The 67,167-nt window shown below is 58.4% G+C and overlaps 5 protein-coding genes across 5 annotated transcripts in view; 2 read left to right on the top strand and 3 right to left on the bottom strand.

The window, feature by feature from the left end:
• The window catches only part of LMAN2 (lectin, mannose binding 2), a 12,066-nt gene extending 3,556 nt beyond the window's left edge, over positions 1 to 8,510 (bottom strand). The window contains exons 1-6 of the mRNA XM_062188630.1: positions 8,132 to 8,510; positions 7,843 to 7,961; positions 2,911 to 3,028; positions 1,764 to 1,843; positions 1,445 to 1,606; positions 1,251 to 1,365 (exon numbers count right to left, since the gene is read on the bottom strand). Of these exons, the coding sequence (XP_062044614.1) occupies positions 1,251 to 1,365; positions 1,445 to 1,606; positions 1,764 to 1,843; positions 2,911 to 3,028; positions 7,843 to 7,961; positions 8,132 to 8,324 (787 nt within the window). The 5' untranslated portion in view covers positions 8,325 to 8,510. The remainder of the gene's footprint in view (positions 1 to 1,250; positions 1,366 to 1,444; positions 1,607 to 1,763; positions 1,844 to 2,910; positions 3,029 to 7,842; positions 7,962 to 8,131) is intronic.
• A 6,744-nt stretch (positions 8,511 to 15,254) lies between these two features.
• Positions 15,255 to 26,649, top strand: RGS14 (regulator of G protein signaling 14). Its single transcript, XM_062189625.1, has 15 exons — positions 15,255 to 15,299; positions 21,562 to 21,583; positions 21,757 to 21,935; positions 22,230 to 22,322; positions 22,405 to 22,548; positions 23,017 to 23,160; positions 23,253 to 23,364; positions 23,646 to 23,755; positions 23,961 to 24,164; positions 25,172 to 25,245; positions 25,508 to 25,634; positions 25,713 to 25,794; positions 25,925 to 25,971; positions 26,048 to 26,147; positions 26,351 to 26,649. The coding sequence occupies exons 1-15, from the start codon at positions 15,255 to 15,257 to the stop codon at positions 26,551 to 26,553; spliced, it is 1,686 nt and encodes a 561-aa protein (XP_062045609.1). The 3' UTR covers positions 26,554 to 26,649.
• A 14,666-nt stretch (positions 26,650 to 41,315) lies between these two features.
• SLC34A1 (solute carrier family 34 member 1) lies at positions 41,316 to 51,586 on the top strand. The gene is made up of 12 exons (XM_062189624.1): positions 41,316 to 41,433; positions 41,582 to 41,731; positions 41,819 to 41,947; positions 42,025 to 42,168; positions 42,939 to 43,050; positions 43,174 to 43,369; positions 43,463 to 43,558; positions 48,617 to 48,686; positions 48,901 to 49,068; positions 50,080 to 50,196; positions 50,321 to 50,445; positions 51,083 to 51,586. Exons 1-12 carry the CDS (start codon positions 41,316 to 41,318, stop codon positions 51,584 to 51,586), a joined length of 1,929 nt encoding a protein of 642 aa, XP_062045608.1.
• Positions 51,587 to 53,356: 1,770 nt separating this feature from the next.
• On the bottom strand, positions 53,357 to 54,283 carry PFN3 (profilin 3). The gene has a single exon (XM_062188629.1). It carries the CDS (start codon positions 53,770 to 53,772, stop codon positions 53,359 to 53,361), a length of 414 nt encoding a protein of 137 aa, XP_062044613.1. The 5' UTR covers positions 53,773 to 54,283; the 3' UTR covers positions 53,357 to 53,358.
• Positions 54,284 to 54,352: 69 nt separating this feature from the next.
• F12 (coagulation factor XII) lies at positions 54,353 to 61,714 on the bottom strand. The gene is made up of 14 exons (XM_062188628.1): positions 61,623 to 61,714; positions 61,207 to 61,264; positions 58,026 to 58,125; positions 57,807 to 57,877; positions 57,427 to 57,537; positions 57,182 to 57,313; positions 56,953 to 57,057; positions 56,657 to 56,822; positions 56,328 to 56,542; positions 55,959 to 56,190; positions 55,594 to 55,730; positions 55,348 to 55,503; positions 54,721 to 54,869; positions 54,353 to 54,636 (listed from the first exon to the last, which is right to left on the bottom strand). The coding sequence occupies exons 1-14, from the start codon at positions 61,677 to 61,679 to the stop codon at positions 54,469 to 54,471; spliced, it is 1,857 nt and encodes a 618-aa protein (XP_062044612.1). The 5' UTR covers positions 61,680 to 61,714; the 3' UTR covers positions 54,353 to 54,468.
• Between the last annotated feature and the right edge of the window lie 5,453 nt (positions 61,715 to 67,167).

Raw genomic sequence — 67,167 nt, 5'->3', positions numbered from 1 at the left:
CCGGCCGCAGCGGCCATTGGAGGGTGAACCAACGGCAAAAAGGAAGACCTTTCTCTCTCTCTCTCTCACTATCTACTCTGCCTGTCTAAATAAATAAATATTAAAAAAAAAAAAACTTTAAAGCAAAACCTCCCAATGATGGACATTCTGGGGACTACCAGGACCCAAGCACCCTCCTGGTGACAGGGGAGGCGCCTGGTCAGCAGGCAGGCTGCAGGCCCTGGGAAGCTTTGTCCGGAGGATAAACAAGCCCTCTGCTGGGTTCCCCACGTCAGCAGGAGCTGGCTCCAGGCCTGGAGTCTTCTGCATGACCCCAGTAGCACTGGGAGCCACAGCCAAGAGCCACCATCAAGTGCCACCCAGGCTTGGTGTCCCAGCAAAGCCAAGCAAGCCAGAGGCACCTCAGTGCTACCAGGCACCCATGGTGGACCAAACGAGACAGATCTTGGCTTTATGGTGCTGACGACTGTCACCCATGACAAAGTCAACCGCATGGCAGACTCAATGGTAAGTGCTATGAAAAGGAATAAAGCCGAGAAAGGCGATGTGCGTGCGCTAGGACTGGACAAAGGGTACAATGAGGGGAGGCTCCGCTGAGGTGACACCTGAGTGACTCAGACGAGGCTGGAAATGGGGGACCGGTGTTGTCTTACACTAGGTGAGGGGCTGCCTGCAACACTGGCATCCCAGACAAGTGCCAGTTTGAGTCGCAGCTTCCTGCTCACGCATCTGGGAAAACAGCGCAAGATGGCCTGGGTACTCGGGACCCTGTCACCCAACTGGGAGACGTCAATGGAGTTCCTGGCTCCAGACTTCAGCTTGGCCCAGCCCCAGCTACTGTGACCATCTGGGGAGTGAACCAGCTGATGGAAGGTCTCTCCCTCTCTCTAACTCTGCCTTTCAAACAAATTTTAAAAATCTTGGGGAAAAAAAAAAAAAAAAAGGCTGGAGACAGGAGGGTGCTGGTGTTCATGGAGCTGCTGGAGGGCGCTGTGAGCAGGGGGTGCAGAGAAGAGGAGGGGGATGAGAAGGGCTGGGGGCAGGGCCTGGAAAAGCTCTATCATATGGTGCCCTCAACTCTGCCTAAGACAGCAGCCACGCTGAGCCCAGGGCAGGGCGAGACCTCACGTGCTCTCCACGGACTCACTCTGGCCGCTGTGTGGAGACGTCGTGGGCAGCGAGGGGCGAATCTGGGAGTGCCTAGGGTCTGGCTTAGAGCTGGGTGTGGAGCCCTGCCCATCTGGACTCACCAGACAGATCGCCGGTGCCGGCCGAGGCTCCGAAGTAGTAGCCGGTGGGCAGCCGCACTCCTGTGATGTCAATGCAGTTTTTCCACTCGTTCTTGTCCTCCAGGTCCGTCATCACCTGCAGCCGGCCGGCACGTCAAGCACGCCCCCAGGCCGGGCTGGCCCACCCCCGGCCTCCCTGCCTTGCGCCAGCTCACCGTCAACCGGCCCCGAGAGTAGCGCACAGCCAGGAAGGTGTCGTGATCCCGGTTGCGGAAGTCAGCCGTGCAGCCCGCCAGCTCAGTCCAGCGCCCATCCTTGCTATGGTCGTAGGACAGGGAGCCATTGTTCACCATCACCGAGATGTACGGGAACACGCGCTGGGACCAAGACACCGGTTACTCCGCAGGCAGCCCAGCCTGTGGGAGGGGGCAGGGCACCCACCACGCCAACCCCTGGAGGCTCCTTCTGTGCAGAGACTAGGGAGAAGTCCTAGCCCCCCCTCCCCCAGCCAACTGCCAAGGCCTCCTCTCCTACCTCAGTAGTCTCATCGTTGGGATATGTGTCCAGGAAGATGGCCAAGCCATGGAAGTTATCTTTGCTTCCAAACACAGGCCCTGGAATTTTATAAGGAGACGTTCTCATCATGGGCGACACTGGAGGTGTCCCGTGGCACCCGAAGGGCCAGGGACATCATGTGGGGTGGGGGACGAGAGGGTCCAGTCCACCAGCCATTCACTCAGGAGACAAGCCCTCGAGAGGAAGCTGAGCCGGGGAGCAGGGAGGCTTCTCCCCAGGGTGTGGCAGAGTGGCTGGCGCTCTGCACTGCAAGGGGACAGCCACCTGGCCCTGCACTGAGGCCAAAGCTGGTGGTCAGGGAGTAGCTCGTCTATGGGGCAGGAAGGACCCCTATGGAGGAGACTGTCCCCCAAACCAGGGGCAGCAAACTCAGCAAAGCGCCAAGGGGGAGACACGAGGCTCTGAGGCCTCTCATGGTGTCTGCTGCTCAGTCTTCATCTGTTTGCCTTTCTCCTCATTAAGCTTTGTTTTTAAAGGGTCTCAGAGTCTTGTGACGGAATTTTGGTCAAGTCGCTTCTATGTTTTTGCATTAAAAAAAAAAAAATAACCGTCAGGGTGGGCATTACAGCAGAGCAAGTTAAGCCACCGCTTGGACAGCCTACATCGGAGTGCCTGGTTCAAGTCCTGGCTACCCCACACTTCTAATCCAGCTTCCTGCTGATGTGCCTGGGAGGCAGCAGATGGTGAGCCGAGTACTTGGCTTCCTGCCACCCATGTGGGAGACCGAGTGCAGTTCCTGGCTCCTGGCAAGTGAGCTACAAGATGGAAGATGGCTTTCTCTCTGTCTCTCTAACACTCTTTTTAAAGAATGAATGATTGAATGAATGAATAAGTCAGTAATAGGTAAGTATTGTTTTTAAATGGTGAGATGGTCGAAACCTGATCCCAAAGGGCACCATGGGCACTGCAGGACCAGCTGCTCTCCCCTGCAGCAGCACAGGACTTGGTCTCCTGACAGCGGTGCACAGTAGGGCAGAGCCACATGAGCCCATGGCCACTTGCTTGTCCTGCCCGCCCCCACCTTCCTGGGGGTCCAGCTGCCATGCCTGCGCCTGTCCCCTGTCCCCAGGCCTGGCAGGGCCGACCTAAGCGAGCACTGCCCCACCTGGCACAAGGCGGTCCCGGGTGTACCACAAGGCGATGCCATCTCCATGGAGATTCTTCTTGCCCGTGCCGTGGACTTTGAAGTGGACATGCATCTCCCAGTCCTTGAGGAAGCATGGCTGTGGGAGAGCGGAGAAGCTGTTCAGAGCTCCCTGGGTGGTCCAGCATGGATCTCAACTTCCCCCACCCTGCCAAGATGGGGCACTTGCTGGTACAAGGCCAAGAGGCAGGATTACGAGCGTCACCTGCCACCGACCTCAGACACCCCCCTCCCAGGATTTGGGAGCAGCTGACCTCCTGCCCTCCTCCTAGGCTGTCCACTTCACCCACTTTGATCACTCTCGCCAACACCAGCCAAGCTCATTGCCCTGCTTCCTCCCCAGCCCCACTGCTCCTGCCCTGGAATCTTGTGGGAGAGGTGCACCCCCATGTGAGCCATCTAGCTTACAGGAAAGAAGGCAGAGGCAGAATTACTGGTCCTCGGCAGGGAAGGGGTGGTCTTGATTCCACGCAGGTCTGACTCTGACACTTCTGCTCTGCCTTCTCTACTTCCCTCTGCCTTCAGGACCTCAACTGCACCAAGTGCTCTCCGGTCTCCCATCCGCATGCCCTCCCTTCTGTCCAGCCTTCCTAAGTGAGACAGGCAGGCTGGGTCAGCAGCTGCCAGGACTCGAACCCTGTCTGGCTGACCGCAAAGCTTACCCCTTGGCCAGTACAGGCCCTGCCTCCTGCAAACCCACCCCGCGTAAGTGCGGTACCAGAATCGGGGCTGGGCAGGGCTCTGCCCTGGGGCCTCTGGACCACCACAATGTGAGGAAGCAGATTAGCAGCTGTGACAACTGGGAACAGAGCTGGGCAATGCCGACGGCGGGGCGACAGCTGGCCTTACCCACCACAAAGCTGCTGGTGAAACTAAGGGGTCAACGCACACTCTGACGAGAATCCAGTTTGAGAGAGCCTGCAGATGGTATGTGAGCAGCGATGACACGAAGACCCGTCAGCAAGGCAAACCAAAACGAGGCTGTGGGCCCATCAGACCGGCAGCTATTAAGATGATTCATATCGAGTGTGGGGCAGCGTAGTGGGTAAAGCCACTGACTGGGATGCCGGCATCCCACAGGGGTGCTGGCTTGAGTCCCGGCTGCTGCACTTCCGATCCAGTTCCCTATTAATGGCCTGGGAAAAGTAGCAGCAGACAACCCAAATGTTTGGACCCCTGCACCCATGCGGGAGACCAAGATGAAACTCTTAGCTTTGGTCTGGCCGAGCCCTGGCTGTTGCGGCTATCTGGGGAGTGAACCAGCAGATAAAGATCTCTCTCTGGGGGGCCAGCGCTGTGGCGTAGTAGGCTAATCTTCCGCCTGTGGCACCAGCATCCTCTATGGGCACCAGTTCACATCCCAGCTGCTCCTCTTCCCATCCAGCTCTCAGCTATGACCTGGGAAAGCAGTAGATGGCCCAAGTGCTTGAGGCCCTGCACCTATGTAGGAGACCCAGAAGAAGCTCCTGGCTCCTGGCTTCAGATTGGCACAGCTCTGGCCATTGCAGCCATTTGGGGAGTGAATCAGCGGATGGATGACCCTCCCCGCCCCCTCTCTCAATTCTGACTTTCAAATAAATAAGTAAATAAATCTTTAAAAAATACACACACACACACACAAACATAATGTGGATGAGGACACAGAGTAACAAGACCCTAAAACAACCAGCAAGGCTGTAAATGGCCCTGTTTCCTATGGGAAACATTTTTAACAAAGTGAGGCTTATCCCCTAAGTACTTAAACCTAAAGACATCAGGGACCGGTGCTCTGGAGTAGTGGCTAAAGCTGCTGTATACAGCGCCAGCATCCCATATGGGCACACGTTCGAGTCCCAGCTGTTTCACTTCCAACAACCTGGCTCCCTGCTATGGCCTGGGAAAGCAGTAGAAGATGGCCCAAGTGGTTCAGCCCCTGCCACCCATGTGGGAGACCAGGATGGAGTTCCTGGCTCCAGCCTAGCCCAGTCCTAGCTGTTGTGAGCACTTGAGAAGCGAACCAGGGAATGGAAGATCTCTCTCTTTCTCTGACTCTGTCACTCTGCCTTTCCAATAAATTTTTTTAAAAAGATATCAAAGATAATGGGGGGAGTTAGAAAGCAGCATCAGTGCTGTTCTCATTAAAAAAAAAAAAGGGAGTGGGCACTGTGGCACGGCGTGCTAACTCACCGCCTGGAATATACACGTCCCATATCAGAGCTCCTGGATTTCCTGCCTCTGCTTCAAATCAGCTAATGTACCTTCTTGCTAATGAGCCTGGGAGGCAGTGGAGGATGGCCCAAGTACTTGGCTTCCTGCCACCCACGTGGGAGACCCAAATACAGTTCCTGGCTTCTGGCTTCAATCTGGCCCAGCCCCAGCTTTTCCAAGCACGGTGGATGGAAGATCAGTCTCTCACTTCCCCTCTCTGTTACTCTGCCCTTTAAGTAAATAAATGAAACTTCAAAAAAATTAAGTTTATAGGTATAGTTGAGGAAAAAAGTAAAGAAATATAAACGAATACTAACAACGGGTAACTTTGGGGCAGGAACTAGGGGGAATGTTTACTTCCCGTGCCTGGCTATGGTACACTAAACAAATCTGTAACCAGAAAAAACGCAAGCTGGGGTCGGGTGTCGGGCTCAGCAGTGGAGACACCACACCCACGACGCAGTGCCTCGTCTGAGTCCAGACTGCTGATCAATTTCTTGCTAAGGCACACCCTGGGAGGCAGTAGACGCTGGCTCGAGTACTTGAGTCCCTGTCACCCACACAAGAGATCCGGACTGAATTCCAGGCTCATAGCTCAGCCTGGCCCAGCTTTGGCTGTGTGGGTATTCGGGGCACGAACCAGTGGATGGAAGGGGTGTGTGTGTGTGTTTACAAATAAAGTGAAAATAAATACACAAATGAATGGATAGGAAAAAAACAAAACAAAACAGAAAATAAAGTAGAACCTGCTTTCCAGGAGAGAGGAACAAAAACTCAGAGGGCCAAGGCCCACCAAGGGCAACGGAAGGCTGTGCTCTGGGTTGACGGCAGCCCCTCTGCTGCCACTTCCCTTCTGACCCCCTGGGGAGGGGGCCTGGCTGCCTCCTCAGCCTCCCCTGAGCCACCCCTTCATCTGGGAGGACCGGCCCACCCCCAGCCACAGCAGATGTCCATGGCTGCTCGGAAGACAGCAGGTGTTCCGGCAGTTTGCTGTCTCTCCCAGAGCAGAGTGAAGCCTCTCTCCAGCTCAGTGCGGGACGGGGTGGTTCTTGTGAAATACTGGACAGAAGACTCTAAGAGTTCCACACAACCTTCAGGAATGTTGGGGAGTCCCAGACACCCTTAAGGAACGCAGGTGGGGCCCGGCAGAAAAGGCCTCCAAAGGTGAGCAGGCAGGCTGGGAAAGGAAGACGAGGCTACCGCACGGGACAGAGGCTGTGGGGATCCTGCCAGGCCTGGGACACTGCCAAGCCACGCACAGTGCCAAGCCACCTGCTCCACGCCAGGTCTGAGCCATGACTGGCACGTCTGTAACTTGTGGCTGAACCCGATTTCGAGCAGTGCTGGCACAATTTGTACCTTCCCTTTTGTTTTTAGAATGCTATGCTGAAAGCATTTTCGTGAAAAATCACACTATCAGTTACAAGCAGTATCTGAAAGCCCGAGACAGGGTAGTGTGACAGAATGCAACTCGACGGTGAAGTACTCTCTGAGTGGGTGGCCCTTGGACCTGAGACTCAACAGATGAGAAGGCAGCAGGCAGGCGTGAAGAGCCAGGAGGTGGTGTCCCACACGGCGGGAACAAGAAGTGCAAAGGTCCTGAGGCTGGAACACAAGTCACAGAAGGAACCACCGCAGGTGCCAGGCAGCGGGGTCCAGACTGCGTGCGCGCCATGTACGTTCTTCCCTTCACAGAGACCCCAAGCGCCAAGAGTCAGAATGGGGGCTGGAAAGCAACCCCAGATGCCCCTACCAGCAGCGTGGAGGCTCAGGGCAGGAAGGAGAGGAGGAGCTGAGGGGCCAGGCAGAGGTAGCAACACAAGGACAGTGTGGGCTCCCAGAACTAAATAAGGAAATCAATCAGAGAAGACCAGAGAACACAGCGATGGTGGAAACTAGGACATCAGCCAAGAGCTTGGGCTGTGGGAAGGGTTGAATGAGGCAGGCTAAGAGCAGGTTCCCTCCCTAGCTGGGACCAGTCCCAAATTATTCCCCATCACCCTTCTCCTGAGACCTCCTCTGAGGGCAGCCTGTGTAGCCACAGGCCAGCAACACTTCAAGCTCCCAGACCCGAAGAGGGTGATGTCACAGACCCCCAAACTGCCCAAGAGTCCAGAACCTCCTACCGCCGATGGCAAGATGCTCACCCAAGCACCGGGGCAAGGGGTTGAGTCTGCACCCACGACCAAGAACATCCCCCACTGTCCAAACGGGGAGCCCGGTGTAGCCAGTGAGCTGCTGGGATACAGATCAGCCCTAGGAGAGCGTAGGCAGCATTCATGCCATTCACTGTGTAATGTCCCGAATGCCATCTCTCAAACAGCCCGTTTTGAGAAGTAAATGCAATTAAAGGCATGGTAAGCGCTTGCCACACAGCAAAACACCCAAGACAGATCCGGCTCATTCCATTCTTCCCGCTATTGGGGGAATTCAGTTCAGTCTGGGGGCTCCTCCACTTTCTGGCACTACGCCTTCCAGGTAAGGCACTTTCGACTTCGAGCCTGGGCATCGGTAACGCGGATAACATCGGCGCGCTTTTGCACGGGAGTGACACCCAGTAACTACTCCGTCTCAGGATCTCACTCACTCCTGGGGGAGGGAGTGGGGCGAGCCGGAGGCCGAAGGGCGGGAGAGGAAGGGGCAGGTCCGTACCCCAGACTCGGGGAGGCGGGGAGCAGCCCGCCCAGCCCCCTGGGAGCGCCTCACCTGGTGGTTCCAAATGGAGCCCTCTTTACTGCGCTCATCAGGGGTCAGACGCACGTACTGGCTCGTCAGCATAGTGCTGCCCTGGAAGTCCCAGAGGGGCATGGAGCTGGACCCCACACCTGTGGGCAGAGATGGACACAGACAGGTGCGCCAGGGGCCACGGCAGGGCTGGTCTGGCCAGCGGCGGGAAGCCCACAGAGCCGCCGCCGCGCTCGGGGGGGAAGCGCGCCCTCCCCAACCCCGGCCGGCCTCGCCCTCCACCCTCGCTCAGGCCCGCCCCAGGCCTCACCTTGGTAGGGCTTGATGAGCGAGTGCTCCCGCTTGAGGTGCTCACTGTTGCCGTCTGTGATATCCGCGGCCACCGCTCCCAGCAACAGGACAAACAGAAGTGTAGTGGGGCCAGGGCCGGGGCCGGGAAGCCCAGGCCTCCCCGGGCACCGCCGGCCCCAGCCCCAGCGCCAAATCCAGCCCTCCGCCGCCATTCTCCTCTCCTCTCGGCCACTTCCGTCCGAGGACTTCCGCCTTCCGGGTGTCCCATTTAATGGCCTTCGGCCGGAAACCGTCCAACCCGAGTGTCACCGGGGAGTTAAAGAGCGAAGCCTCGCAGCCGAGGGGGGCGACAGCTTTATTGGCTGGGAAGCCCCCATCCTGTTCCCTCTCCGGGGCGGCTCCAAGGCACCTGTGGGGGCAGCCCCAGCGACGGGTTCTTACGAGCGACAGGGGCTGCAGCCAATCACGGAACAGCACGTTCGGCTTGCGAGCCAATGAGGAGCAGAGAGGTGCTTCGAGCCCGGCGGGTGGCCGAGGGCGGTCTGTGAAGCTGGGCCCGCTGGACCTTGAAGTTTTTGTGGACTCCTCGGCGGGGTGGACGCTCTTGGGCTCAGGCCACTGGTCGCATTCATTGAATAACTTCTCCCAGTTCTGGGAAGCGAAGCTCTAAGTTGAAGGCGGGGGCCTGGATTCCAGCCCCCACACCGCTGTGGCCTCACTGGGTGGCCCCGGATGAACCGTTAAGCCCTGTTCCTGACATCATGCGCCCTGACTCCAAGCCTTTGGGGACTTAAGTCACTTGGGGGGTCTCCCTCACCCCCAACTTCTGTGGCCCAGCTGAGATCCTGGCCTGGGACACCAGTGATGGTGGGAATCCGGAAAAGTCCCCTAGAACTCCGGGAGCGCTGGCTGTGGATCGGGCCGAAAACTGGTGGCCTGCAGCCAAGAAGAACTCTTTTTGGTCTGCTAATGCTATTTGTTTCTTTTTAAATTTTTTGTTCATTTAAAAGGCAAAGTTACAGAGAGAGGGCGAGGGAGAGATGATCTTCCATCTGCTGGTTCACACCTCAGAAGGCCACAACCACCAAAGCCAGGAGCTTCTTCTGGGTCTCCCACGTGGGTGCAGGGCCCCAAGGAGGTGGGCCATTCTCTTCCACTTTCTCGGGGAGCTGGATCAGAAGTGGAGCATCTGGGTCTCCAACCAGCGCCCATATATGGGGTGCCGGCATTGCAGGCAGTGGCTTAACCCCTACACCACAGCGCCCACCCTCTGCCAATACTATTTCAATGAGTGACTTAACTACTAGATTTTTTAAATTGTTACTTATTTGAGCAGCAGAGAGATGGACAAAGAGAGCCCCTATCCACTGACTCCCCATACACCTGAGACCAGGGCTCGGGGCCCCCACATGAGTGACAGGTATGCAGACACGTGAGCCATCACCTGCTTCCTCCTAGGGTGTGCTGTAGCAGGAAGCTGGAGCTGGAAACACCCAGGCAGCTTCATACGGGGTGCTGGTGTCTCAGGTGGCAGCGTCACACTAGGCCAAACGCCCTCCAATATTTTTAAATCAAGATACTTAAATTCACATTAGAAATCTAGATTTCAGGTGTTTTGCCAAAAAAAAGTGGGGGGAAGCAATCAGCCCCTTTCCCACAGAGAACGATGGGCTGGTGGTGAGCCCCTTCCTCTTGTAAGCTGTCGCTGCCTGGTTGCTGATTTACAGCAGCTGTCTGAATTAACGATCCCTGGTATAGCTCACAAGGTGAGATGCTGATTGATTGGCCCTTTATTTTAAGTTGTTGCCCTCTTAATGAACTTATTCAGAATTGAATGCTGACACATCTTTCCTGGGCTATATGCTATTATATTTAATAGTCACTTTATTATTAAAATACTACAATTAATGATGTGTGTACTATGTGTGTGGTTTGTGTGCACCCTTCCAAAGATTCACCTTCACCTTTATAAACAAGGTCAGGTATGTTCCACTGGGCCTTCATGAGGATGGGATTGTTTTTTATTCTTTTAAATTTTTTGGGGGGGGATGCTGGTGCTGTGGCGCAGTGGGTTAAAGCCCTGGCCTGAAGCACCAGCATCCCATATGGGCGCCAGTTCAAGTCCTGGCTGCTCCACTTCTGATCCAGCTCTCTGCTATAGCCTGGGAAAGCAGTAGAGATGGCCCAAGTCCTTGGACCCCTGCACCCACCTGGGAGACTCTGAAGACGCTCCTGGCTCCTGGCTTCGGATGGGCACAGCTCCAGCCATTGTGGCCAACTGGGGAGTGAACCATTGGATGGAAGACCTCTCTCTCTGCCTCTCCTTCTCTCTGTGTAACTCTGACTTTCAAATGAATAAATAAATCTTTTTTTAAAAGTTCTTTTTCAAGATTTATTTATTTTGAAAGAGTTACAGAGAGAGAGACAGAGATCTTCCATCTACTGGCTCACTCCCAAGATGGCCATAATGGCCAGTGATGGGCCAGGCATGAGTGGCAGGGACCCAAACACTTGGGCCATCTTCCACAGCTTTTCCAGGCCTCTAGCAGGGAGCTGGGTCAGAAGTGGAGCAGCCAGGACATGAATCAGTGCCCATATGGGATGCCAGCATCACACGCAGTGATTTTACCCACTATGCCACAATGCCGGCCACAGGATTGTTTTTTAAAGGTTGATTGATTGATTTGAAAGGCAAAGTGAAAGAGATTGATCGATCTGTCTGCTGGTTGACTTCCCAAATGCCTGCAGCAGGAGGGTTGGACTAGGCCAGGAGCTTGAACTTCATCCAGGTCTCCTGTGTGGGTGGCAGGGGCCAAGTACTTGGGCCATCCTCTGCTGCCTCCCAGGCTCATTAGCAGAAAGCTAGGTTGGAAGTGGAGGTGAGACTTGATCCCATGTGCTCCAGTGTGGGATAAGGATGTCCCAAGTGGTGGCTCAACTCACTGCACCATGGTGCCTGCCCTGAGGACTGGAATTTGTGTTGCTTTGGTCACTGGGAAGTAATAGGTGAAAGAATGGATATTTGTTCCAGAACCTGGGACACTGCCATGAAGAATGAGGAGGAATCAGCCAGGGGAGGAAACGCATTCCCTGCAGGGGGAACAGAAGAGGCAAAGCCGGGGAGGGAGGCGTGAACGCATATGGAATACGAGCAATTTGGAATGACTGAGGAAGGAGCAGGGTCACTGGCTGGGGTCAAAGGTTGAAGGTCCTTCGCAGGATCCCATGGGATGGTCTTGTGCACGAGAGAGATCTCTGTGGGTTTCTCTGGCTATGGTGAGAACAGACCGGAGGGGGAGTAGGTAGGGAGACTGACTTCACTATGACCAGGGGAGAGAAGACAAGGCCCAACTGGAAACATGAGAACTTGACAGCAGTGTTCCCATGGAGTGGAGAAAACTGGGCGAGGGCCACGCAATAGGAAGTCCGGGGTTAACTGGGGTCCCCGTGCTGAAGCTGTGGTCAGAGCTGGGATCTGAATCCCCAGTGCAGAGGTAGAGGAGGCATCTCTGCAGTTGCAGGAGTGGATAGACTTAGGGGAGCCCCAGCCAGCACCTCTGACTGGGCTTTTGGGAGGAGGAGGATGAGCGATTGGTGCCTGGGCTGCTGGTGGCCCAAGGCTGGCTCTTGGGCACCCCCCAGCACATTCATAGCTTAGCAGATCTCTAACAGGGTTGAGAACCTTGAGCCACTCACTGCTTTCAGAGCCTTGGCTTCCCAGTCTGTAAATGGGGATAAAATGAAGGTGTGTTGGGGGGAGACACCGTGAGCTATCAAACACCCTGCAAACCTAAGTCCAGATCAACGGCACAGAGGACAGGCAGTCCCCACTCATCATCACCCCACAGCCCCCTCCTAGGCACCCTGACATGGTCACACACTTTCCTAAGACCACCAGCAGCAATGCCCCAGGCCCACCTCTCACACACAACAAGTCTGACGGAATCCCTGTGTCTGAGTGACCTGAGCAAGGTATCTAGAAAGGGGCAAATCAGGGCCAGGAGAAGAGGTGTGTTAACTGGGGTCACGTTGACTGCTACAGCAAGAAGGCCCTAAGGTAGCCATGGACTTCAAGGAGCTCAAGTCTAAAGTGGTGTGCTGAGTCAGTGGGTAGCCCGCTGTCATGCACAGACCCTGGCTCCTTCCTTCCTTCCTTCTCCATAACCCTCTAGGGCCTATCAGCTTCTGTATCCAGCCAACAAAAGGAGAGATGGAGAGTGTCGGGACCGGCGCTGTGGTGTAGTGGGCTAAAGCGCCAGTTTGAATCCCAGCTGTTCCTCTTCCGATCCAGCTCTCTGCTGTGGCCTGGGAAAGCAGTGGAAGATGGCCCAAGTCCTTGGGCCCTTGCATCCATGTAGGAGACCCGGAAGAAGCTCCTGGCTCCTGGCTTTGGATTGGCCTGGCTCCACTGTTGTGGCCATTTGGGGAATGAATCAGTGGACAGAAGATCTCTCTCTTTCTCTGTCTCTCCTTCTCTCTGTCTGTAACTGTGTCTCTCAAATAAATAGATAAAATATTTTTAAAAAGAAAAAATAATGGAGCGTGTCACCGCACATACTTCCAGCCTTTGGCACTTGATTCACATTCAGTTGCTGGGAAGTTGGCTCATGGCCGCAGCTGACTCCAAGGGAGCCTGGGAGATTAAGTTTAGCCATGTGTCCAAGAAAGGGACATGAACTTGAGGTTTCAGAAATATCCATTGTCAGGATCAGCACTGTGGCGTAGTGGGTAAAGCTGCCACCTGCAACCCCAGCATCCCATATGGACGCTGGTTCCAGTCCTGGCTGTTCCATTTCCTATCCAGCTCCCTGCTAATGCTCCTGGGAAAGCAGCAGAAGATGGCCCAAGTGTTTGGATCCCTGCACCCATGTGGGAGACCTGGAAGAAGCTCCTGACTCCTGGCTTCAATCTGGCCCAGCACTGTTTGTTGTGGCCATTTGGGGACTGAACCAGATGGAAGATCTCTGTCTCTGCCTAACTCTACCTTTCAAATAAATAAGAAAAAAAAAAACTCTAAGGAAGCCCACACTCAGAGTAAAATATAAGGCCTTGTAGCTGGGACATACATGTACAAGAGACAAGCCGAGGACCCTGGCTAACAGTCTCGAGTCCCTCCATGGCAGGAGCAGCTGAGATGGCAGGGTGCTCCCTGCAGCTGACAGCGCTAGCAGTGAGTGGAATGTTTGTGGCCCAGGATGTCCGTGTGATGGGGGCTGGAGGTAAGGCTGTGGGGAGTTAATTGGGTCATGAGGAGCCATCTCTTAGGATAGGAAGAGTGCTATTATTTTTAAAGATTCGTTTATTTTATAGAAAGGCAGATTAGAGAGAGGGAGGAGAGAGAGAGAGAGAGAGAGAGAGAGAGAGAGAGAGAGAGAGAGAGAGAGAAGGGAGAGAAAGGTCTTCCATCCATTGGTTCACTCTCCAAATGGTTACAATAGCCAGAGCTGGACTGAGAGAAAGGTCTTCCTTTTGCCGTTGGTTCACCCTCCAATGGCCGCCGCGCTGCGGCCAGCGCACCGCGCTGATCCAAAGCCAGGAGCCAGGAGCTTCCTCCAGGTCTCCCACATGGGTGCAGGGGCCCAAGGACTTGGGCCATCTTCTGCTTTCCCAAGCCGTAGCAGAGAGCTGGATCAGAAGTGGAGCAGCCAGGACTTGAACTGGCACCTATACAGGATGCTGGCACTGCAGGCGGCAGCTTTACTCACTATGCCACAGCGCCAGCCCTAGGATTAGTGCTATTATATGAAGAAATGGGAGAATGTGAGGAAACAGTAAAAAGGCAGCAAATCAGGAAGAGGGACTGCCCCAGACACCGGATCTACAGGAGCCTGGATCGGGGACATCCCAGCCCTCAGCACTGTGGGAAATTGGGCCGGCGCCATGGCTCAACAGGCTAATCCTCCACCTTGCGGTGCCAGCACACAGGGTTCTAGTCCCGGTCGGGGCGCGGATTCTGTCCCAGTTGCCCCCCTTCCAGGCCAGCTCTCTGCTGTGGCCCGGGAGTGCAGTGGAGGATGGCCCAAGTCCTTGGGCCCCTGCACCCCATGGGAGACCAGGAGAAGCACCTGGCTCCTGGCTTCTGGCTTTGGATCAGCGTGGTGTGCTGGCCGCAGCGCGCTGGCCACGGTGGCCATTGGAGGGTGAACCAACGGCAAAAGGAAGACCTTTCTCTCTCTCTCACTGTCCACTCTGCCCGTCAAAACAACAATAACAACAACAAAAACACCTATGGGGAATAAATGTCTGGTGTTTAAGCCCATCTATGGTATTTTTATCATAGCATTCTGAGCTGGCTGAGACTGTCTTCCACCAAGGCAGGGTTTCTGTGTGAGTGCAAGTGAATGCACGTGCCGTCATTGGGCGTAAGTGTACCTGATTGGTTCTCTTGTCCAGGGAAGTGACATGAGCCTACTTGGATGCATATTAGCATGTCCGAGTTCACCTGGGCCTGTGTGCAGGCATCCCTGTCACATGCACCTGCCCAGGGGACTGTGCACGTGTGTGTGACCGAATGCCCCAGTGCCTTAGGAGCCTATATTATCTGAATGGCTGGTGTGTGCAAGGTATCTACCTGTCTGCATACCTAGGGTGTGTATGCATGGGAGGACAGTACCTATGTGGCATGCATGGTAAGTACATATGTGGATAAACAGGTCCCAGGACACATGTATGCATGGCCCCAGGAACTCCAGGGAGCCAGGTACAAGGGTGCCCAGGTGTGTGAGTGTCCCTTTCCGTGTGCCAAACATGACCTTGGAGCTACGCAGGCTGAGCCAGATCAGGCTGGGCTCTGCCCCAGGCACATGGAGGCCTCTGGCACGCATTGGTACCAGTGTGGGGCGCTGCCAAGGGTGCGTTGGCGGCATGTGTGTGCGTGCGTGAACGTGTGTGTGTGTGTGTGCGTGTGTAGGAAGAGGCGTTCGCTCTCTTAGACCTTGCTTCTTTCTGTGGTTTCGTTTCTATAGAGACACTTCCTGTGGCAGAGAAAAGAGGTAGTGAGCTGGTGTTTCAGGATGTGAGGGCCTGCGGAGCAGAGCCGGGCTCTCTACCGCCTGCCCGCCACTGTGCAAGCTCCGGCTGGTGCTCCCCACGGTCCCCATGGTGGGTGGCCCCCACAGTGGGGACCTGTGATCGGCGGCGGCATGCCAGGAAAGCCCAAGCACCTGGGTGTCCCCAACGGGCGCATGGTGAGTGTGGGCTCTGGGCCAGGGCCATGAGGAGGGGTGGGCACACCCAGGGTGGAGCCCAGGAGGCACGCCCGGTGGGGCTGGCCAAAAGCCTGTGGGCTAGCGGGCGGGAGAAGTTGTGTGCAGACAGCAGCAGGCAGTGCGTCCTGCTGCCCTCACCCCAGAACCCTTACAGATGGTCCTGCTGGAAGCTGGTACAGCTGGGGATGCAAGCAGAGCAGACCGGGCATGGGCCTCTGCTCCAGCCCCCATGGCTCCCTCACCTGCTGTGGGGCTAGCCTCACCTGGAACTGCCTGCATGCTGGGCTAACGGGGAACTCTGCCATGCCCTGTGCCCCCTGTCCACCCACACGGTGGCCCAAGCCCCCACACCTCACTCAGCCTCAGTCCTCTCCTCCTCACTCCATGTCCCGGGTACCCGAGGCCAGGTTTGGGGCAGCCCTAGGAGGCTATGTCCCTTGGGAGGGACCGTCTGGCCAGGACCGGCATTCTTTGGGCAGCCTTGGATGGGTCAGCAGGGTCAGGACAGGTTGGTGCAGCTTCTACCTGTCCTATTCCTGGGCAGGTAGGGCAGGGGTAGTGGAGCCCTAGGAGGCCCTGATTGAGTTGCCCCACCCCCTCGGCCCTCTGCCTGGCTGCTTGGCCCCTGACCAGAGCTGCCCTCCAGGATCTGGTGCTTCCCCTCTGCTCTGCAGATGGGGCAGGGTGTGCAGGGCTTCTCTTGTCTCCCAAGGGCGCCAGCCCTCTTGGCAGAGCCCCTCCTTAGGACACCAGGAGGACCCGACAGTGTCCTGGCCCCAGACCGAGCCCCCTCCTGACACTGTGGAACAAGGCCAACGGGGCCAGAGAGACCTGGTCGGTTCCAGTTCTGGCTCTGCTGTCCCTTCGAGCCTCAGTTTCCTTTTCTGTAAAGTAAGGACATTGGACGGCTCCGAGAACCCTGCTGAGCTGATGAAGTGGGCAATGACTATGCCCCACTGTGGCGGCCGCGTAAGCGTTAGCCCGATGCCCCTCACTAAGAAGCTGAGCCATGCCCTATCCCCATCCTGCCTCTTAATTCCCAAGACCTGTTGCCATCTCTCCTCCTTCCGGCATCTTCTTACTGCCTAGCCCCAGGCTAACTGTCGGGAAGACAAGCAAATCCTAGGCTGACTCAGTCCCCCCACTCACTGCCTGCCACCGACTCCACAGAGAGAGTTCCGGAAGAGCCCACCTGCCTTGCACTTCTACCTGGAGGCACGACCCTGCTCATGCTCCCCTAGGTGTCTAGGCTAGCTGGAGGCACGGCCCTGCTCACCCTCCCCTAGGTGTCCAGGCCAGCTGGAGGCACGGCCCTGCTCACCCTCCCCTAGGTGTCCAGGCCAGCAAGCCACAGAGGAGGAGTCCAGGCCCTCCCCAGAGTGCAGCTGGAGCAATGCTTCTGACACTGTGCCCAGAACTACTGGGCAGCTGAAGGGGGCGTGGGACCTGGCTTCTCTACCCAAAGTCCCAAGCTCTGTCCCCAGTCTCAGTGAGCCCAGAGATGCTCCAGCTCCTCTCAGCACCTCTCACACACGGGTCCGCCTTTGCCCTTCCTGGGTCTGCTCTAAACTGTCCGTGCACCCAAAGGTCACAGATAGGCTGCTTGGCTGGCCACTGGGCAGTTTTGTGAGGCCACGCTTGGCTGGGGTGAGAAGAAGTGGGCAGGCACCAATGTCCCTGCCAGGAGTTACCTTCCAGGGGAGCCTCAGAGGAATGCATGCCATGCTGAGGGCTGCCGGCAAGCAGAGGGGTCAGCACAGGAGCCCCGCCCCCTGCACTGCCTGGCTCAGTTTCTCCCCCAGCTCTCCCCACTGCCACCGCCACCCCCATCCCATTCCTTCGTCACTCCCTGCAGAGGCAGCTTCGCTTGTCAGCCTCGTCTTTCTGCCACTCAGCTTGTCAGGCAGTTCAGTGAAACCTGTCACTTAGCAGGCCCCAGCCCCCTCCCAGAGATGCCTTCACCCAGCCCCAACTGCCACCTCATTTGTTCACTCGCTCACTCCTTCGCCTCCCTCCCGTGGGCCCCCAAGACCCAGGCCCATCAGCCCAGGCACCGGCCCTCGAGCAGCTCCCAGTCTTGGCAGGGCACAAAAGACATGGGCGAGAAAGGCCAGGAGGAAGTCGGCTGTGAGTATGAGCCAGCTTGAGGGGTCTGGCGAGAGAGAAGTACCTTCTCCAGGGCCCACGAGAGGGGTTTTGAGGGATGTGTGAGCTAGAGCGGGGACAGGGCTCAGGCCAAATCCAGGATGTGGGCACACACGGGTCACCGCCCAAGGGGAGGCTGGGAGTTGAGCCTGGAGAGGGGCACCACGTTCTGTCACTGTCATCCGTGGGGTGGGGGACACTCGGTCTTCCTCTCCTGGAGAAGAGACTGCAAGGCCACGTGTCGGCTTGGGGGCTGGGCACTCCTGTGCATGGAGGTGACGAGGCTGCAGCTCTCAACAACCCCCAGGCCCTGTCAGGTTGGAGGACCAGATGCCCCAGTTCCAGTCCCAGAGAAGTCCCAGCAGGTTCCTCAAGTACTGAGGGGATGGTGGGCGGTGCCCAGCATAGGGGGTTCTCAGTGACCCGGCCCTGCCCTCCAGGTCTGCCCTCCAGAGGGCGCTGCAGTCCACCTCCAATTGGCCCTGCCCACCTGGGCCCCCAGGGCGGACAGCGGAGCCCTCCAACCTCCCCAAAGGGAGACAGCTCAGAACAGGGGCAGAGAAGACCTCAGGCTGCAGAGTCGAGCAAACTCGGGCTCTGGTCTCAGCTCTACCACCTCCCCGTGCCGCGATCTCCTCCTCTGTGGACCGAGGTCATAATACCTGCCATGCAGGATAGAGACGGGAGGAAGCAGTGAGGACACGAGTTTATGCCGTCAGAGGGTGCCTGTTGCGCAGTGCAAACTCAGGAAGTTTGGGACTCCCTCTCACTTTCAAAGCTCGCTCAGGCCGCCCACTTCCTAAGGACGGAGCGTGGCAAGCTGCAGTCTAGCCATGTCGGGGTCGGGGTGTCATGGGCACCACCACACCCTTCCTCACCGCTTCTTCCCCTTTTTCCCATTGGCTCACCACAAGTAAGCGGAGGTGGAGCGAAGCCACCTGCTCCAGCCCAGCTTCCCCAGGCCAGGCTACCGGCTTTGCACAGCACCGGCTGCGGGATGCCGCCTGGTGCTCCCTCACATACAGGGCCTCACGCGACTGTCACAGTAGCCCTGGGAGGGTGGAACTGCTCAGCCCCTGAGCTAGCCCCTGGGGAAAACAGGCTCAGGAGGAAGAGGGTGTTTGCCCCCAAGTGGCAGGGGTGGGGGCACGCCCCTCCTGTCTCTGGGCTTCTGTCCCTCCACTGATTCAATGCCAACAGGCTGGCAGCACCCAGAGGGGCAGGAGGGAGAACTGCACGTGGCAGACAATGGGTGGCTGGGGGTGCAGCGGGTGCGGGGGTCACAGCCCTGCAGTCGCCGGGTGACAATGGGACAGGGAAGGTGCTTCTGGAGGAGGAAGCTCAGATGGGTTCCACCCCCCGAGGGGGGAGAGATCAGACCAGGTGGGCATTAGTATGGGGGAAAGGGTGTTGTGGACTAGTGTTTGGGAGTGGCGCACATCAATGGGCAGAGCTGAGGAGTCGGGCAGGGGGAGCAGGAGCAGAGGCCCAGACAGAGGACACAGCAAAGCAGGAAGTGTGAGTGGGCAGGGATGTGGGGAGAATGGCAAAGTTTGATGATGTGTTGGGTGGGAGTGAGGGGGAAGGAAAGAGTGAGGCCCAGGTAGGATTTTAGCCGTAACCCACCAACTGCACATTCGGGGCAGGGAGAGGAGTCAAGGGGGCTACTGGGGGGGGGGGTGGACCTGGAGGGCCCTCACACCTCTAATCATGCAGACTCCAAGAAGCATAACAAAGAAAACAGCACCTCTAGTGACAAGCCAATCAGGGCGGGGGCTGGTTTTGGTCCCAGCACCTTCCACTGCATCTGGGGCTATGCCCACGGGAGAGGCGCAGGGTGCAGGAGGAGGGCAGGACCAGGTCGCCCTGTGGAGGGTGAGGGCGAGGCAGGAAATTTCCCAGAGAACCTGCGAGAGGGCGGTGAGGTTGAGAACAGCCGCAGCTGCTTGGCAGTGGTAGGAGGAGGCAGCGGGGCAGGGTGCAGGCATGTGCGGGCTGGGGAAGCCACTAGGCAGGGTAAGAGCGGGCTGCAAGGTGGTGGCCAGTTATCCCACTTGGCCCCTGCCTCCCACCCCAGGAGTTGGGAAGCACTGACAGTCGGGGGGATGGAGATGGCCCTGGTGATGCGGGTCACCTGCAGGCATCCAGAGTCAGGGCTACAGGGCACAGGGGACTTGGGAGCCGGTCCCAAGCCCAGCTACACTCACATGAGTTTGCTTCTTACCCCTTACGAGTCTCAACAAGGAGCCAAAGGAAGGCAGTGCTGATTCTGATCTGGGTCTGAAAGACCCCCAGCACCTGTGCGCTTCCCTCCAGAGCAGGAGGTCACCAGCTCACACCTCCAGCAGATACAGGCACCCATCCTGATGTGACAGCAGCAATTACAGCTTCCCTGGCGTTGTCTGGCTGGTGAGCTGAGAGCCGTCACTTGAGTATATTCAACTCACCCGCTCACAGCCACCCTCTCATCAGGACCCTTAGCTGTCCTGCTTTCATGGAGGGAGAAACTGAACGAGGCACAGAACTGACGCCCCTTGTCCAAGATCACACAGCACAAGCGTGGACTCAGTGCCTGCCTCCCACTGGCTCCAGAAGTAACACAGGTGTGCCCAGCAGGCCCCGAGGGCCTCGGAGGAACACACAGAAAGGCAAAGACGACTCAGTACCACACCTGGAGGAAGCGAGAGAAAGCTGAGGTTCTAGGCAGTCTCTGAGTACTAAACATGAGACATCTTTTCAGTTAAAATAAATTCTAAAGGCCGAGAAGATGAGGACACCTTACACATCAGCAGAGGCTGCCGTGGGACCTGGGCGCTCCCATGTGGCAGTGGGGAGCCAGCCAGGAGGGCAGGGGAGGGGGAGGGTGTTCTGGGGTGATGTCTGCAGGCCTGACTCCGGTGGGGATGCAAAGAGATGGATGACAGAAGCACCCATGACAGGGCCTGGTGAACATGGAGGAGGTGAGAGCGTGACTCAAATCCTGGTGGGGGCCCAGGTGATGCGAGCAGACAGGCTAAGGGCAGCCGGCTCAGGGACTTCTGCTTTGATGGGGCACAGGGGGTCCCTTTTAGGACTGGCTGAGTTTGAGGGGCTTAGGGGACCCTTTTGTGTGTGGAGGGAAAGTTAGCAGGAAAGTGGCTGTGTGTGTGTGTGTGTGTAGCTAGGATGTGTCCGAGGCAGAGAGGACACAGGACAGAGCCATCGTGGGATGGCGGTCACCTTGCCTAGGTAAGAGCTTCTGTGGAGACTGGTAGGGCGAGAAGTGAGGGAAACACTACAAGTGTCATTCCAAGAGCAGGGTGTTCCTGTACCATTAATGCCTGGGCTTCCCAGAGAGCTCAGAGCAGTGCCTGTGCGGAGCACACAGCTGCACCAGGAGTGTTCGGGGGCCCAGCCTGGACCCACTCACTTGGCTCTCCAAAGGTGGGGGCACGCCCGGTCACCCGGTGCTAACATGCATGAGCCACCGCTCTGTATGGTAGAACTAGCACCCTATGCCTGGCCCAAAGTGCAGTGGGGCCTGTGGAAGACCCTAGGCCCCGAGAGGGAACAGTTACCTCACAGAGACAACTGGCTACAGAGACACCTGTCTTCCACAAAACAGCCACCCTTGGGCCCCAGCCCCTGCCCTGCACCGGCCACCTTTCCGTAGGCTGTACTTACAGCAAAGGGATCCCTGTGCGGGGAAGGAAGCTGCTATTATTAACATCATCTCCTGTTTACAGCTGGAGGCCTAGCCTCGCGAACTGCTTAGTTAACCCAAAGCTAGTAAGCAGCAGAGACAGGATTCAAGTCTACAGTGCATACCTGAGCTCATCCAGTCGATGCTGGGAGGAGAGGGAATCTGGCAGCGGCTGGGGGGGGGGGCACTGGAAGGGACCTGGATGACACCATGGTTGGCAAATGATGGATGGGGAGCCAGGGCAGCTGGAGCCAAACCCTGACCAAGCCGTGGCCGGCTGGGGGCAGGGAAGTGGGCAGCACAGCTCTCTAGGTGGAGGGGAGCAAAGCCAGCTCCCTGGGGGCTGGAGCTGGAACTGGCCCCTTGGGATTCCTTGCAGGGCTCTGCCCTGACTTTCTCTGTGGTCTCTTGTAGGTTCTGGCTGTCTCAGATGGAGGTAAGCACGGGAGGCCTGGGGGGAGGAGAGAGAAGAGGGTGGACATGGTGGGGACCAGTTGCCACTTGCTGGCTTTCCAGGGGAGGTACCTGCAGACTGGATGCCCACAGCGGGGGGAGAGGGGGGCAGACCCAGGCAGCAAAGTTCACCCCCGTTTGTCTGTCCCCCTGCAGAGCTGAGCAGCCCGACGGGGCCCCAGGGCCAGGGTGAGGGCCGTGGCAGCTCCCTCAGCATCCACAGCCTTCCCAGTGGCCCCAGCAGCCCCTTCCCCGCGGAGGAGCAGCCTGTGGCCAGCTGGGCCCTGTCCTTTGAGCGGCTGCTGCAAGACCCGCTGGGACTGGCTTACTTCACCGTAAGCCCTGGGGTGGGGTGGGCAGGGTGCACAGCGCAAGTCAGCTGGGGGAAGGGAGGGGCGTGGATGGAGGGCTGCCCCAGGGGCTCTGCTGTCAGCTCCCTCCTCCTCCTCTCTTTCGCACCCTCTTCTGCAGTCTTCCTGCTGGGAACTTGGCTTTGTCCCTGGCTGTCTTTCTGGAGCTGGCTCCATCTGTCTGGCTGGCCCCATCTGTGTGGCTTCGTCTCTTGGCCCTGTCTGTGCCCGTCTGTGTGACCACGTCCCCCATGGCCTCCCTGTCTCCCCGGCTCCCAGGAGTTCCTAAAGAAGGAGTTCAGCGCGGAGAACGTGACTTTCTGGAAAGCCTGCGAGCGCTTCCAGAAGATCCCAGCCAGTGACACCAAGCAGGTGGGGGGAAGGGGAGCTGGGGCAGAGGGGTGGGGACAAGACCTGGCCACACGCCCGACCGTCTTCTGGCCCTCCTTCCCAGCTAGCCCAGGAAGCCCGCAACATCTACCAGGAGTTCCTGTCCAGCCAGGCGCTGAGCCCCGTTAACATCGACCGGCAAGCCTGGCTCGGGGAGGAGGTGCTGGCCGAGCCCCGGCCGGACATGTTCCGGGCACAACAGCTTCAGGTGAGCAGATCGGAGGGCCCGGCCTGGGATGCCCAGGGCGCCGCCGGGGGAGGGCGAGAAATGGGACGAGGGCGTGGTCAGGCTTGGGGGCGGGGCCCGAGTGGAGGAGGGTCGAGACTAATTTGAATGCGAGGACTCAGCTAAATGCAGGGACAGGGCCAGAGCCCCAGGTCGCTGGCGGAGGCTGCTGGGAAGGGCGGAGCCTAGCGGCGCTAGGGGCGGGGCCCAGAGTGGGTGGGTGGGGCGGGCCTGTGGGCAGCCCTTAGGAACTGGCTGGGGGAGGAGCCTCGTTGTGCTGGGGGCGGGGCCCAGAGTAGGTGGGAGGGGCGGGCCTACCGGCGGCTCCCAGGAACCGGCCTGGGGGCTTCCCCCTAGGCAGGGGCCCGGCCGGGGACTCAGGTGTCACTCCGGGGGTGTCGCACCTCCGGTCCCAGGCTTCGGTTCACCGCCCCCTCACTTGCCTCGCAGATCTTCAACCTGATGAAGTTCGACAGCTACGCGCGCTTCGTCAAGTCCCCGCTGTACCGTGAGTGCCTCCTGGCCGAAGCCGAGGGGCGCCCCCTGCGGGAACCCGGCTCCTCGCGCCTCGGCAGCCCGGACACCACGAGGAAGGTGCGGGCGCAGGGCGCGGGAGGCCGTCTGCGGGCGGGGCGCCCCGGGTGCGGGCCCGCCGGGGTGTGCCAGCGCCTTCCATGTGCCCGCAGAAGCCGAAGCTGAAGCCTGGAAAGTCGCTGCCGCTGGGCGTGGAGGAGCTGGGGCAGCTGCCGCCGGCCGAGGGCCCCGGGGGCCGCCCGCTGCGCAAGTCCTTCCGCAGGGGTGAGGGCCGGAGCGGCTGCCGAGACGGGCGGGGGCGGCGGTGTGGCAGCTCTGGGAGCACCCCTTCATCCTCCTGTGCCAGGGACCGTCCAGGTGTGCGGAAACCCAGATACCAGTGCCGGAGCCCACTGCGTTCCCCGGGTGATTCTGATCCCGGGCTGGACTGCAGGAAGTTCCCCCCGCGGGAGTGGGGGAGCCAAACCTCGCATGGGCCCCTCCCCCAGGGCTCCAAATAAGAGGTAGGGGCCGGAGGAGGGGCTCACGGCCTCCTTTCTCCCTAGAGCTGGGCGCAGTCACAAACTCCGCCATGCGCCGGGAGTCTCAGGGCTCCCTCAACTCCTCAGCCAGTCTGGACCTCGGCTTCCTGGCCTTCGTCAGCAGCAAATCTGAGGTGAGCCCAACGCAGAGGTTGAGCGTGGGCCTCGAACCAGACCCTGAGCTGCTCGGTGGTCTTCCCAGGCCCGTCCCGGCTTCTGTTCCCTGCCTTGCTCTCTGCCTAGCCCACCCCTCCGCCGCCTCATCCCGGTCCTCACCACACTGGTCCCCAGCACCAGTGCAGGTGCACATAACCTCCTCCCACTCCCGCCCAGAGTCAGAGCCACCGGAAGAGTCTTGGGGGCCCCGAGGGGGAGAGCGACAGCCGGCCAGGGAAGTACTGCTGCGTGTACCTGCCCGACGGCACCGCCTCCTTGGCCCTGGCCCGACCCGGCCTCACCATCCGAGACATGCTCGCCGGCATCTGTGAGAAACGAGGCCTCTCGCTGCCTGACATCAAGGTCTTCCTGGTGGGCAATGAACAGGTACAAACCCGGCCTGCACCAGGGCTCACTCTCCCCTGATCCCTGCCCGGCTCCATCCCTCATCCAACCCCATTCTTGTCATCCCTCCCTCCCTCATTCCGGCCCCCACCCCACTCCATCCCTGGAGGAGTCAAACCTGCAGAGTCTCTTTGGGGGTCAGGTCAGCATTTCCGGCTGGTGCCCAGAAGACTTCATGGAAGAGGCAACAGTTGATGAGGTTGGGGAGCGGTATGGCTGGCAGAGCTGGGTGGGTTGTGGGGGGTGGATATCCCAGGCAGAGTGATCAGCTTAGGCCAAGGCCTGGACATGAGCACTTCCAGGACATGATCAGGGCCTGGAGTGCGGGGCTGTGGGGCAGCAGCAGGAGGCACTCTGCCCACTCCCTAGGCCGCCAGGGCCCAGATGGGTTTTCATAGGCTAAATATAGCTCCACCACCCACACTCCACCTGTCCCTGCAGCCTGCCTGGGCCTACTGTCTGGGACAGGCTGCCCCCCTCTCCCCGCCCCTGGGCCTGGCCAGGCAGTGGGGCCTGGGGGGGTGGCGGTGGTGGTGGTGGTAATCACTAGTTACTCTTTGTGCACCAGTAGGAGGGAATGGTGTCCCAGAAGGCACAAGGCCTGAGTGGCTGACCAGGTGGGGGTGAGGGAACAAGTGTTTCCAGTGAGTCTGGTTGGGTTTCACAGGCCCCAGGGCCAAGGAGGCAGCTGTCCAGGGAGCGGATGCTGTCCCGGTCCAGGAAGGGTAGGCGGGTGACTCAGGCCTTAAGCTTGGCCATCCTGAAGCAACCCAGGTCTTCTCCCTAGCTCTGACCCACATCCCTGCTGCTCTTCTCCTTGGCCTGACCAGGCCCCCACTCTGGCCTGGTCCCCTACCCCACCTACCCCCTAGACCTGTCTCACCCAGCCACCCTTTCCGTGGGTGGCTACCAAGGACCCGAGGTGACTCCCAAAGGGTGGCTCCGGGCGGGGTAAGGGATTCTTAGACGGGCCCTGGCATCCGCAGAAGGCCCTGGTCCTCGATCAAGACTGCACCGTGCTGGCGGACCAGGAAGTGCGGCTGGAGAACAGGGTCACCTTGGAGTGAGTGTCCTGCCCCCAGGCCGGATCCCAGCTTTCAACTCTGGCCACCTCAGACCGGATTCCGACTACTGGTCATCCAGTCCTGTCTCAGGCCCCGCCCCTTGTGCTACCAGTCCCACCCCCGAGCGAAAGCTCCGCCCCCCTAGCCGGTCCCGCCCTCCCCGGTTCAAGCTGCAACCCCTCTCGCGCCTGTTCTGGGGTGGGTCTGGGGAGACAGGGGCTGGGCCGCCCGCCCCTCTGCAAGCCCGAGGGTCTCGCGCAGGCTGGAGCTGGTGGCGCTGGCGCGCGTGGTGCGGATCTCGGCCAAGCCCACCAAACGGCTGCAGGAGGTGCTGCAGCCCATTCTAGAGAAGCACGGCCTGAGCCCACAGCAGGTGTCGCTGCAGCGGGTGAGCGGCTGGGGGCCCGAGGCGGGGCGGGGCGGGGCCGGGCTCCGGCGTCCCGCGCGTTGCTAACCTCTCCCGCAGCCAGGCGAGAAGCAGCCGCTGGATCTAGAGAAGCTGGTGAGCTCGGTGGCCGCCCAGAGGCTGGTTCTGGACACTCTTCCAGGTAGGCGACACTAACCCGGTGGCTTTATCTCTGGGGACGCCTCTGGCCCAGGGAAGGGGCGGGGCGGGGGGGGGGCGGCGCCGTGGTCCAGGCGGGAGGCAAACAAGAACCGCGGCGCCCCCTGTCGCAGGTGTGAAGATCCTCGAAGCCAGGGACACATCCCCCCGCCGCAGTCAGGTGAGCGGGAGCCCTGGCGCGACCTCCTCGGCCCTAGTACATCTCCTGGCTGTGGCTCTGACCCAAGGTCTTGCAGGGCTGCCCTCCTGGAACCCAGGACAAGGCCGCCCATCCCCCTTCGCTGCTGGAGGCTCCCAGTGGTGCCACTGCGAAGAGGCAGACCTGTGACATTGAAGGTACATTTAGGGCATGGGGGACTGGGGACCAAAGGGAACAGGGCACGGGGGTTGGGGGCTGTTGAGGGAGGCACCAGCGAGGCTTGAGCTGAGGCAGGGGGCTGATGCCATTGGGGCTGGAACAGGCAGGCTGGCTGGCAGCCAGGGAGGCTGTGGCTGGCTGTAGTAAGGTAGGGAGAGTCCCTGACTCTGGCTGACCCTAGGTCTTGTGGAGCTGCTGAACCGGGTGCAGAGCAGCGGGGCCCACGACCAGAGGGGCCTGCTGCGCAAAGAGGACCTGGTGCTCCCAGAATTCCTGCAGCTGCCTGCCCAAGGGCCCGGCTCCCAGGAGGCCCCACCACAGACCGAATCAGCCACCCAGCCCAGCGCAGGGCCCTCAGACTCCACTGCCCGCCCGGCCCTCTGACAGCTGCCCAGACACCCAGGCTGGCTGCATGGCACCTGTTGGGCTGCGCATGCCCTAAGTCCCGCTGCATGCCCTGTTCATGCCCCGAGGGTTCCTGGCCCCTTCCTGCCATGGGCAGGCCCACAGGAATAGCCAGGAGTCATGGAGAGGAGACCTCCGGGGCCTCTCGCTGGATCTCCCATCCGTCCCTTGCAGCCAGGCCACGGGGGTGGGCTGAGCCCCTTGGTGCAGGTGTGCTCAACACAGAGGGGTGGCGTTGGCAGTGCCAGCCTCCCCAGCCTGTACCAAGCATCAGCAGAGGGCAGGAGGGGCCGGCCCCTCCTTAGGGAGCTGGTGGGAGTGAGGCCTGGGGGTGCAGGTGGGCAGCCCCGCCTCCACCTGCTGAGACTCCATTGTTCATGGGGATTTGCCATTGGCTTGGGGCAGCTGGGTTTGTCCTGAATGTATGATATTGTTATTATAATTATTATTATTCTGCCCTGAGGTGTGTTCCTTGTGCGCCTACCCCCCACCAACCATACTGCTTCTGTCACTAAGATCGGTGCCAGGAAGCTCTTGGGCTCCTCAGGATGTGTGTCCTGACTTCCTGTTTTCATCACCTCTCTTCCTGACTGCACAGAAGATGGAGTGTGTCGGGGGGGGGAACCCTCTGGGGAGCCGTGCCTCTGCCATCCTTAAGCTGCTGCTCTGTGGCCTCCGGATCTGAGTCCATCGTCCTGGTCTCTGCTGTCTGCTGCCCTGTGGGACCTAGTGTCTCTGCACACATGACTAGGGGTCCTTCAGCTACCTCAAGGATGTATGGGGGCACTTGTTGTTGTGGGGGGCAGATCCTCACCCGCTGGCTGCCTCGGAGCCCACACAGGGAGAGGAGGCAGGGAGGACCTCCAGGAGAGCCTGCAGGAAGAGAAGTCAGACCCAGTCCCAGCCCAGAGAGGCGAGTGTGGTCCCAGAGGAGGCAAGGGAGCCCATGGGAGCCTCCCTGGAGGGCCCCAAGCTGTCTTCCCAGGTCCAGGTCTTTGTCCCTTCCGCTAGGGAGGCCCTGACCCAGCTCCTCTCCATGCTCAACATCAGTGGCATTTACTGGCCCAGGCTGCTTCTCTCTGGGGACTTCAATCCTCTGCCCCCTCAGCCCATTTTAACCCACCCGGCTGCTGGGGTAGGCTGCTGGCCAATGAGAGTACTGCATTGCCCCAGCCAGTCAGATACTCCATGCCCCCGGCCAATCAGAGCAGCCCATTCTCCTGGCCAATCAGCCCACCCCATTTGTTCCAAGTCAGGATTCTGATCCTGGTGGTTTTCTGTCACCTGCGGGGATTTGCAGAAGGGCCTGCTGGGAGAGAATGTGAATGGAGGTGACTGAGTGAACTGGCCGCAGCGGGGCAGGACTCCTGGCGGGATTCAGCCGGGACGCAGGTTTTCTCCTGTTCAGGCCAACAAACCTTTCTGGGTGTGTGAGCCCTGGACTCACAGAGAGTGTCTGAGACCTGGCACCCCCAAAGTCCTGTCTCAGAGAAGCCCTCAGCCCAAGCACCTTGGAGGGGCTTTCCCTGGCCACCCCACGGAGGGCTTCTTTCAGAACATTTCCCACACTGCCATCCTGGGAGGAGCCTGGTCCACCTTGTCTGCCAGCCACTCCATCCTCTAGCCTAGTGAGCTGATGCAGCAGCCAGGGTCCAGGGTGGGGCCGGGGTAGAGAGGGAAGCAAACCCAGAGCCCCTTCCCCTCGCCAGCGTCCTGGGACCTGAGGCTCTTCCCTGAGGGGACAACTTCCCACATGCCGGGGACAGAGGGACAGCACAAGGTACCCTATGGGGCTGCCCCCCACCCCCCAAATTGGCAGATTCTGCAGGCCAAGGCACCCTTCACCCAACCCTGCATCTCTGCAGACCTGATAGTAACACCTGTCACTTTTAGGGGCCAATGGGATTGTCCAATGCACTAGAGCCCTCCCACCTGAGGTGGCTTCTGCAGGGAGAGGAAGTCACATTTACCAAGTTCCCAAGTTATGTGTGCTCCATCCCTTGTCACCATTGTCTTCACAGCAAAACAAGCAGGCTGCAGGAGGGGACTTGGCCAGCCCAGAAGGTTGTCACTGGGGCTTCACCAGTGCTGGAGCCACAGAGACCCCTGAGAGGGGCCAGGGCCCTATTGGGGGAGGGTACATTGGTAGGACTCCCATGGGGCCCAGTTTGGGACTTTTCTGCTGAAAACTAAGAACAGCAGAATGTGAGTCCAACATTAGCCCCAGAGGATTGCTCCCAGGCACGAGGGGGAACAGTCCTGCAGGGTTGTCGTCTTGGCCCCAAAGTGGCAAACAACCACACGTGCCACACGTGGTGTGTCCACACTCTGCAGTGGCACGCAGCAGGCACAGACTGGGCACAGCCTGCCTTGAGGTGGGAGGTTTTGTGAGATGTGCTATTGTTCAGGGACATAAAGCCAAGACGAGCAGTGCACGTGGGATGATGGGTGACTTGTGAAGAGCAGGCATTTGTCCTGCTCACACCTGTGGAGCTGGGGCATCCGAGAGCAGGGCACAGCAGCCAGTGGTGGCCTCCTGCTGCCTCCTCATGTGGTAGGGAGACAGCCAGCTTCCAAACAGCTTTTTTTTTTTTTAATTTTTAAAAATGTATTGAATGACACAGTTACAGAGAGAAAGAGAGCGAGAGATCTTCCATCCACTGATTCACTCCCCAAATGATCACAACAGCCAGGGCTGGACCAGACTAAAGCCAGGAGCCAGGAGCTTCCTCTGGGTGTCCCATGTGGTGCAAGAGCCCAAGGACTTGGGCCATCTTCCACTGCCTTCATAGGCGCACCAGCAAGGAGCTCAATCAGAAATGGAGCAGCCAGGACTCAAACCAGCACCTACATGGATGCTGGCACTGCAGGCAGTGACTTTACTTGCTATGCTACAGCCCCAGCCCCACCTTGCTCTTTTTTTTTTATTTTAAAGATTTATTTATTTATTTGAAAGGCAGAGTTACAAAGAGGCAGAGACGGAGAGAGAGAAAGGTCTTCCATCCACTAGTTCACTCCCCAAATGGCCACAACAGCCAGAGTTGAGCTGATTCAAAGCCAGGAGTTAGGAGCTTCTTCTGGGTTTCCCACATGGGTACAGGGGCCCAAGGATTTGGGCCATCTTCTACTGCTTTCCCAAGCCATGGCAGAGCTGAATGGGAAGTGGAGGAGCTGGAACTCAAACTGGCGCCCATATGGGATGCTGGCACTGCAGGTGGCAGCTTTACCTGCTACGCTACGGCGCCAACCCCCCAGCTTGCTCTTATAACAGAGCCATTCCTGTCTTAACTCATGAATCCCATGGTTCAGAAATGGATGCCTCGGGGCTGGCGCCGTGGCACAATAGGTTAATCCTCTGCCTGTGGCGCCGGCATCCCATATGTGTGCCGGTTCTAGTCCTGGCTGCTCCTCTTCTGCTCCAGCTCTCTGCTATGGCCTGGGAGAGCAGTGGAGGATGGCCCAAGTCCTTGGGCCCCTGCACTCACGTGGGAGACCAGGAAAAAGCACCTGGCTCCTGGCTTCAGATCGGCACAGCTCCGGCCATTGCGGCCATTTGGGGAGTGAGCCAACGGAAGGAAGACCTTTCTGTCTTTCCCTCTCACTGTCTGTAACTCTAACTCTCAAGTAAAATAAATAAAATCTTAAAAAAAAAAAAAAGAAATGGATGTATCCACTATCCACTCACTCTATTGACTCAGGCACCTCCCTAAGGCTTCACCTCTCAACGCTGCTGCAGTGGGGACCGCCAAAACCATCGCAATACCTTTGTCTTCATACACACAGGCACTTACAGGTGTACAGAAAGGAGTGAGGGTCCCGGAAGGACCCCTGCCAAGCTGGCAAGAAGATGGGGGAGGGACCAGGGTTGGGTCGGTGATTACAGGAGATGTTCACCTTAGTTTTACCTTCTTGCTTTTTCCCCAAGATTTTTATTTATTTATTTGAGAGGTAAGAGTTACAGACATTGAGAAGGAGAGACAGAGAGAAATATCTTCCATCCGTTGGTTCACTCCCCAAATGGCTGCAACAGCCAGAACTGCACCAATCTGAAGCCAGGAGCCAAATGCTTCTTCCAGGTCTCCCACAAGGGTGCAGGGCCCAAGCACTTGGGCCATCCTCCACTGCCTTCCCGGGCCACAGCAGAGAGCTGGACTGGAAGAGGAGCAGCCAGGACTAGAAGCGGTGCCCATATGGCGGAGGATTAACCTACTGTGCCACGGCGCCAGCCCCTACCTTCTTTTTAAAGCGTGTGATTTTCCGCCATGCTGACTGCAGAGTTCTTGCAAGCCCCTCTGTGCCACTGCTGGCTGCTCACCCCCACCAGGGCTCCAGTTCTGATGGGAGCCTGGGCTCTCTACCTTGCCCATTTGGTTTGTCTGGGTGTGCCCCTCTGCCCTCATACCCTCTGGGACCCCCTCCCGCACAGCCGCGAAGCAAGCCTGGGCCGGGGGAAGACCCAGTTCTTTCCTCCAAGTCTCTGTGCTCCCACAGTCCCTCAAGGCTGCTGGCTCTCCCTCAACCCTCAGACCTGCAGCAGAGGGACTTGGGCTGACTTGACTCCTGGGGACCAAGGGAAGGTGAAGGAGTATCCCCTTACCCCCTCACCAGCTGGGAAACCAGGAGAGGGGTCAGTCCTGTGCACATTGTACATACCATGAAGGAAAGGCAAGAACACACATTCACATGTGGACCGCTCTGCATCCCCCCAGCTCCCGTATGCAGATGCCACCGGCCAGCAGAGCAGATGTGACACCCCCATAGGACCAAGCCCATGTGATTCCAAGCCTCCAAGAGACAATCTTGCTACTCATCTCTTCTCCTTTTCCCTTCCCGACAGTCTTGGGACTGGCAGAGGAGGTGGCACGAGGTGGCACAGGCAAGCCCAGGCACCCAGTGACTTCAGTTCTGGTCCAGGGTGGGGGCAGGTAGAGGTACCGGCTGCTCACCTGGAGCCCGCACTAGAAGTGCTGATGCAGCAGTGGGTTGGTGCTCCCTGGGGCAGCCACCTTTACCCACCAGGGTGAGCGCAAGGTGCAGCCTGCAGGGGGCTTGGCTGCACCAGGTGCAAGTCAGGTGACTCTGGCTTTTGAGGGTTCTGGGAGCTGGAATTCCACTTCCACAGGGAAACACAGGCCAAGAGAAGGAGACACACACACAGTGGGTTACGCTGAACCAGGTGTAGCCCAGGCTGGGCACAAGGCTGTGAGCTTTGCAGCTCCAGGGGGCCACCCTCCGTGTCCTCAGTGGTCCCAGTGGGGCCTAGGGAGAGCTGGGACCACGAATGTCTGAGAATGCAGGGTCTGGGCTCCATGGCCACCATGGCACCTGTCTCCAGAGCACTGGCTTGGGACAGGGACAGAAAACCAGGAAGAGTGGACTCAGTTGTGGGTGCTGGCTGTTGGAGCCCAGGACATAGCACCTGGAGCAAGGAACTTGATGAGAGAGCTGAAACCTCGGTCCCAGCACCTAGGACTAGAACTTCAAGTTTGACAGCCACAGCCTGAGCCTAGAGCTGGGAGACTCGAACTCAGGACCTGGAGCCCGGGAAGTGGATTGAAAAAATGCAGTCAAGGCCCTAGAACTTGCCATGAGAGGCTTCCAAGGAGCTTGGGCCTGAAAACCCAGGGCTAAGCTCCAGGCCCAAGCTCTGGAGCCCAGACCTTGGAGCTTCAAGTCCGGAAATGCAGGCGCCAGAGCCTCCCCCAGGCCTGGCCCCTGGGGCCGGTGTGAAGGGCACAGGGCTGCAGCCACGGAGGAAGGGACAGAGGGGAAGAGGCTTTTTGAGAAAAACCCAGAGCAGCCTCAGCTCTTTTGGTCACAGACTTTGACCTTGTCAGTAAATGAGTGACCGGCCACCCGGAGCCACCAGGGTTACTCATTATGCAGGGGACTTATCTCCCAAAAGGGGCTGGGGCCCCCTCAGGACAGCCACTCTGGCCCTGGGCCCACAGGAGGAGCCTCGGATGAGACGGTGTCTGGGGCCTGGCCTGCTCTGGGCTGGCACTGGGCAGCTCAAATTGAATTCCAGGTTCTTCAGGAAGGGGCAAAGCCAAGAAAACTGGGGGAGAGTTGGCTGTGCCCCCAGAGGAAGGTGCCAGGTGGTCTTCCCCAAGCCGTCATGCAGCCTGGTGCCGGGAACTGCTGTGGCCACAGTGTGAAGGGGGTGCATCTGCCGTGTGTGCAAGACACACACGTGATGGTGTGCATGTGCAACCGTGTGCCCGTCCGGGGCTGGGATGAGATGGCCGCTGCCACGTTCCCGACGTCCAGTGCTGTGGCGACTCACGTGTTCGCCGGCTCGGTAACACGCTTGTGAGAACGGGCAGGAACCTCAGACTTCGCTGACAGGGAGCCCTACAGTGGGGTGACACTCGGCCCCCCAGTTTGCCAGTTCCAGGACAGGGTGCTCTTGATCGCCCCCAAATGTTAGGTGCCGCGGAACAGCCACACGCGATACTTAGGGAGCAGCTGCATGGAGCAGAGAATGACAGACGTGCTGGCTGTGCCAACCATCACAGCTTGTAGTTCCTGGACGCACACTCTTGTTCTCGGGCGTTCTCTCCCCGCTGTACCTCCTGGGGACAGTGTTCCCGATGGTGCGATGACATCCTGTGCTCGCACAGCCTCTCGCGCTCACACTGGCCCTGCTGTCTCCTTCCCCAACAGGGCGGGCCCCGTCCCTGCCAGCCTCCACCTGCTATATCCCTGCTCTCAAATGGCCTGACCCTGAGGCAGCATTGTACCAAGCTGGTCAGCGTGGCTGTCAGGATGTGGTCCTCCCTGGGCTTTTCAGCACTCCTCTGGCCCCGTGCCTCTGCCTGAGCCCCACCTTTACATGGGGGCGCTCCCTGGGGCACGACTTCCTAGACCTGGCTTTAGACTGGCAAGGTAGCAGATAGCTGAGTCACCAGGACACGATGCTGGGATTTGTGCTGAACAGTTCATGTGGGGGGGGGGCAGCATTTAAAAATGAGAGGGGTGGGGCCAGAGTTGTGGCACAGCAGGTGGAGCCACCGCCTGTGACACCAGCAGCCCATATGTGTGCAGGTTCGAGTCCCAGCTGTTCCACTTGTGATCCAGCTCACTGCAAATGTGCCTGGGAAAGCAGCGGAAGATGGCCCAAGAGCTTGGGACCCTGCACCCACGGGGGAGAGCTGGGTGGAGTTCTTGGCTTCTGGCTTCAGCTTATGGCTGTTGTGACCATTTGGGGAATGACCCAAGCAGATAGAAGATCCCTCCCTTTTTTCCTCTCTCTCTGAAACTGCATTGCAAGTAAATAAATCAACCTTTTAAAAAAAAGATTTATTTATTTATTTGAAAGTCAGAGTTACACAGAGAGAGGAGAGGTAGAGTGAGAGAGAGAGGTCTTCCATCTGCTGGTTCACTCCCCAGATGACCACAATGGCCAGAGCTGCATGATCTGAAGCCAGGAGCCAGGAGCCAGGAGCTTCTTCAGGGTCTCCCATATGGATGCAGGGGCCCAAGGACTTGGGCCATCTTCTGCTTTCCCAGGCCATAGCAGAGAGCTAGATCGGAAGTGGAGCAGCCGAGACTCAAGCCTCTGCCCACATGGGATGCCGGCGCTGCAGGGGGCAGCTTTTACCCTCTATGCCACAGTACCAACCCCTATCAACCTTTAAAAAAGATGAGAAAAGGTGACATAATTGCTTCTGTTTTGAAATGACAAATGGAGGCTTTTGGGGGGAGAGGGGGGAGCCCGGGAGAAGGAAGAGCATTTGGGAGGCAGATGCAGTCACCCAAGGGAGATGGCAGTGGCTCAGGCCAGTGAAACGGGAGGTTGGGGAGCACCTGGAGAAGTCAAACTGGGACGCCTGGAAGTGGGTAGAACCGAGGAGGCAGCAGAGAAGGAAGCCTCCAGGGCTGGGGTGGATGGACGAAGCTGGGAAAGCGAGGAGGCTGGCTGGGGGTGAGCGGCACAGCAGGTGCTCAGACACACGGCTGCCTGCTCCTGCAGAGCCCTGGCAGCACCGCCCGTGCACACACGTGCTGGCACATCCTCCTGCTTGCCTCTTCTGGGGAGCAGTCCCCAGTCTGCTGGGCTCCCAGAAAGTCTAGGGAGGACCTGCCAGAGCCCGAGCACAGACATCACAGGCACCCCCATCTAGAGGGACAAGGCAAGTAGTGGCGGGGGGCCGGGGGACTGGAGTGGGGCTGCTTCCTCTGCAACTCTCAAGAGTCCCCAAGGCAGCTGGGGTCAGCTTCAAAGGTTTGCTGGGATCACTAGGCCTGTAGCAGCCCCACCCTCCAAAAACTGGATTTGGAAATAGCAGCATAAATCCCCAGCAGTTCGGAATGACATGACAGGGTCTTCAAGGACTTCATGGAAAATGCATACTATGAAAAAACTGCATGGATTTGGGGGCAATTTTTTTTTTACACCAAAATAAGCTCATCTTTTAATTCCATGTTCCATGAGCATTTTGAAGCCCTCTTGTATCTCTGTGATGTGTTTGATCAGTAACTCCTCCCCACTGGACCCGGAGCTCTATGACATCAAGGAAAGTAGCATCACAGATGTCATACATCATTACCTCCGCAGGTAAGCTGCCGCCAGGGATACCCACATTCCAGGTTGGAGGACCTGGATTTGAGTCCCGGCTCAGCTCTCCATTCCACACCCTGGGAGGCTCAAGTACTTGGTTCCCAGCCACCCACATGGGAGACCCAGATTGAGTTAGGGCTCCTGGCTTCAGTGTGGTGCAAACCCAGCTGCTTCAGGAATTTGGGAAGTAAACCGGTGGATGAGAGACCTTTCTCTGTCATTCCAAGTCTCTGTCTACTTTTCAAATAAATAATTAACAATTTTAAAATAGGGGTTGGGGTTGTGGTGCAGTGGGTTAAGCTGTCACCTACAATGCTGGCATCCTATATGAGCACAGGTTTGAGTCCCGGCTGCTCCACTTCCAATGCAGCTCCCTGCTGATGTCTCTGGGAAGGCAGTGAATGATGGCCCTGCCACCCATGTGGGAGACCTGAATGGAGTTCCAGACTTCTGGATTCGGCCTGGCCCATCCCCAAACACTGTGGCCATTTAGGGAGTGAGCAGGCAGATGGAAGATACTTCTCTCTCTGTAACTCTGCCTTGCAAATAATAAATAAATCTTAAAAAACAAAGAAAGGAAGAAAGATTTTGGGGGGGCCGGCACTGTGGCGTAGGAGGTAAAGCTGCTGCCTGCAGTGCCGCTATCCCACATGGGTGCTGGTTCTAGTCCCAGCTCCTCCTCTTCCGATCCAGCTCTCTGCTATGGCCTAGGAAATCAGTAGAAGATGGCCCAAGTGCTTGGGTCCCTGCACCCATGTGGGAGACCCGGAAGAAGCTCCTGGCTTTGGATCAGCCCAGCTACAGCCATTGCAGTCATTTGGGGAATGAATCAGCAGGTGGACAATCTCTCTCTCTCTCTGTCTCTCTCTGTCTCTCTCTGTCTCTGTCTCTCTGTAATTCTGCCTTTCAAATAAATACAGAGGCAGAAGGAGAGAGAGAGAGAGAGAGAGAGAGAGAGAGAGAGAGAGAGAGAGGTCTTCCATCCACTGATTTACTCCCAAATGGTCACAACAGCCGAACATGGGTCAATCTGAAGCCAGGAGCCTGGAGCTTCTTCCAGGTCTCCCATGTGGGTGCAGGGGCCCAAGGACTTGGGCCATTTTCTACTGATTTCCTAGGCCATAGCAGAGAACTGGATTGGAAGAGGAGGAGCAGGGACTAGAACCAGCACCCATATGGGATGGCGGCACTGCAGGCAGTGCCTTTACCTGCTATGCCACAGTGCCAGCCCCAATAAATAAATCTTTAAAAAATAAAATTAAAATTTTTTTTTTATTTCAAAGGTAGAGTTACAGAGAGAGACAAAGACAGGGAGGTCTTCCATCTGTTAATTTATTTCCCAAATGGCCTGGACCAGGCCAAAGCCAGGAGCCTGGAACTCCATCTGAGTCTCCCATGTGGGTGGCAGGGGCCCAAGTACTTGATCCACCTTCGGTTACTTTCTTAGGCACACCAGCAGGGAGCCAGAAAGGAATGGAGCAGGCGGGACTTGAACCAGTGCCCATATGGGTTGCTGGCATCGAAGGTGGCAGCTCAACCTGTTGCACCACAACACCAGTTCAAAAAAAACTATTTAAAAATTAACCTCATTGAAAAGGAGAAGCACCCTGGGTCATCAGGATCACCTTTGGACACGGCTGCTCCTGACAGCGGCACAAGTGCAGCTCTGGTGGGCAGGGTTTCTGAGTTCTTTATTTTTGGTGCAGGTGGTGTCAAGGTGTCTGTGGGAGTGGTGCTTGGGCCCAGACAGCCCCCAAGCCCCTCCCTGATGTGACCTTAACAGGGCCTCAGCCCCGGGATGCAAAACTTCTAATGATCGCATTTCTCTGACCCAGGGAAGTCCCCCTTGCCTAACCTCTGCATGAGTGCCAACCTTAACCAAGCCACCCTCCAAACTGAAGAGGTTCTAAGACACCCGAAGACCCACTACCTAAATAGGGTTCATGACAGGATGTGATGCAACCATTAGAACCAGCGTGTGTGCTGAGTGTGAAGACTGATCGGGCTGATGGCCCGATGGTGCAGGAGAGGGGTGGACAGCCGTGTCCCCAGCGTCCCGGCGGCCTCTCTGGGGAGTGGGGCTGCTGGGTAATTGGAGACCTTTTGAGAAGCCCTCTGAGGTGGCTGCTTTTCTACTTGAGTTCCCCGGGATGTCCCCACACAGGCTCTTGAGTTCAGCAGGTTGTCCCCACACAGGCTGATGCTACGGTTTGGCGCTCAAACCAGGACGCTTTTCAGAGTGAAACGGGACTCTGGGTCAACAGTCCGAAACCAGGAAATGCACAAGCCAACCAGAACTTGCAGTCACTCACCCCAAACCCACTCCCAGCAGCACCCTCGCCTCACCTTCTCCTCTCCCCTGGGGATTCTGAGATCTACACTGACAAAGCCATGTTGTCGCCGGCCTGGGATCCATGGCCAGGCTGGGCTGGGTCTCTACTCCTGGCTACTCTGACAAAGTCCATTATGAAGTCTATGCAGGGGACCACTGCTATGCCCAGGCAGTGAATTAAGAATGAATTTGGAGTGCTGGATTCTGTCCTGGTTGCTCCTCTTCCAGGCCAGCTCTCTGCTGTGGCCCGGGAGTGCAGTGGAGGATGGACCAAGTCCTTGGGCCCTGCACTCGCATGGGAGACCAGGAGAAGCACCTGGCTCCTGCCATCAGATCAGCATGGTGCGCCGGCCGCAGCGCACCAGCCGCAGTGGCCATTGAGAGGTGAACCAACAGAAAAGGAAGACCTTTCTCTCTGTCTCTCTCTCACACTGTCCACTCTGCCTGTCAAAAAAAAAAAAAAAAGAGAGAGAGAGAGAGAGAGAATGAATTAGTGGGGCCAACACTGGTGTAGGGGGTTAAAGCCCTGGCCTGCAGCACTGGTATCCATATGGGTGCCAACTCGAGTCCCAGCTGCTACACTTCCAATCCAGCTCTCTGCTATGGCCCAGGAAAGCAGAAGAAGATGGCCTAAGTGCTTGACCCCTGTACTTGTGTGGGAGACCTGGAAAAAGCTCCTGGTTTTGGCCTGGCCCAGCCCTAGCCATAGTGGCCATTTGGGGAGTGAACCAGCGGATGGAAGCCCTCCTCCATCTCTCTCTCTCTCTCTCTCTGTCTCTCTCTCTGTAGCTCTGCCTTTCAAATAAATAAATGAATCTTTAAAAAAATCAGAATGAATTTGTGGGGCTGGCATTGTGGTGTAGCGGGCTAAGCCATCGCCTGCAGTGCCAGCATCTCCTGGCTCCTGGCTTCAGTGTGGCATAGCCCCTGGCCATTGTGGTCATTCGGGCACTGATCCAATGATTGACACACACACACTCTCTCTCTCTTTCTTTCTGTCTCCTCTCTCTGTAACTCTGTCTTTCAATTAAGTGAAAAATAAATTTTAAAAGACTTTTTTAAAATTCATTAACCTTTGTCAAATTAAGGAGGACCCATGCAGACCCATCCGTCTTTCTCATGGAAAGGCTGGGTCTGTGTCACCCTGCCATGGGACTGCAGCTAGGGGACCTTGGGAATCAGAGCTCAGCAGCTGGTGAGCTGAGAGCAGGTGTCGACCTGAAACAAGGCCAGTCTAGAGAAGATGGGGGCTTTCTTATGGTTGGCACTGCCAGCCGAGGGACTCTGCTCCAGCCATGGCAACACTGAATTCTACAACTCCCTGCAAAAGCACTGCTAACTCATTGCCATTTTAGACGTGGAGGGAAGTGACACAACTTGCCTCAGAATCCGGTGCTGATTCAGGGATGCTTAGGCTCTTGCTCAGACCAGGAGAGAAGTTGGCCTTGCTGGTCTTGGCCCAACATAAAGAGGAGCTCAACAAATGTGCTCAGGAACGGATGGAAAGACACACAGCTGGCTGGATGACCAGATGGGTGGGTGGATGGATGGATGAGTGGATAGACGGATAGGTAGATGAACCAGATGGATTGATGGGTGATGGATGGGTGAATGGGTGAATGGGTGGATGGGTAGATGGGTGGATGGGTGGATGGATGGATGGATGGATGATGGATAGGTGGGTGGCTGGGTGGAGGGCTGGTTAGCTAGATGGATGAATGGATAGATGGATGGGTAGATGAACCAGATGGATTGATGGGTGGCTGGATGGATGATGGATGGATGGATAGTGGCTGGATGGATGATGGATGGATGGTGGCTGGGTGGATGGTGGATGGATGGATGGATGATGGATGGGTGGATGGATGGGGATGCATGGATATTATTGGGGAGTTACTGTGGTTACTCAGCTTTCCAACTTAGATAATGGAACTCACCATCGCTCAATCTGATCAAACCTTTAATCCCTCCCCAAGTTCCCTCTCATCTCCCTGTGAATCTGGGTCACTGCTCATGCTCCACAGTCCCATGAGAGAGAAATATGGTTCTCTAAGGCTCCCAGAGACTCCTCTACACAGACCTTGTCTCATCACCAACTTTCTGATGAAGAGATGCAGCCATCAACTACGCCCTCTGCTCCTCTCCTCCTCACCAATCCACTGCTCGAGTGTCCTGGGGAGGCACGTGTCTTCCCCATCCCTCCTGTTCCTGCCTTAGTCTGGCCTCATCCTCTCTCCCCTGGACCATCTCATCAGCCTTCCAAATGCTCTCTCTGTTACCCCCCTCCCAGAACACTCATTGGATCAGGTCCTTCCCAGCCTGGCCACTCACAGCCTGGATCTGCAGTCCTTGGCCAGGCACTGGGCCCCTCTACAACTCAACGCTGTGCAGCCAATCTGGGCTTGTCCCCTGATGCTTTCCCCAGCACCTGCTCCCTCTCTTCTGAGCTCCCACCCCACCCCAAGATGCCCAGATGGACCCACAGACACTCAGCTGCAGAGCAAGGCCACAGTATACTTAGGGCACTTCCCAGGGAGTGCTGTTGGGCCAGGAATGAGGAGAATGGGCCAGAGCCACAGAATCTCTTCCCAGACCCTGGTATCAGGGTCCCTGCTGGGGGCAGAGGGTCACCTGGGCCCTCCTGTGTTGCAGTCCAGGCCCAGTGTCTGTGTGGGGGAGGGGAGCCTGACTTCAGACGCCCCCTGCAGAACCCACGATTAGCAATTAACTGGAAGGAATCTTGGGGGTGAGGTTAATTGGGGAAGAGAGGGAGGGCAGCTAGGATTCTAGAGACTTTGCCCTTGACCCGAGGGTATAAAGAGGAGGCTAGGAGGTTCTTGGGCTCCTGGAGGCTTCCTTGAGCCACTGAGCAGGAGCTGAAACACAGACGCCAAGGTGAGCTAGGGTCCCCGCATCCCCACCCCACCCCGGCTCGGCAGGAAACAGCCTATCACCTAAGCTCCATTTCTGTCCTGTCTATGCCCTCTCCCTATCCCCCCAACTCCTATCTGTGCCCCTTCCCAATTCCCCCTCCCCACTCCTTACAGCATCGTGACCGTCACAACCCCAACCCGGCCTGGCTCCTTCCCCTAGACTGCACTGGGAATTCAGCTCTGCACACTTCCCCACCCCAAAGCCAATGACCCCTGGGACAACAGAGGGGTCCTGAGGGAGGCAGAGCCCCCACTCCAATCATCAGGAACTCCTGGATGGTGCGAGGGAAGCCCCATTGGGGGAAGAAAGTGCTTGTTTCCTACCCTGGAGAGGCAGAGCTCATGGGGAGGGGAAACCAGGAACCTGGGATCCAGGCCAGGGCACCCTCCAGCAGTGTGTGCCAGGAGTGTCCACCGCCCCCTGTGCAGCCCGGGCCTGGGCCACACCTGCAGCGTCTGCTTCACCTCCTGGTCCCTGGCCCATCGGCCACACTTTCCTGGCCCCACTGCCCAGGTAGCACCACAGTTAGATGATCTCCCCGCTCCCAGATCCCACACTCTGCACCCCCCATCCAGGGTGCTCTGGTGGCACCCTGGCTGTCATGCCAACATGCTCTTGGCTATTTTCTGTCTGGCCGAGGATTATTCAAGTTATGTTTGTCTCCCGACTCGCCAAGGGCAGGAGCTGAGTCACCACTGCACCCCAACACTCAGCTCAGAGCCTGGGATGGAGTCGATTGCCGAATGAATGATGCCCAAAGTCGCACTGAGCCCGAGTGTGCGTCTCTGTGTGGTCTGGGGGTTGGCGGGCGTGTGTGCATGTGTGCATGTGTGTGTGTGCCTGAGGTGCAGCTGTTGTCATTCAGCCTTGCTGCTACCCCCCCCCCCATGCAGGTGCACACGGGTGCCCAGGATGATATCCCACAGAGAGCGGCTGGGCAACCCGGCTGTGTCCCCGCCCCCAGTCTGCGCAGGACCCAGGGGCCCCATGATGCACGGGGCCACCTTTGCATATGTGCCCAGCCCCCAGGGTGAGTGCTGCTGCCCTGCCCTGGAGTCTGCTTGCTCACTGTTGCTCATTCTCGGAGGTGGGGTTTGGGGGGGGTCTCAGCACCCCTGCCTGCCCCCTCCCCCCGGGGCCCCTGGGAGCCCCTGACCAGCCTCCCTCTCCCTCTCCAGTTATGCACAGGATCCCAGGGACCTCTGCCTATGCCTTCCCCAGCTTGAGTCCCGTGGCCCTCACGGAGCATGGCTGCCCCTATGGGGAGGCCCGGGAGCGACACGAGCCACTGCCTGCCAAGCTGGCCCTGGAGGAGGAGCAGAAGCCAGGTGGGCTGCCTGGTGGGGGCAGCCTGGGTGTGGGCAGTCCCCACCCCAAGCCCGCAGCTGTGCTCATGGCTGACCTGTGCCCTCCAGAGTCCAGCTGGGCCCAGGAGCTTCGGCGGGTGGCCATGACACTTCTCAAGGTGCCACTCATGGTCACCTTCCTCTACCTCTTTGTCTGCTCCCTGGACGTGCTCAGCTCTGCCTTCCAGCTGGCGGGAGGTAAGGCCCCAGTGGCGGGGACGGGGGTCAGGGGGACTTCCTGAAGGGCTGTGCACAACGCTGGTCATGCTTCCCAGGGAAGGTGGCTGGTGACATCTTCAAGGACAACGCCATCCTGGCCAACCCCGTGGCAGGGCTGGTGGTGGGGATCCTGGTCACCGTGCTGGTGCAGAGTTCCAGCACCGCCACCTCCATCATCGTCAGCATGGTCTCCTCTGGCTGTGAGTTGGCCCAGAGTGGGGACCAGGGGTAAAGGGCCTGGGCGGGCAGAGTGGGGACAGGGGCAGAGGGCGGAGATCAGCGTCCTGGCGCTACCTCAAGCATGGGCAAGGACGGGATCCAGGAGGGGCAAGGTGGAAAACGGGCTGCACAGCCCCCCGGGACTGCTTGTCTCCATACGGCCTCACAGTCACTCCTTGGACCAGTCAGGGAAAACAGAGAGACCAATCCTGCAGGAGCTAACGAGAGGATCCACAGAATTGGTTTCTACGGAGGAGGGGCTGCTGGCTGGGCCAGTCTGGGATCATAGCACAGCCTAGCTGCAAGAGAGGCCAAGCTGTTCAGGCAGGAGCCAGGGCTGCGGCCATTGTTACAAAATCCTCCCCCTGGGGGCAGCCCCAGTTCTCCCCCTCGAGGCCTTTTCTCCTATGGGGTGGGGGCTGCCCAGGTGGCCGAGGATGGTCTCCCATACTTCAACTACTCGTGGGTGTGAACCACATCTACCAAGCACCTACACAGAGACACTGGGATTTGTGTTGGATTGAGAAACTGGGTACAACAACAACCTAGGCAAGTGGGCACATAACACTCGTCACCACCCTGGCCTGGCATGCACACAGAATGACAGAGCGTGTCCCCCACACACAGTGACACGGGGCCGGGCAGATGTGCGGTCTGGTGGGAATGGCTGCCTTGCCCTGGTAGGGACTCTGGGAGGTGAGGAGCTGGGTGGCCCTCACCCAGTTAGCTTAGGGGTCCCCTCTTCCACCAGTGCTGGAGGTGAGCTCTGCCATCCCCATCATCATGGGCTCCAACATTGGCACCTCCGTCACCAACACCATCGTGGCCCTGATGCAGGCAGGGGACAGGACTGACTTCCGGCGGTGAGGGGGGAGGGGGTGGAGGGCCTGTGCTTGTCGGAGGGTGGGGAGGAAACACCAGGAGCCCCCAGCCCAAGCCCCGCCCTTGGCTCTGGCCTGCCCTGCAATGTGGCCTCCCCTGCCCAGGGCCTTCGCGGGGGCCACAGTGCACGACTGCTTTAACTGGCTGTCCGTTCTGGTCCTGCTGCCCCTGGAGGCTGCCACCGGCTACCTGCACCACGTCACTGGGCTCGTGGTCGCCTCCTTCAACATCCGTGGTGGCCGCGATGCTCCCGACCTGCTCAAGACCATCACGGAGCCCTTCACAAAACTCATCATCCAGGCAGGGGCAGGACCTGGTGTGGAGTGGGGGTGGGCAGCTGGGGAGCAGTCAGGAGCCTCAGCCTCACTCCCCCTGCCCACTTCTGGCCCATAGCTGGACAGGTCCGTGATCACCAGCATTGCCACAGGGGACGAATCCCTGAGGAACCACAGTCTCATCCGGATCTGGTGCCACCAAGACTCCATGGAGGTGAGTCTCAGGCCTGGCCCCTGGTAAGAGGGCTCCCTCTTCAAACATCAGTCTGTTGGATTCATTGTTCAAAATGCTCCAGAGAGGTGGCACTTTCATTGAGACTGTGCCTAGCCAGCGCCATGGCTCACTAGGCTAATCCTCTGCCTGTGGCACCGGCACCCCGGGTTCTAGTCCCAGTCGGGGTGCTGGATTCTGTCCCGGTTGCTCCTCTTCCAGTCCAGCTCTCTACTGTGGCCCAAGAGGGCAGTGGAGGATGGCCCAAGTCTTTGGGCCCTGCACCCGCATGGGAGACCGGGAGAAGTGCCTGGCTCCTGGCTTCGGATCAGCACGGTGTGCTGGCCGCAGTGGCCATTGAGGGGTGAACCAATGGAAAAGGAAGACCTTTCTCTCTGTCTCTCTTTCTCTCACTGTTCACTCTGCCTGTCCAAAAAAAAAAAAAAAAAGAAAAGAAAGAAAGAAAGAAGCTGTGCCTGTGGCAGACATTGCTAATCACTCCCAGCCTCACACACTGCCCTATGCAGACATTACCAATCAACAGGAGTTGGGGTGTCATCGATATAGTCCAGTGGTTCTCAGGGTGGACTCAGACCAGCAGCCAGTGCCACGTGGGAATCTATTAACCATGCAGATTAGTCCACCGTTCCCTGGGGCCCCTGAGTCAGAACCTCCCCCTCCCCGGAGGGGCCCAGCAGCCTGTGTTTCAGCAAGCCCTCCAGGTCTGCTCCAGGCTCAAGCGTGTTCCCCACTGTTCTAGCACAACCCTCTGGATTCACAGGCTCAGAGAGGCTGAGAAAGTTGCCAGAGCTGAGGCGCCAGGGCCCCAGAGCATCGGGGGTTCCGTGACCAGCTCTGCCTGATGTGGGGTAGAGGCAGGCAGAGGCTGACAGAGAGGCACACAGGAAAGCCGGCTCGGGGACAGGACGGCGGGCTGTGTGGAGACCCCTCGCAGACACCACAGCCGTGTGTGCCTGCTGCCATCCATGCTGCTTCTCTGGGGCACTGCCCCAGGCGCGAGTCCCTGGAAGATCTGCTTGGATGGGCTGCACAGTCGGGGGCTGGCCAGTACACCAGGCTAACCGGGAAGCAGGCACTCGGGAACCATGAGCAGCTACCGAAAGGAAAAGCCTTCATCCAAATCACTACCCACTGCATCTTGTCCTTGGTTATTTCCTCCGAGTGACTCGGTTTAGAACAACGCTCAGGGAAACCCGCGGCCCACGGCACCAGCACCACTCTCTCCTCTCGCTGCTCCGTGTTACCGAGCCTTCATCCCCGCATGAAGGGAAACCCTCGATCACCTCGCCTTGGATGAGCCTTTGCCTCTGAAGTGGCGCAGCTCCAGCTCAGCACCTCAGTCTATTCGAGGCAGTATGACATCAAAAAGCCCATGCAGGCAGCTTTACGCTGGCTCTGCGACCTCCCTGACACACCGGCTGCCTTCTCGCCAGTGCCCTGGGCACTCCCCGAGCTCTCTGAGCCAACACAAGCCTCTCTACTTCCGAGCAAGACCTGGAAGGGGAGAGAGAATTCACACACTTTCATCTTCATGGAAAACAAGCCGGGGAAGAGAGACACAGCACTCGCTTCCTCTGAGCACCCCACCTTCCACCTGCTGCTACATGGAACCCTGGTCATTCCCGCCCCCCACCCCGATGCTGCTGGGATGGACGGGAGGCTCCCATTTTATACAAGAGGAGGGTGAAGTCCACTGGGCTGGGGCAGCCTCCCTCCGCAGCCCCAGCTGAAGTACTGATGTCCCCACTCTGGCGGGAGAGCCTCTCACTAACAGTGTCAAGGTCGGGGCTCCTTGACTTGGAAAGTAGCAGGGGCAGGGGTGGGAGCTCAGCTCCCCGCTCTGCTTCTCCTGGGACTGTCCCAACCCAGAAGATGGAGTGCTTGCTCTTGCCACCTGCAGGGTGTGTGTTTTCACTCTGACCACCGAGTCCTCCCTGTGCTGCCTTCCAAACCTCTCTCACCACCCCCAGCTGGGCCCGACCCAGCCCAAGGCAGTCTCCAGGGAGCCCACTCCACCGAAGAGAGGCTGAGAGGCTGAGGCTTTGCAGATGGGGAAAGAAAAAGCAGGCATTTTTAGTGCTCAAGCTCATCTCGCTGCTCCGGGGAATCACCTTCCTGTGCGGCCACAATGCCGCCGACTCACCCAGACCTGCCTGGTCTGCAGAAGCATCTCTCCAGGACTTGTCACCTGGGAAGCCCAGGTGGTCACATCCCCATTTCAGAGAGAGGGAAGTGCCTCGCTTAAGTTGAAGCAATTGAAGTAGGATGTAGACCCTAGAACGATCCTGACTCCCGTCTCGCTGCCCCTCCAAGAGGCTGGTCGGGTGTCCTGTTCCTCGCGTCGCTTTCACACACGGCCAGAGGCCCCACCGCGGGGAAACCCGTTCGGGGAGCGAGAGCCCCTGTTCGCCACCAGATGGCGCTGCTGGCAGCGTGCTCGCCCGTCTCAGAAGAACAAAGGCTGCAGGGGAAGCTACTGCGCAGGCCCACGTCCGGTGCTGTCTCTGAGGAAGGATTCCCGGAGCCGCCTCGCCTCAGCGCCTGCAGATCCCAGAGGTGTCTGCCTTATTTGAGGAGTCCCTGCAGGCACTTCAACCCCAATTCCCGCTTCCACGATGCTTCCAGCTGGCGCCAGCGAGAGGCGGGCCGCGTGGTGGACTCTCCGGGCCAGTGTCGCAGCTGGGAATGGCTCAGCTGGGGTGCGGCTGGTTCATTCTGCTCCTCTAGGAGGGCTCACCAAGCCTCCCCACCCCCCAGGGCCAGGCAGGAACAGGGGCATCCTGGCAATGACCCCTGCAGGGCCAGGGAGGGACGGGGCATCCTGGCAATGCACCCCCAGATCCCATGGCCCCCAGCTCTGTCACCCAGGCTGGAGCTTCTTTAAGAGTTATTTATGTATGTATTTGAAGGGTAGAGTGACGGAGACAGGGAGAGACGAAAGAGATCTTCTATCCCCTGGTTCACTCCCCGAACGGCCACAATGGCTGGGGCTGGGCCAGGATGAAGCCAGGAGCCCAGTACTCCATCTGGGTCTCTCTGCATCTGATCCTACTTCCTGCTATGCACCTAGGAGACACCCAATGATGGTGTCTCGATGAGTACTTGGGTCCCTGCCACCCACGTGGGAGACCTGGATGGAGTTCTGAGCTCCTGGCTTCAGCCTGGCCCGGCCCTGGCTGTTGTGGGCATTTGGGGAGTGAACCAGCAGGTGGAAGATCTCTCTTTCTCTCTGTCTCACCCCTTCTGTCACTCTGACATTCAAGTAAAATTAATAAATAAATCTATTTTTAATGGAGTAGGGCTTCAAACCAGCATTGTGCTAGGAGAGACAGGCATCCCAAGCAAGGCTGGACTTCCCACTTCCTCCACCTGCCCTGCAAGAAAGCCCCCGGGCCTGCTCCTGCTCTCTGTCCCCACCCCACCCCGCTCCACCTCTGCACTGCTCTCTTGTACTTCAGGGTCTTTTCACTACCCCTGGGGCATAGCCAGGACCACACAAGCCCAACCAAGAAGACCAAGGCCCCACAATCCCTGAGGTCTTGGCCCTCAGCTCTGCTCTGCTCTGCCTCTGCCTTGCAAAGCTCAGTGGTGTCCTCCAGCCTCCCCAGATGCCACAGGCCCCGACCCCTGGACCCCTGGGCTCGGCCAGAGCAGGTCAAAAGGGTATGAGTTGGTCAGGTACCTCCTCAGGGGGTCACCTGCTTCCCAGGACCCTCCCTACCAGGCCAGGAGCCCTTGGTCCTGACCCAGGAAATCACCCTCACACAACCCTGGGAGCCTGAACAGCCCAGGCAGGCAAAGCAAAGTCTCTCTCCTCTGCCTGCATGGGGCTAGCATCACTTTCCCAGCCTGGTTTTCCTATCTAGCCCATTGGAGGCCATTTGCCCCTGGTTTCTGGGCCTGCAGCTCAGGCCTCCAGGCTTGGCAGTGCCCCAAGGCCTAGTGGGGGCAAGCTGGGAACACACAGTGCTCTCCCCAAGGCAGTGCGTGCCACGCAGGTGAACCTTGACAGTAGCAAACGGAACTCCATCAACGGTTCTGATCGCTGCCCTGTGACACAGGGCTCAGAGCAAAACCTGAAGGAGCTACGAATGCTGAAGTGCCAGCCCCCACCCTCGGCACTGGGGGAGGGCCCCGGGGGGGGGTGCTGAGCTCCCCAGGCAGAGATGGCTTCAGTGCCCAGAGCAGCTCCCAGAAGAGGCGCAATGTGAACAGGAGGAAGCTACAGCTCTTGCATTTTGCTTGGGGCCCAGAGACTGCAGGGAGGGGGGCGCTAACGTGCAGCCCTGGGAACAACTGTCCATTTTGGAGATTCCCCAGCACTGAGCGGGGGCATCTCCCCATCCACGCCCCGCCCACTTTCTACTGTCACTGCTGGGTTTTGCTGGGCTCCTAGGGAGCACCAGTGACAAGACCTGGGTCACATTTTCTATAATGACTCCTTGACCCAGTGGGGCTACAAATTAGTGGCCCATGGACCAGACAAGGCTGCCATACTGCCCCACAGAACTGTAAAGATTGGGAAATTTCATCTAAGGTATCAGAGCCGTGGCTTCTCTTGGAGAAGCGGCGGTTGGGCCACACGGGGCTGGGTCTCCCGATGGTGACAATGGCTTGGAGCTCAGGAGCTGCTGCCTCCATAGACCCAGCACACACACACCCCACCTCCTCCTCTCCTAGCTGAGCCCCTCAGTTAGGCATCCTGCCCGCCCTGTGGCCTCTGCGCCCGTCAGCAGCATCCAATGCCACTGAGCGTGGAGGAAAGTGGAGCCCATAGCTGCCGGGTTTGGGAACCTGCTGGCCCCCAGGGAGCCAGGCCAGGGGGGTGATGGGGCAGACAGACTGTGCAGAGGGCCTGCCAGGCTCAGCTTCTCATGTGGCAAGCATGCTCAGGCACGTTTCTTTAGCGAAGGAAACAGGCTCAGAGAAGGCAAGTGACCTGCCCACCGCCACAGAGCCAGGAAACCCCGTCTCCCCCGCCCCCACTTCAGTGCCAACCCCAGACTGCATTTTCCTAAATCCACACTCCTCTTAATCTAGGCTTCTACCTCCATGGCCAGGGTAGAGACCAACATCAGCCGGGCCCATGGAAATGCCACCATGGAGAAATGTAAGTGCCTGCGACATGGCAGGTGTCCCCCACGGCAGGGTGGGGCCGCCCCAGCCCAGCCACTGCTGCCTCCAGCCCCAGGAAGGGAGGCTCAGACCTTGGTCTGGAGGCTGAAGGAGCCTGGAGTGGGATCTGAGGCCAAGGGGGTGGCCAAGGTGGGCAGTGGGGGCTGCATGTGGGACCAGCTCCCAGAAGCTCAGCTACTCCTCTGCAGGCAATCACATCTTCGTGGACACGCAGCTGCCTGACCTGGCCGTGGGGCTCATCCTGCTGGCTGGCTCCTTGGTGCTCCTGTGCACCTGTCTCATTCTCCTTGTCAAGATGCTCAACTCCCTGCTCAAGGGCCAGGTGGCCAAGGTCATCCAGAAAGTGATCAACACCGGTGAGCAGCAAGCAGTGAGTGGCCCTTCCAAATCCTTCCAAAGCCATGTCCTGCCCCCACCATCTCCTGGGCCTGCATTTCCCCACATGAACACAGAAGGGATCAGACCAGGTGATTTCAAAGTTGCCTGGAGTGTGAGCACCAGGGCCACCATCCCGGCAGGTGCAGCTTCTCAGAGGCTGTAGACAAAGTCACGAAGCCACTCGCAGGATGTGGGGGACATGGGGCTGCTTTCAGGGGCTCAGAGCCCAGGAGGGCAAGGTGGGAATGCAGGATAAATGCAGAGAACGAGGAAGGTGGCTGCCAGGGAGACAGCAAAGATGGCAGCCGAGCAGTGCAGCACAGGCTGCTTTGATGGGCAGCAGCCTCTACACGCGGTCAGGTTGTGGACCAAGAGCATTCTGGGTGGTGGGAGCAGCAAGTGCCCAGGCTCAGGGGTAGGCTCGTGGCACAGAAGAGCGGCTAGCAGCATGGCAAGAGACTTCAGGGCATGGCCAGAGAAGTGAGGGGGCCGGGCCAGACCTCAGGGCCTCAAGGCTCTGCTCCCAGTCTGGCAAGGGTAAGGGGAGTCATCACCGGGTTGGAGCGGAGGTGACATTATCCGATGTTCATGGTAAGCTTCACTGTGAGCCTTGGGGACACTGGCCCTGGGAGTGGTGACAGGCGCTGGAGGAAAGGGCACCGTGGTACCATGAGGGCCCAGAGAGGGGAGACACCAAGCCTGCAGGTGGGTGGGGCCAAGGAGGGCTTTCCTGCCAGGTGTCTGGGCTGTGTCCTGAGGATGCACGCTCAGACACTGAGTAGAGTCTTGTGGGGAGGCTGCAGGCCCGGCCAGGCAAAGGCATGGCGGCCTGGGCACAGCAGGTGGGAAAAGGCCTCTCGTCCAAGATCAAGAGTGAGTGGAGGGCACTGAGCAGGGGCCTGGCCTCGGACGCCTGCTGCACAGGGCAGGTCCTGCTCTCCCAGCGCCCCTCTGCTGACTCGGGCTGCTGGCATGGGCTTTCCTTGCAGACCTGCCTGCCCCCTTCACCTGGGTCACGGGCTACTTCGCCATGGTGGTGGGCGCAGCTATGACCTTCATTGTCCAAAGTAGCTCCGTGTTCACCTCGGCCATCACCCCGCTCGTTGGTGAGTACCTGGCCCAGCCAAGGTGGGGTAGACTGAGGACAGCAGGGGAAGGGCTGGTTGGGGGGGAGCTTGGGGGAACTGCATCCTCTCCTCCTACCCCACCCGACCCCCTACCCCTACGCAGGCTTGGGAGTGATCAGCATCGAGCGAGCCTACCCTCTCACACTGGGCTCCAACATCGGCACCACCACCACTGCCATCCTGGCTGCCCTGGCTAGCCCCCGGGAGAAGCTGTCCAGCTCCTTCCAGGTATGTCTGGGAAGGGCCCTGCTGGAGAGGCAGGATGGGGCTGGTCACGGGACCCAGTGTGTGGCCACAGGTAACAACTAGATTCTGACTGCCTATTAAGAGCCACCCACTGTGCTGTGTGCAAACCAGCATGGCCAAAATCAACCTGATTCCTCCCCCAAAGACATCAGCACATAGCAGGGAGAGAGACGCTGCTCAGTAACCACACCACGAACCCTGGCAAGGGGGATTGCACCAGGAGCAAGCGGTGCTGAGGCAGACCTGGCTCAGTCTGGGGTATCAAGGAGGAGAACAGTTGGGGGGGTTAGGTACAGATAGCAAAGGGGGGGTTGTTCTGGAAGCAAGGGAGTGACTGGCAAGTCACAGCCTTGAGCCAACCAGAGTCCAGAGAGAGCTTTTATCTGCTGGGCATCAGTGAAGTCACTTGAGGAGCTCTCGGGAGAGGCGTCAGTGGGGGGAGTTCAGGAAGTGACATCATACAGCTACTCAGAAGCATCTCAAGTCTTCAGTGCTGCCAGCGCAGGGTGGGGGGTGGGATGGGGGTCCGGGTCACTGCAACCTCAAGTGGTGGCTTTGCTGGGCCCCACGTGGGAGGTGGGAGCTGCTCAGCTCGGTCTCGCTGCCTGCGCCCCTGCAGATCGCCCTGTGTCACTTCTTCTTCAACATCTCGGGCATCCTGCTCTGGTACCCGCTACCCTGCACACGCCTGCCCATCCGCATGGCCAAGGCGCTGGGCAGACGCACCGCCAAGTACCGTTGGTTCGCTGTCCTCTACCTCCTCGTATGCTTCCTGCTGCTGCCTTCGCTGGTGTTTGGCATCTCCATGGCAGGCTGGCGGGCCATGGTAGGGGTGGGTGCACCCTTCGGGGCCCTGCTGGCCTTCGTGGTGCTCATCAACATCCTGCAAAGTCGAAGCCCCGGGCGCCTGCCCAAGTGGCTGCAGACGTGGGACTTCCTGCCACACTGGATGCACTCCCTGCAGCCCCTGGACCGCCTCATCACCCATGCCACCTTGTGCTGTGCCAGGTCCGAGCCCCGCTCACCCCAGCTGCCTGCCAGGGTCTTCTTGGAGGAGTTGCCCCCCGCCACGCCCTCCCCCCGCCTCGCACTGCCTGCTCACCACAATGCTACCCGCCTCTAGGCCATGGGCCCAGACTGCTGCCTGGTGCAGGTGATGGCCCGTGCATGGAGCCCAAGGTGGCAGGGCGGAGGGCTGCGTGCCCACCTGAATGTGCATGCACGCCACCCTGGGCACCTGTCCTTATGCATGTGACACTCGGGGGTGACTGTGTGTGTGCACCTGAACCTGCGTAGAAGCTGGCACGTTGGAGTACATGTGTGTGCAGATGCACCTGCGGGGGCACTGAGTGCAAGCTGCCGGGTATCCGGGTACGATTCTGGGTCCTCTGCACCTGTGGGAAGGCCTGTGATGGGCAGGAATAAGAGTGGGACTGAGTACATGACTACAGCCATTTGCTGATGCACAGATGTGGGTGACTGAGTCACTGACTGAGTTTCCACCCCCTCCCTGCCACCTTCCTTTGCTATCCCACTCTCATCGTCACCCAGGTCCTCCGCACCTCTCCAACCCCCTTTGCCAGCACTACCTGATAAGAAAAAAGAAAGGAATTAAACTCTCAGTGTGCATTTGGAAGTCCTTTTGCTCTCCAGCCATGGGGAAGACGGTAGCGCTATCCTCCACCCCCCACCCCCCCCAAGTCTCGCTATAACAGCAGGCTGCCCTGGCCGGAGGCACACAGTTGCAAAGGTCATTCCTGCAGGCTCACCCTAAGACCCGCTTGGCCCTGTGTTGAATCCACTCCATGGTGCAAACTCCCTGGAAGCATGTGGGGGCCCGGGGCCAGCCCAAGGCAGGCGTGAGGCAGACTCTGCAGCTCCATTTGCTGACCTGCCTGCACCTTCTGGTTTCCCCTTGTTCTCTGAACTCACCCCTACACACTTCCCCTCGCTGGGACAGGAGCAGGCTGCAGAGCGGTGATAGGTGCAAGTCTGGCAGGGCCACTGGAGGAGGCACAGGGAGGGTGGGAGATGGGCCAGAGGCCAGGCTCTGGGCCCCAGCACGTTAGGACACAGGGGCCAGACACTATCCCTCTCATCTTTATCTTCCATCTTTGTACTCACCCAGGCTTTCCAATTCCTCCTTCTCATAGGGCATCCTGGGGCTGAGGCCTGCAGAGTGAGCCGAAGGGCCTGGGAGTGGGCAACGCTCCTCCCTCTAGTCCACAGACTCTTCTCAAGCCGTAGACCCCAGGGAGGCCGCAAGCAGGGAAGGCAGGCTGTAGGACCCCGCACCTGGCTGGGATGGTCTTGCACATTTGTCTGCTCAGTAGGCTCCCCTCTGAGGTATATGGGGCGTTGTGTGCCAGGGGTAGGGTAGGGGCAAGGGGGGAGGACCAGGGGTCCAGGACCCACAGAGCTGCTCTCCAAGCCTCCAGCCGCATCCCATCACCCACTCCCCAAGCCTTGCTAGAGCTCTGCCCAGTGGAGCGGAGCCTCTCCGACTCCCTGACCACACAGCCCCTAGCTGGTGGCTGCCTGTGGACAGGTGTTGGCAGCTCTTTGTCCTGCCTAGATGTGCGGAAATATCTGGAACAAGACGCTAAGGCCCACACCCTTGGACTCTCTTTCTCGGCTGCAGGGTCCCTAGGACCCTGGCAGGGCGCCAAGGAGCCTCCCATCAGGCCACAGGCCTCTGCAAAGTGTAAGGGCAGGTGGGGTGCAGGTCCCCTTAGGGAGCCGTAATCCCAACCTCACCAGGTAGCTCTTCTGCAAGGATCTTACCAGAAGCCGTTTTCCTTATTTGCAACCCCCCAGGCCCGTGCGCGCGCACACACACAACAGGAGCGTGAACCTGCGGCTCCGCGGATTAGTTTATTGGGTCTGGCTGGCCGGCTAGGCGCCCTGGGTGCGCAACCCGCGGATCAGCTCGTGCACGGTCTTGTTGAGGAGGCCGCCATGCACGCCGCGCCGGCCCATGAGCACCAGCAGTGCGCGCGGCGTGTGGCCCACGCAGACGGCGCGCCCATCCAGCCCCTTGGTGCGCGCGTCCAGTACGCCATCTCCCTCGGCCAGCAGGTGGTCGCGGATGACGCAGCAGCGGCGGCCGGCCACGCTCAGGCCCGCCTGCAGGAAGGTCTGTCGGTCGGGCCCGGTGAGCACGCCCACCTCCTGCGGGGAGATGGCCGCCAGCAGGCCCCCGGGCCGCGACGCCCACACGCAGCGGTTGTCCGAGTGGCCCACGATGGCCACGTCGTCGATGCGCTGGTCCCGCAGCACCGCACTGATGTAGCCCTTCCAATCGCCCATCCTGCTTGGAGCGCGCCCCTCCGCCTGCTTCGGAGAGAGAGATCTCGCCGCTCCGGCTCCTGGCGCTGGGGCGCGTGCGAGTGCGGGGCTGTGACGCGCTGCGGCGTCACAGAGCGGCTACTTGGGCTGGAGGGAGTCTGGCGCCGGGGGTGGGGGTGGGGGAGTTCTAAAATTCGCTTGTGGGAGAGACAGAGTCGTCAAAGTGACCCACGGAAGCCAACATCTCAGAGGAAAGATGTTTTGGAAGCGTCTGGCTCTCCACTCCCCGTGCCTGGAGACACCGAGTTAACTGGCCTGAGGTGGGTCTTGGGCATAGAGAAAGCTCCCCGGGTGATCCTGATGCTCAAACAAGGCTGGGGTCTGCCTCTCCGTAGACTGCAGGTGTGCCTGAATTTCTCGCGAGCCGTAACACGCGGTCACCTAGCCCAGGGTGTGCCACACAGAAATGTGAGCTGGTTAGGGACCTAAAACGCGCGTGTGGCGATCTCACAGGCCCTGTTATCTGCTAGCTGTGTAGAAGTAGTGCGCGGGCTTTCGGCTTGGCATTTCCAAGCGGACCCCCGGAAAGAGCTGCCCCTCACAGGTTTCCAAAGCGCTTTATTGAATTCCGGCGCCTAGCGCAGGCTGGCGGCACAGTGGGGGAATGGCCACTGTCCTCGCCGACCACGATCGCGACCCAGACACGTCTCCGGGTGCTCAGGAAGCGGTGTGCTCCCGGATCCACGCCAGGTAGTTGGCCACGTTAGTGTAGACGCCTGGCTTGTAGCGGTCTCCACAGCCCGAGCCCCAGCTGATGATGCCTCGCAGGGTGAGCCTAAGCTCTTCGGTCCCCTCCTCACACACCAGAGGGCCCCCGGAGTCACCCTGAGTCGGGGACAAGCAGCTCAGCGCCCTCGGCCTGGGGTCTGCTGGGTTGGGAGGAGGCGCCAGGCCGGCCCGAGGGCTCACCTGGCAGGCGTCGGTGCCGCCCTCCAAGAAGCCAGCGCACAGCATTCCAGGGAGGATGGCAGCTCCGTGCACGTCGGGGGCCGAGCAGCGCTCCAAGGGGATGAAGGGCACCTGCGCCTCCTGCAGGAAGCTGGAGTATTCCTCTGCCCCTGCCGACCCAGAGTGTCTTCCAGGCAGCCGTCCGGACCACGCCCCCGGGACGGGCGAAACCGGGCCGGCGCAGCAAGCGCGACAGCGAGGCAGTGACGTTCACTCGGTTTCAGGGGCCCAGAGAGGAGCAGGGATTTGCAAGGGCGGAGCTCCGAGAGGAGCCGGAACTCCACGCCCGCCTCCTTGAGTCTCAGAACCCGGCTGCTGAACTGGTCCTCCAGCTGCTGGAGCGCGCGGCCCGCGTCCTAATTAGCTTTTGCAGCCCAGCACCCAGAGGCAAGAAGGAAGTGCCTTCCCGGTACCCTCAGGAGACTTGGGGACCCCAGCAGCGAATCCCAGGCCCCCGGGGAGAGCAGACTGCAGAGACAAGGACCCTCCCTGCATTCTCCCAGAGCCGCCTCCCCTGTTAGGCATCCCGGCGCACGGGCCCCAGAGTTGCCCATAGGGCTCCCTCCCGCCCGCAGCTCCTGCGCCTACCCTCATACTGGTGGCCCCAGCCAGCCACCTCGCAGAGCGCCGTCTCGGACTCGGACTCGGGAGTTTGGGCGGCGCCGCTAGGCAGGCACACCGGCTGCACGTAAGGCGACAGGAGCGCGCAGCTGCCGTCGGCGCTCTCCCGCAGGCGCAGCAAAGCTAACCCGGGCGGTGAGAAGCGTGAGGCGGGGCGCTGGGGCCTGGAGCCTACCGTTCCCCCTCGCACCCCCGGGAGATGCCCCCACGCACCTAGGTCGTGCTGGTAGCTGTTGGGAGAGAAGGCCTCATGCAGGCGGTAGGAGCGCACGGCCAGCGTCTGGCACTGCTCGCAGCTTTGGTTATGGCGGCTCTGGCCCAGCACCACCGTCAGCTCCTCGGGCGCCGGCCTATGGTCGCAGTGGGGGACAGGCCGCGCCCCTGAGCTGAAGGGCCCGGGGGAGGTGGGGGGCTGCTCCCGAACCCCTTCCTGGCTTTCCACTTGCTCCTGGGGAGCTCCAGAGGGACGCGGAAGGTAGGGTTCGGGCTCGGGTTGGCGTGCTTACCAGGCTCGGAGGATGGAGGAGCAGGTTCCCCGGAGGGGCGCTGGCCCGGGAAGGTGGGGTGGGGGTACTCACCGGTCCTGCAGGCAGTGGGCCGCAGTCAGCACCCAGCAGGGGTCGATGAGACTGCCGGCGCAGAAGTTGTGGCCCCAGTACAGCGCGGCTATATAGGGGTGTGCCCCGGGGAGAGCGACCAGCCCGCCGACGATACGGCTCAGCGAGGACAGCCGCTTACGGAGCCGCTGTCCGCAGCTGAGCGAGTCGGCCCGGGACAGGGGAGTTTGCAGCTGGGACACCTCGGGCGAGGCTGTGGGAGGAGCCCAGGCTGAGGCCAGGAGGGCCCTGGGGGTTGGCTGGAGTCTGGATCGACTCCTACCCCCTGCTGGGACTCCCCCACCCCACCCCCGCCCCAGGCCGCCCGCACCGTCCCCGCTCCCTAACTACCTGGGGTGGGGGCCCGCGGTGGCGGCTGCGTGGTGGGCTGAGGCTTCTGCACCGCGGAGGGCGGGGGCAAGGGTAGGTCCTGACGCTCAGGAAGGACCTGCACTGGAGGTGTTGCCTGGGTTGGAACCTGGCATGGCGCCAGGTCGCAATACTCCCAGCTCAGCCGGTCTCCGTTCAACACGAAGCACCACGGGCGGATGTCGTTGTCCGGGTTCCTGTAACCACGGGGCGGGGGCGCTGCTAGCGAGTGAGGGGCCACAGACGGCCCTGGGGTACCGGGGCGGTGGGGAGGGGGGGTAACGTCTTGCCCCGCCCCCACTCCGGCGCACCGGCAGAAGGCGTGGTCGCCCAGACCCCGACTCAGCGCTTGTTCTGCGGTCATGTTCCGGTAGGTGGCCTCCGAAGCCCAGGACTGACACGAGGCTCCTGAGAGCGTGGTCCTGGCCAAGCCCCGGTAGCTGAGCCCGCGGTCTTTATAGCAGTTGGCCTGAGTGTCTAGAGAGAGAGAGAGACTCCGGCAGCCCGTGGGTGGCTCTCCCGCCATCGCAACCACTACCCAACTCGTCCTCCCAAGCCCTTCCCACGTGGAGGCGGGACTTCTGCTTGGCCTGAGACCCTCACTTACCCAAGTCGCAGAAAGGTCCTGTGTAGGGTGGGCGGCAATGGCAGAGGTGGTGTCCCTCTGCCACGAGGCAGCTGCCTTGGTTCAGGCACGTGTTGGTGGGGCACGCTGGAGGAAGGAGGGCACTGATACCTCTTTGCTAAGGCACACCCTCCCCCCAGCACACCCCTGCCAGCTCCTCTTCCTGACCTCCAGCCCCAGTCCCCGGCCAGGTCCCAGCCAATGCACTCACCCTGGCTGGCCAGCAGCTTGCAGTGGGCATCAGGACCCTTGCAACGGCATTTGGCCACACCTGCCCGCTCGAATCGATACCACATGTCATTCTCGTGGAAGAAGCGGTGAAGCTGGGGCTCGAAGCACTTCTCTGGGGAAGATGGGGACAGTGGCCTCAGCAGAGATCTAGGAACCTCTTTGGTCGGCTGAGGACTGCCCCCCCACCCCGTCCCCGCGCCCACGCCCCCTGGGCCTGCAGCTTGCCTCTCTGGCAGTGCTTCCCAGTGAGGTGTCCCGGACAGAAGCAGTGCGGCCCCCTGGGTGTGTTCACACACGTCCCTCCTTTGTGACAGGGGCTGTGTTTGCTGCAATGATCTGGGAGACGGGCACCGGGGAGGAAGAAGGCAGGAGCCTGAGTCAGGCCCCTACCTAAACCCACTTGTCTTGTAACCATGGAACTTGAAGCCTCCAAGCCTTGGTGTACCCATCAGCAAAATGGGACTACTCCTCTGGGCTTCTGAAAGGTGTTGTGGAAGGGGGGGGAAGGGGCTGGGGCTAGGATCCCAGGTGTGGGGGTCTGAGGATACCCAGGAGAGTAACTGGGGGAGGGAGGCCCCCACCACCCCGGTGGCTGTAAACAGTACCTTTCACATCCCTGTGCTCCAGGCAGTGTGCCCATTGCCGGTCCCGATCAAAGTTGGGGGTGGTAGCACACCTGGAGAAAGACATAAGACTCCCCTGCTCTGCCCAGGGACCCGGCCCGCCCTCCCTCTCACAGTCCCCTCTCTCCAGGGCTCCTTGGACAGCAGGAGGGGCAGCATCCATCCCTCCGGAGCTCTGTTGCAACCACTGAACAGTCTTACCAGGGCCGTGGGCCTGGCCGGCCTTTGTGAATGCAGGTGTGGTACAGCTGCCGGTGGTACTGGAAGGGGAAGTGACAGGGCTCCCCGGTGACTGTGAGAACTGCAGGAATAACACATGTCCTGAGGACTTCCCAGGTGCCCACCTGTGCAGGCTCCACCCCTCGGGGTCTAGTTAGGGAAGGACAGACCCTCAAAAAGACCAGAGTGTGTTCAAGACATTGTCTTGTGTAAAAAGCCAGGCTCAGGGGGCCGACGCTGTGGCATAGCAGGTAAAGCCACCACCTGTGGCACCGGCATCCCATATGGGTGTGGGTTCGAGTCCTGGCTGCTCCACTTCCGATCCAGCTCTCTGCTATGGCCTGGGAAAGCAGTAGGAGATGACCCAAGTCCTTGGGCCCCTGCACCCATGTGGAGACCCGGAAGAAGCTCCTGGTTCCTGGCTTCAGATTGGCGCAGCTCCTGGATCCTGGCTGCAGCCTGGCCCATCCCCAGCTGTTGCAGGCACTTAGGGAGTAAGCCAATGAATAGAAAATCAATCTCTCTCTCTCTCTCTCTCTCTCTCTCTCTCTCTCTCTCTCTCCCCCTCTCCACCTTTTAAATACATTAAAATTAATTTAAACTTAAAGAAGTTGGATTTCGGAGTGAGACTGTTGGAATATTCTTGATTCCACCACCTGTTACCTACATGAGCTCAGGCAAGTTCACAGCTCCAAGGTCTGGAAGAGTGCTTACCACAAAACTGGCACTTAATAAGTGCCCGTTGGACACTGAAGTCACTTAGCCACTCTGAGCCAAGGGCAAGCATTTGGTGCAGCTGTGAAGTCGCTGCTAGGCATGCCCACGTCCCTGCATTTGAGTTCCAGCTCTACTTCTGACCCACCTCCCTGCCAATGCACACTCTTGCAGGCAGCAGACGGTGCCTCAAGTGGGTGGGCTCCTGCTACCCACATGGGAGACCTGGCCTGGCCCAGCCCCAGCCAGTGCAGGTGTTTGGGAGTGAGCCAGCAAATGGGAGAAATCTCTCCTCTGCTTGGCAAATAAGTAAATAAATAAACTTAAAACAACAACAGAAGCAAGATTATTAAAAAGAGAATAATAGTGCAGTCAATCCCCATTATTCACCTACTCCGTATTTGCAAACGTGGCTACTTGCTCAGATGTGTTTGCAAGCCCCAGATGGGTGCTTGTGGTGTTTTCTCGGCCGCTGAGTCTCAGAGCGGTGGGAAAGTGCCTGTCCCCAGCTGAGGTTCAAGGGGATGTCCACCTTGTCTTAGCTCTCATAAGCCAATGTCCTTCTCACAGGCTCATGATGCAATGTTTTCACATTGTGTGCTTTCTGTTGTGACTTTGCTGTTGGAAACGGCTCCCCAACCTCTTACTGCAGTACTACACACCGTTCCTTGGTGCAGGATAAAGGTATAATCGCTCTCTGGAAACAATGTGTATTGCAGAAGTGTCAGTCGGGCATGAGTTATGGTGCTGTTGGCTGTCATTCAATGTTACGGAACCAGCAACAGATATATTACATTAGCGGTCTTTAAATAGAATCCCATATAAAAGCAAGGTTATGAGAGGCTGGTGCTGTAGCATAGCAGGTAAAACTTCTGCCTGCAGTGCCGGCATCCCATATGGGCACCGGTTCAAGTCCCGGCTGCTCCACTTCCGATCCAGCTTTCTGCTATGGCCTGGGAAAGCAGAAGAAGATGGCCCAAGTCCTTGGGCCCCTGCACCCATGTGGGAGACCCAGAAGCTTCTGACTCCTGGCTTCAAATCAGTGCAGCTCTGGTTGTTGTGGCCATCTGGGGAGTGAACCAGCAGATGGAAGACCTTTCTCTCTCTCCCTCTCTCTGCCTCTTCTTCTCTTTCTATGTAACTCTGACTTTCAAATAAATAAATATTTTAAAAAATACAGTGGAGGGGCCGGTACTGTGGTGTGGCGGTTAAAGCTTCCTGCATCCCAAGGGGCGCCTATTCGGGTCCTGCTGCTCCACTTCCAATACAGCTCCCTGCTAATGCCCCCTGGAAAAGCAGTGGAAGATGGCCCAAGTGCTTGGGCCCTTGTACTTGTGTGGGAAACCTGGATGAAACGCCTGGCTCCTGGCTTCAGCTTGGCCCAACTCTGCCCATTGCAGCCACTTGGGGAGTGAACCAGTGGATGGAAGACCTCTCTCTCTCTCTCTCTCTCTCTCTCTCTCTCTCTCTCTGCCTCTCCTTCTCTGTAGCTCTGACTTTCAGATAAATATATATTTTTAAAAAAAAAAAACACAGTGGCACTTCCTGGGGGCCAAACCGGAACCAGGATGGTAGAGAAAGATGAAGGATCTGCATGGGATCCACAAGGTGCAAATGGGCTGGATAGAGGGGAGGGGGCACCTGGGCAGGGGGTTAGGCCAGGCTAGGGCACCAAGCTTGAGTCAGGCAGGAAAGAGGAGAGCAGTTTATCTTGGCCGTGGGTTGGATAGTGCGGGGCTTCAATGTCATGCAGGCAGAGAGAGAGAGAGAGAGAGAGAGAGAGAGAGAGAGATCCCATCCAACGATTCATTCCTCAAATGCTTGCTGGACACTGAGCCATTACTGCTGCCTCCCAGGGTCCTCACCAGCAAGAAGATGGAATCGGGGGGCAAGTCAGGCGCCCTGACATACAGCAGGTGCCTCAACCCCCAGGACAAACATCTGCCCCTACAGTTAGTGCTTTTAAGCCCTTACCACCCACCAGGCCCTGAGCCCAGGGCTTTATGTGGCTCAGTATAAAGAGCATTTCTCTTTCTGAGACGGGGAGACAGAAACCCAATGAGATTGAACTGCTGGCCCAGGGTCACCAGGCTCAGCAGTCACAAAGCCGGAACTCGGAGGCACTTTGGGCTCAAGTCTACTCTAGATCCCTCCTTGTGCATCCAGGACCCTGGCCTCTGTAGGGCATGACTCAGGGAAGGAATGGAAGGGGAGATGCTGGGGGAGACTGGAGGAGCAGGTGCGGTGGCATCAGGGCACACATCCTGGCCCCTCCCCTCAGTCAACAGCCCAGCCCTGCCTTCGAGGGGTCACAGTGTACCACCACCCTGCATCCTTGGTGCCCAGAGTGCCCAAGATCCTTCCCCTACCCCAAGGGCTCATGCACACACACACACACACACACACCTCCCCACCTGAGATGTCTCAGAAGGGAAGCCTGGCTACTCACCCATCATGTGCGCATCTGCTCTTTGTTTATGTCCCTTGGGGACTTTCCAAGGAGGGCTCTACAGGGGGAAAGAAAGCAAGGGATTTGCCTAGAAAAGCACAGCCTGGCCCCTGATCCCATGCTCCACCCCAGCTTCCTTTCCCAGCCCAGACAGGCTGGCACTTCCTCACAGGACTGGGACCCTTCCTTCCTCCTCCCATTGTCTCCTCAAGGCCCCCAAGATGGGCAGGGCCATGCCTTCATGTCCACCAGCTCCGCTCTCCACCTGCTCTGCCTGTACCTTCTGCACTGGCCCCAGTTTCCACGCAGGCCTGCCCATCACTGGCACCACTAGGCCATGGGCAGCAGCCAAGGCTGTGATGGAGACACTCCCCCCCAGGCCATGGTGGCACAATCCTGGTTCTCACAGCCCTCACCGCAAGCACTGAGTCCAGGCTCATCAGCAGGGACCCCAGCAGCAGCAGGGTCCTCATGGCGTCCGTTCTTTGGTGCAGTGGCCTGCCCAGGAGTCCAGATCAATAGGGCTGGCCAAAGGTCTGGGAGGCCTGGGAAGTGGAGATTGGTCAAGCTGCCCTCCTGGACATGGCGGGGGCGGGCACAGGCTGTTTGTGGAAAGCCAAGCAGAGCAGCTTCCTCGGGAGGCCCCCAGGGGAGGGTCGGGAGGTGCAGGCAGGGCTAGGCGAGGAGGAACTAGGTTTCCCCTCTTTGCTGGGTAGTGAGACTGGAAGCAGGAAAGGGGCCATTCTTACTTTCCAGGTCCTTTTGGGCATAAGGGGTTAGGGCGGCAGGAGAGAAGCTCCCCACGTTCGGGATCTTGGAGCCCATCGGGAAGTGTACTGTTTTCTGCTGGCGCATAAACAGATGATCACACATTTGGCAGCTTCACACGGTGTTCGTGCGGTACTTAGCAAATCTCTAGCTCAGAAACCTGGTACTGCATGCCTGGCTTTTCTCTTCAGGAAAGCTTCACGAAGCTGAGGTCAAGGCCAGGTTCTGCAGAAGATCCACTTCCAAGGTCACTCAGGCGGCTGATGGAACTCCTCTCCTCTTGCTGCAGGCTGAAGTCCCCGCTGCCCTGTGGGCTGTGGCCAGGAGCCACTCCCAACTCCTGGAGGCTGCTTGTATTTCTGTGCACGTGCCCGCCTCCAGTTGCAAAGTCAGAAACAGACACGCTGCTGTGTTAAGAGGCGCTCATGTTTTGCATCTCCTTTGCCAGGAAGAGCCCTGTCTCTTTTAAGGGCTCACTGGATTAGGTCAGGTCCCCCAAGGATACTTTCTCCAAAATCAACCAATTTAGAACCTTAATTACTTCTGCAACTTTTTTTTTCCCCCACAGAAGCACCTAGATTAGTCTTTAAATAACTGGGAAAAGATGCGCAGACTGCAAGGGGTGGAGGTTTTGGGAGAGAGGAGCAGCTTAGCATTCTACCAAGCTGGGGATTTACATTCACAAAAGCAAATTATGACGAGGATCCTAAACCAAGGGGCATGACAGTGTGCTGCCGGAGTGCGAGATGGTGGGGTGAGGTGGGGGTCTGTTCTTGGCTGCCCAGGTTCAGTCCAGTTCGCTAATGACACCTTGACTTTTCTTTTACGATCTCCTCCCCGACTCCCTCCCAGACCTCCTCAGCAGCCAGCTCCTTAATTCTAGAGCTGGAGGTGTGGTCTAGATCTGGCCAATCAGAGCATGGCATGGGCCTAGGTCTGGCCAATGGAGACAGGGCATCTCTATTTTTTCTTAAATTTATTGTATTTATTTGAAAGGCAGAGTTGGGAGAGAGAGAGAGAGAGAGAGAGAGAGAGATGTCTTTCATCCACCAGTTCACTCCCCGAAATGGCTGCAATGGCCAGAGCTGGGCTGAAATGAAATCAGGAGCCAAGAGCTTCTTCCAGGTCTCCCACGTGGGTTCAGGGGCCCAGTGATTTGGGCCATCTGCTGCTGCTTTCCCAGGCACATTAGCAGGGAGCTGGATCAGAACTGGAGCAGCCAGGACTCGAACCAGCACCCATATGGAATGCTGGCACTACAGCCAGAGGCTTTACCAGCACGACACAAAGGTCAGCCCCAAGACAGGGCATCTCTAGACCACAGTGATTGCTTCGGAGATCTACATACACACAAGTTAGGCCAATCAGATTCTGCCTTGGGTGGTGGGGTCAGGTGTTGAGGCTGCGGTGCTTTGGGTGCCTGCATCCCATGGGTGCCGGTCTGCTAATGCATCCTGGGAGGCAGCAGATGATGGCTCTGTGCCTGGGCCCCCTCACCCATGTGAGAGTCTCGGATGGAATTCCGGGTTCCTGACTTCAGCCTGACCTAGCCCTTGTCATCACAGGCATCTGGGGGAGTGAGGCAGCAGATACAGGATTCGTGCTCTCCCTCTCTCTTTCTCTCTGCCTTTCAAGTAGAAGAAAGTAAATAATAAACATTAAAAATGCCTCAGGGCTTTTGGGAAATAGGATGCTGCTTTCCAGTGGCGTCACCAAGCACACAGTTATTGGTGGTCACCTTTGCCGCTGTCTGGGAATGAAGCCTGGACTAGCAGAGCGAATGGGGAAGGAAGGGAGGAGGAACGCCCTGCTTGGTTGCCCCAACACAGTTCCCATCCTGAAATTTGTGCCCTTGTATAGTCTCTTCCCCCACGGGTCAGAGCTGTTCCATGCATCCAGTCGCATGTGACAGAGGCTCCTACGGGACACTGCCATTTCTTGGTTTGCTCGCTCTGGGGGAAGCCAGCAGCCGTGCTCTGAGGATGCTCAAGCAGCCCCTCAGTGCCCCCGCCCCGTGGGGAGAATGCAAGCCTCCGCCAGCAGCCGGCCCTGATTGGACAGCCACGTGCACGAGCTGCAGCCCTGGCAGACGTCTGACGGACGGGCTCACGCCAGTTCTCAAACCCGAACCAAGCACCCAGCCAAGCTGCTTCGGAATCGCTATCAGAAACCGCGAAGGCCGATCGCTGGTGGCTGGTGCTTGGGCAGTAAGTTCTGGAGGGGGCTGTTACACATTTAATAACAAATGCAGGGGAATGGCTTCTGGATAACAGAGACCCAGGACCCCGAAGCTGGAGTCCTTAAGGCTTCTCTGTTCTATGAGCTAACAGAACTGCTCTGCATAGCCCACTGCTCAATCGAAGGTGCCCGTTGGACACAAAGCAGGTGTGGGAAGTGAAGATAGAAAGTAGTGGCTTCCTCACTGCTGGGAGCCAGTCAGCTTTAGAAGACGTCCTGGGGGATGGTGCTGTGGCGCAGCGGGTTAAAGCCCTGGCCATATGGGCGTCGGTTTGAGACCCGGCTGCTCCTCTTCTGATCCAGCTCTCTGCTATGGCCTGGAAAACCAGTAGAAGATGGCCCAAGTGCTTAGGCCCCTGCACCCATGTGGGAGTCCCAGAAGAAGCTCCTGGCTCCTGGCTTCGGATCAGCACAGCTCTGGCTGTTGTGGCCAATTGGGGAGTGAACCAGTGGATGGAAGACTTTCTCTCTCTCTCTCTCTCTCTCTCTCTCTCTCTCTCTCTGTGTGTGTGTGTGTGTGTAACTCTGCCTTTCAAATAAATAATAAATAAATCTTTTTTTTTTTTTTTGACAGGCAGAGTGGATAGTGAGAGAGAGAGACAGAGAGAAAGGTCTTCCTTTTGCTGTTGGTTCACCCTCCAATGGCCGCTGCGGCAGGCGCATCTCGCTGATCCGAAGCCAGGAGCCAGGTGCTTCTCCTGGTCTCCCATGCGGGTGCAGGGCCCAAGGACTTGGGCCATCCTCCACTGCCTTCCTGGGCCATAGCAGAGAGCTGGACTGGAAGAGGGGCAACCGGGACAGAATCCGGTGCCCCAACCGGGACTAGAACCTGGTGTGCCGGCGCCGCAAGGCAGAGGATTAGCCTGTTAAGCCACGGCGCCAGCCATAAATAAATCTTAAAAAAAAAAAAAAAAAAAAAGCAAAACTCTGGTGAGCTCGTGAAAGTGAAAGCACCCTCGTCAGCTCTTGATTGCACTGAGGACTGACCTTGACCCCCAGGGCCAGGCCCACACTGGCGCCTTCCTCCTGGGAGCAGCCTGCTGTCCCTCTATACAGAGGGGGCCTTTGAAACAGGTCTGCATGATGAGTCAGGGTTTCCCGACAATGGCAAAGGGAGGGAAGCACCTCCAGCCAAGGGATGGAGTCCGAAGGTGGACTTGACAGGTAGGTGGTTGCTCAGTGTCTGGTCCCCCTTCCTCTTGTCTCCCGGATTCTGCTTGTGGGTCCTCCTCCCCACTGTGAAAGGGGGATTTCTAACAACCATTTCCCGCTGTGGAAGTCTATGGAACCAGCTCTTTCTCCTGCACACAGCCAGCCATGCTCCCTCCCAGGGCTCTGCATCCTGATCACACTGTGCAACAATGGCAACAAGAGTTAGTTATGCCCTGGCCAGACCATCCCTGCTACGTGGCATAACTCAGCACGCCTTCTGCTGCTATGGATTCGTTTCTGAGAGGAGGAGCATGGTGGGGGCAAGAGGCGTGGAGTCACCACACAGACCCCGGGAGTCGGGTGAAAGCGGGCCTGAGGCAAGCAGCCTGCAGACTCCTTTATTTCAGTTGCTACAGCTGCTTATATAGCCAAGGCAGCCAATCCAGTCAAGGGGCGGTCTATGCCCTAACCAATCACAGCCTGTTGCCAGGCAGTTTCTGTTCTCAGGGACCATCTTGGCATGACCTTCTCACCTTCTCATTCCACCACATTTCCCCCTTTTCCTTTATTTTTGAGCAATGGGAAGCATGATTCTTGGCCATACCATTGTTGACCCCGTTTCCATGTGGTCTCCGTACGCGGCTGTGCCTGTCTTAGGTTGTCCCCCAGGGGATCTTACTCGTCATTGACTAACCAGCGCTCAAAACAGGAGACCACAGGAGTGTTTGCTCAGATGGGGGTAGGAATGAGGAACAATGGTAATCAGGAATGGCATGACCACACACAGGCTATGGGCCATTTGAGTGGCTGACCAGAGCTAGTGGGGTATAAAACAGTAACAGATGTGGCTATGGGCAATTTCTCGGGGTAGGATGATAGGGCAGGAGCGAGACTCTCAGTCTTGTTCAGCTGGTTCTGGTTGGCTGTCAGTTGAAGGCTTGATGTTTCTGGCTGGTACCCAAATAGGCTGTTTCGCATTCTCTGGAAAGACACAAGCATATCCTCGACCCTTGGTTAGCAGAAGGTGTGGTCCCTTCCATTCTCCTGTCAGGGAGTCTTTCCACCTAACCATAGGGGGTGGGGTCCGGGGTGGAAAGCATCCCCAGTGTTTATAAACTGGGCTAATCCCTTGGGAATCAAAACTAAGAAAATTGATAGTGAAAAGGACCTCAGTCAAAGTAAGCTGTGGGTCTGGGGGCATATGATTGTTTTTCTGTCTTTGTAAGAGATCTTTAATCGTCCTATGAGTTCTTTCAATGATTGCCTTTCCCTGTGGGTTGTATGGGATACCTGTGGCAGACTGTGTGTTCCAGGATTTCAAGAAGGAATTAAATTCCTGTGATGTATATGCTGGCCCGTTATCAGTCTTTGTGGACCAGGAGCAGCATGGCTGATTTAACTGCCTTTATCACATTATTAGCCTTTTCTCCAGATTGGCTGTTGCAAATACAGCCTTTGAATAAGTATCTACCACCACATGGACAACCTTAAGTTTACCAAAGGAGTTAATGTGGGTGATGTCCACTTGCTATAGCTTATTAGGAGCAAGGCCCCGCAGGTTTACTCCTGCTTGTTGCAGTGGGCCTAATGGGGTGAGAGGTGCACAATTCTTGCAAGAGTGCACTAGGTGTTTGCATTGGCTCATTCTTAGCTCCGGGAAAAGCAATTTTATGTTGCTTGCTGACATATGAAATTTTTGGTGTAGAATACGGACTTGTTCTAGGTGTCCAATGGAAGCCGTGTTGCAAGAGATAAGATGATCAACCTTTTTGTTCCCTTGGTTAATAAAGCCAGGTAACCCAG

The sequence above is a fragment of the Lepus europaeus genome, chromosome 4 (assembly GCF_033115175.1).
Source record: "Lepus europaeus isolate LE1 chromosome 4, mLepTim1.pri, whole genome shotgun sequence".
Taxonomy (NCBI): Eukaryota; Metazoa; Chordata; class Mammalia; order Lagomorpha; family Leporidae; genus Lepus; species Lepus europaeus.
Note: the sequence above shows the minus strand (reverse complement) of the source record. Positions and strands in the feature narration are given on the sequence as shown.

Coding starts and splice junctions, on each gene's coding strand:
- RGS14 (XM_062189625.1), top strand. CDS start 15,255: ATGCCAGGAAAGCCCAAGCACCTGGGTGTCCCCAACGGGCGCATG. Junction 21,936..22,229: donor TGGGACTGGCTTACTTCACC/GTAAGCCCTGGG, acceptor CCCGGCTCCCAG/GAGTTCCTAAAGAAGGAGTT. Junction 23,756..23,960: donor TCGTCAGCAGCAAATCTGAG/GTGAGCCCAACG, acceptor GCCCAGAGTCAG/AGCCACCGGAAGAGTCTTGG.
- PFN3 (XM_062188629.1), bottom strand. CDS start 53,772: ATGGGCGATTGGAAGGGCTACATCAGTGCGGTGCTGCGGGACCAGCGC.
- F12 (XM_062188628.1), bottom strand. CDS start 61,679: ATGAGGACCCTGCTGCTGCTGGGGTCCCTGCTGATGAGCCTGGACTCA. Junction 61,265..61,622: donor GCCTGGACTCAGTGCTTGCG/GTGAGGGCTGTG, acceptor TTCCCCCTGTAG/AGCCCTCCTTGGAAAGTCCC. Junction 54,870..55,347: donor CTGGGGCCACCAGTATGAGG/GTAGGCGCAGGA, acceptor CTGGGTCGGCAG/GGGCAGAGGAATACTCCAGC.
- SLC34A1 (XM_062189624.1), top strand. CDS start 41,316: ATGATATCCCACAGAGAGCGGCTGGGCAACCCGGCTGTGTCCCCGCCC. Junction 41,732..41,818: donor GGAGGAGGAGCAGAAGCCAG/GTGGGCTGCCTG, acceptor TGTGCCCTCCAG/AGTCCAGCTGGGCCCAGGAG. Junction 50,197..50,320: donor GGCCATCACCCCGCTCGTTG/GTGAGTACCTGG, acceptor ACCCCTACGCAG/GCTTGGGAGTGATCAGCATC.